The 72089-nt window shown below is 42.8% G+C and overlaps 2 protein-coding genes across 2 annotated transcripts in view; both read left to right on the top strand.

Annotated features, from left to right (window-relative positions):
* LOC142498036 (indolethylamine N-methyltransferase-like) overlaps positions 1-8091 on the top strand; it is a 17312-nt gene extending 9221 nt beyond the window's left edge. The window contains exons 2-3 of the mRNA XM_075606545.1: positions 326-533; positions 7662-8091. Coding sequence (XP_075462660.1) covers positions 326-533; positions 7662-8091 — 638 coding nt within the window. The remainder of the gene's footprint in view (positions 1-325; positions 534-7661) is intronic.
* A 29759-nt stretch (positions 8092-37850) lies between these two features.
* LOC142498035 (nicotinamide N-methyltransferase-like) lies at positions 37851-67882 on the top strand. The gene is made up of 4 exons (XM_075606544.1): positions 37851-38099; positions 39669-39720; positions 65979-66186; positions 67504-67882. Exons 1-4 carry the CDS (start codon positions 37851-37853, stop codon positions 67880-67882), a joined length of 888 nt encoding a protein of 295 aa, XP_075462659.1.
* Positions 67883-72089: the final 4207 nt, after the last annotated feature.

Below are 72089 nucleotides of genomic sequence, written 5' to 3'. Positions count from 1 at the left end.
TTAATCACTGCAAAACAGGGACAATACGGTGTTGTAGGGAAAAATATGACATTTGTGGTGTACATAGAATGAACCCCTTCTGTCCCAACATGATTTAGGGTTAATCAGCCGGGCATACTGCCTTTATTATTGGCCTGATTAACCCCAGATCGTCACAGTATTGTCCACTTGTTTCACTCCTATTGAACTCCCTGTTTAACTCCACACTACAAGCTACTTAAAAAAGGGCTATTTTAAATATTTAATTCTTTAAATGCAGGCTGCTACATAGTATATACATAAATATAATGAACGGGTATTTTATTTTTTATAACTGTTGATGCAGGGCGTGTGAGAGGAGACACATTGATTGATATCTCTTTGGGTCCATTAATTTACCATCTGTTATCCGCCTGTGATATCTTCAAGGAGATTATTGTGGTAGAATTTACTGAGCCCAATATCCAGGAATTTGAGAAATGGCTTAAAAAGGATCCAGGGACTGCTGATTGGTCATATGCAGCAAAGGCTCTTTGTGAACTAGAAGGCAACAGGTAACATATTTCCAAGTACTTTATTACAAGACAAATAAAAGCTGTATGTGCCAGTGAACATCTCATCTTCATGTTCCATCATTTATCAGCTCGGAAAAGTTACATAGTAGATGAGGTTGAAAAAAGACATTCGTCCATCAAGTTCAACCTATGCTAAATTTAGAAACCAGATACTTTATCCTATATCTGTACTTACTTATTGATCCAGAGGAAGGCAAACAAAAAAACTCCAATGACATATCATCCAATGATATCTCATAGGGGGAAAAATAAATTGCTTACCGACTGCAAGAATTGGCAATCAGATTACTCCCTGGATTAACATCCTTCCCATGTTGATTTATTTCGTATATCCCTGTATACCTTTCCTTCCTAAAAAAAGATGCCCAACCTTTTAATGAACAAATCTATTGTATCTGCCATCACAGTCTCCATGGGTAATGAATTCCACATTTTAACTGCCCTTACTGTGAAGAACCGTTTCCTTTGTTGCTAGTGAAATCTCCCTTCCTCCAACCTTAAGGGATGACCCTGAGTCCTTTGTACTGTCCTTGGGATAAATAATTATTTTGAAAGCTCATTGTATTGTCCCCAAATATATTTGTATGTAGTTATCATATCCCCTCTTTGTCGCCTCTTTTCTAATGTAAATAAATCTAATTTAGCTAGCCTCTCCTCATAAGTTAGATTGTCCATCTCCTTTATTAATTAAGTTCTAACTGTCCTTTATTATAAGCTCTTTTCTCCTGGTCATTCCCCATTAATTTAATTAAGGATCATTACCTTATAGTTTGCCTTACATTATACACTATTTTGTATAGATTCTTCTGTCCCAATGTTTACATTTTATACCTAATGCTTTTATCTTTGTATTGTATTATAATTATTTATATTCTAACGTCTGTATACTCATTATGTAAAGCACTGAGCAAAGAACCGGTGCTATGAAGCAGTTAGACATATACATGTTTTTAAAACACACATTTTAAGTCCCGATGCACACCAATGCATTACAGATGTCAGAGAACTGTGAGCACAAAATCCAGCCTATTGTATGTCTCAATCTTTATAGCATTAACCAGGGCCGCAGACAGATTTCCCAGGGCTCAAGACTAGAGTTATGTCTAGCCCCCCCCCCCCCTCCACCCCTGTGTTGGTGGTATCGCGAGGCCCCCACCCATTTCACACCTCATGGGCACCCGCTATTTCTCCCCCTCTGCCCAAGTATTTCTATCCCCTCCGTCTGACTCCCTCTTCCTCAATCACCCCCTCCTGCCTCACATGTATTTCTTTCCCCTGCATCCTACTCTCTCTTTTGCACACTCCCTCACCCCCTCTCTCCTCTCACTCACTCCCACCTTCCATTAATAACCCCTCTCACACAATCCCCCACACAAAATACATATTAAAAAGACACACGCTAACCCCAATACATATTAAAAAGGCCCCCGCAATACCCCTCTCTACCCCAATGCATATTAAAATACTACCACTCCAACCCCCAATAAATATTAAAATACCACCAATCCCCCCCAATAAATATAGTGTGTGCGTTTGTGCGTGCGTGCGTGTGTGTGTTTTAAGTGATGGTGGGTGAAAAAGGCAAGAAGAAAACTCCACCGTATTGCATACAGCAAATAAAAAGATCACTTGTGAACACATTCACATGTCTTAGGCAGGTCTGCAACCCTGCCTTTCACCATTATCCCCAGCATACAGTGCTTCCACTGCAGCAAGGGATTCTGGGAAATGACAAGCAAATGAGCACACAATGTGTCACCTTTTGTCTGAAAACCATTGTTACATGGAGCCCATATAAGCTAATGCTCGCTGTTAACACAGTTTTAAAGCACAGCATTGGAATCAGATACAAAGCCAGAGAAACCATTCACAGACATGTTTCAACCTTAATGGGTATCATCAGTGTGAAGTTGCTTGTACTGCTGGCTTTGCATTTTCAAGACTGTAGGGTTTACCATCCCCCATAACTTAAAACGTGACTGCAAGAGGTGGACAAGAAACTGTATTTCAGTTATCAATGAGATTCCTTCTATGATAAATCTGGTGCAGTTTTTGCACTGTTGTCCCTATTTTGCTGACCTTGGGATAGACCCCGTAATGCTAAACTTGCTGCAGCAGTCTGTGAGTGACTCCAATGATTTACACTTTCATTCTTGATTTAAAGTAACACAGGTTATTCCTACAGAAAGCTGCAATGTCCATGTCATGGGAAGTATTGGAGTAAAGGTGATCCATATAAAGGAATAATGGGGGACATGTATTGCTGAGATCTGCTGATACAAATAGCACATGCTTCAGCTAGTAATGAGATAAAGGTCCACATTACCTTGCACTGAATATTCTGCCATTGTGAAAGGGCTTCCATATGCATTTTATAACTTTGTGCAACATATTTAGCTCATCTCTATTGTCAATCGTCTGACTTTCACATATATGTGTAGCCCTAGTGCCCCAGCTATCCTCTTTTCTATGGCCCTAACTGTATAAGTACTGCTAGACCGAGGTACTGTGGGGGATAAACTCTCTCATGGAGACCTAGCTTGTTGTTACAGCCTGGATACACTATTGCTGTATCCAGGGGCTGGCCTAACAACAACCAGAGAGTGATCCTTTGGGAGGATACCGGCTGGGTCACATGCCCATGATGTGATGCCTCAGTATTGGACCTGTCCTGTTATGGGGTAGCGTTACAACCCCCTCCCCTGGGGTACAAAAGCTGACAGTCTCCAAGAAGTCAGAGCTTTCTTCCCTCGCTCTGTGGAGTGGAAGCACTTGAAAGAGCTGAGAATGGGCTTGCAGGGCCTCAAGCCCGGTGGGTACTACTTCAGGGAATGTGCCTGTCATAACTGTATGTATGCTGCAAACAAAGATCCAGTTGAACACATCTGTTGTGGCTACTTGAATGGAACACTACATGAGTAGTGTGGAGTTAAACAGGGAGTTCAACTTGAGTGAAACAAGTGGACAACAACTACTGGCCCTGATTCCTGGATTTTGAACGGCGCTGGAAAGGAGGACATTATCTATTCCATACTGTGTTTCTTGGCACTAAACTATTGCTGCCACTACTGTTTTTATTTGCTTTGACTTCACTTCTTTTCAAAATACGCCCCTCCTTCTACCAGCCTCATTATGTCTCTAACTCTATTCATATATCTCCATCTCTCCTTCCTTTGCCACTTCTCAGTTCACATGAACTCCTTTCTTACCTGCGCCCCCTAACACCACACAGCTATACCCCCTGCACTAAATCACACCCCTACAAATCAGCCTCACACATTCTCTTTCTATCCATGCTTCTCCTCCTCGCTTCTGGGGATATCTCTCCTAATACTGGTCCCTGCCTTATTTCTGTATGCTCCCATCCTCGCCTTCCACATACAACTTCTTCTCCTTCGGGTGTTAACCCCTCTAACCTCATACCCATCCCCTGTCACCCTCCTTCCTCTCTCCCTTTCTCATGTGCCCTTTGGAATGCACGCTCCCTTTCCACCAAGTTCCTTTCTGTGCATTACTTATTTTTCTTTCACTCTGCTTCTCTTTGCTTTAACTGAGACCTGGCTCACTCAGTCTAATTCTGCACTGGAAGCTGCCCTCTCTTATGGTGGCCTTTCTTTCTCCTACACTCCGTGCCCTGATGGTAGAGGTGGAGGCGTGAGGCTCCTGCTCTCCTCTCTCTGCTGTTACCGTACCCTTCTTATTCCACCCTCTCTTATTTTTCTCTCATTTGAGGCTCACACTGTCCAGAACTTTTCTCCTCTCCCTGTCCACGTGGTGGTTATCTATCGCTCACCTACCTGTACTCATCCCTTCCTGCCTTTCTCTGTCACTTTGAATCCTGGCTCTCTTTCTTTCTCTCCTCAGACTCCCCTGTTCTTCTCCCTGGGGACTTCAATTGCCACATTGATGACCCCTCTCTCCCTTGGCCTTCTCGCTTTCTCTCTCTAACCTCTTCTTTTGGCTTTCAACAGTGGACTGCAGCCAGCACCCACAAAGATGGCCACTATCTAGACCTGATTTTCACTAAAAACCTCTCTCTCTGATTTCTCCATTTCCCCTTTCTCCTCTCAATGACCATCACCTCATCTCTTTTTCTCTTTCTCTCTTCTCCCCTTCTCCACCTCCATCTACACCTTGCTTCTGCAGAGACCTGCGCTCTATTAACCTACCAGCTTTTGATTCCACTTTACGCTCCACCCTCTCCTCTCAGCTCTGCTCCAGACCCTGACAACCTAGTAAGGAACTACAACTCTGCCCTATCCTGCTCTCTTGATCTACATGCCCCGCTTTCTGTCTGCTGTTCTCGCCCTTCTACCCCCAGACCCTGGATTAATTCCCACACGCGCATGCTGCGTTCCTGTGCTCGTTCATCTGAACGCCTCTGGAACACATTATCGCAGACTTCCTTCACTACAAATTTATGCTATCCTGTTTCAACTCTGCCCTCTCTCAGGCTAAACTAAACTACTTTTCCTCACTCATCAACACGCACAAGTCTAATCCACGCCGACTCTTCTCTGTCTTTGAATCCCTACAGACCACCCTATGCAATCTGTTCTTCTTCCTCCATCTCACATCAGGACTTTGCCGACTATTTCAAGGAAAATGTGGAATCCATGTCAGGCCATCCCCTCTGTATCCTCCTCCCATCCTACACCTCTTCCTATCTCTCCTCCTGCATTTCTTGACTGTTTATCTGCTGTCACGGGGGAGGATATGTGGTTGCTGATCTCCTCTTCTCCCATTACCACATGCCCTCTTGACTCCATTCTGTCCCATCTCCTAAAACCTCTTGCTCCTTGTAACAGGGGAGTTATCCCTGTTCAGGTAATGTGCCTCTAATCCAGCAGTGTGGTGGTTAACTGCTGGTAGTCAATTAACAAACACAACCTGCCTGATTAGATTGCTTAGAAAAGCCTGTCTTTTGAGACAGGAAGAGAGACTCCTTAGCTCAGACCTGAGCTGAACTTGGAGACACTTGTCTTGAGCCCTGCCAGAAGAAACAGCAGAGCTGCTTTCAAGACACAGGGGAAACTTATAAACCTGAATGCTGACAAACCCTGAAGAAAAGGTAGCAACCAGGGACAGAGAAGATTTTCCCTCCAAACCACAAGGAACAGATAAGACTTTTATTTACAAGACTTTTTATATCTGTTCATTTCATGCTATATTTTTGTGGCTGGTAGACATGCTTATCTAAGGGAGTTGTGAATCGCATAGTATTTCACTAGAAATACACCCAAGTGAATAGAAGCTTTGTTTACCCCTTGTTTGGATGGTTTCCTGATGTTAAGGAAAAGGCGCAATAAAAAGCTTATTTAATTTCACTATAATCAGTCTCCCTTGCATACCTCTGTGAGCGTCTGCCTACACTCCTACTATAATCCCTATGCTCACACACATTTTTAACACCTCCCTCTACTCTGGTACCTTTCCATCCTCCTTCAAGCATGCAACAGTTTTACCATTACTCAAAAACAGCAAGCTTGACCCTACCTGTCTTTCTAACTATTGATCTGTCTCCCTCCTGCCTTTTGCCTCTAAACTCCTTGAACGTCTTGTATTCTCTCGCTTGCTCCATTTTCTCAACACCTATTCTCTCCTAGACCGTCTACAATCTGGCTTCCGCACTGCTCACTCCACGGAAACAGCCTTCACTAAAATAACTGACGACCTCCATGCTGCCAAAGAAAGAGGTCATTACACTCTGCTCATATTACTCGACCTCTCTGCAGAATTTGATACTGTGGACCACCCTCTTCTACTTCGCATTCTCCATACTCTTGGCATTCGTAACAAAGTTCTTTCCTGGATCTCCTCTTACCTCTCTCAGCGTACTTTCAGTGCCTCCCAAACCTGGCCCTATTCCCTCCTTCTACATTACTGTTGGAAGTACCATCATTAACCCAGTAGCTCTAGCACGCTGCCTTTGGGTCACACTCGACTCCTCTCTCACATTCTTTTCTCATATTCAAAAAGTTTCTAAAACTTGTCGCTTTTCCTCCGCAATATTGCAAAGATTACGGCCTTTCCTCTGCTGCTCGACTGCTAAAACTTTGACTCAGGCCCTTATTCTCTCCCATCTTGATTACTGTAATCTCCTGCTGTCCGGCCTTCCTGCCTCTCACCTGTCTCCCCTACAATTTATCTTAACGCTGCTGCCATAATCACTCTGCTCTTTCCTAAATCTGTCTCAGCGTCTCCCCTGCTGAAATCGCTCTCCTGGCTTCCTATCAAATCCCATATCACACACTCAATTCTCCTCCTCACTTTTAAAGCTTTACACTCTTCTGCTCCTCCTTACATCTCAGCCCTAATTTCTCGCTATACACCATCCCGGCTCTTGCGTTCTGCTCAAAGATGTCTTCTCTCTACCCCTTTTGTATCCAAAGCCCTCTCCCGCCTTAAACCCTTCTCACTGACTGCCCTACACCTCTGGAATGCCCTTCCCCTCAGTATCCGACTAGCACCCTCTCTATCCGCCTTTAAAACTCACCTTAAAACACACCTGCTTAAGGAAGCATATGAGCAGCTTGATGGCTGATAATTAACAACTCTTACATTAACATTGGCCCCTTGCAGATGTACTTTTCAGAATGCCCTCCTACTGTCTCTGTACTGTACGTCCTTCCTACCAACCAATCAGATTGTAAGCTCTTTGGAGCAGGGACTCCGTTTCCCAAGTGTTACTTTTAAGTCTGAAGCACTTCTTCCCTTTGTGTTATTTATATCTTATTATGTGTTATTTATATTTTATTATTTACTGTGATTGTTACTATTACTGCTGTGAAGCACTTCAGTATGTACATTACTGGCGCTATACAAATAAAGACATGCATACATACATACATGAGTTGCCAGTGTGGACCATCCTGACTGCACAAGGATCCTCACCAGCTGGAGGTGCTGCACTATGACAGATAATCACTGAGAGCCTGTCCTCATGTCTCCCATACCATCGCAAAGTTCTCATGGCCTTCTGTTCTACCAAACAGATATGCACCACATCAGAACACACTGGTAGCTATATGATCTCACTTAGGGTGGGGGAAAAGGTGCTACATATGTGTTCAGACACTAATAATAGTATTTTGTCTTTAATTTCAGAGAGGAATGGCAGGTAAAGGAAGACAAAGTAAGAAGAGCTGTCAAACAGGTTGTAAAATGGGATGTTTCTAAAGACGATCCTCTAGACCCTGTCGTCTTGCCACAAGTGGACTGTGTGCTCAGCCTTTGGTCTCTAAATTGTATTAGCAGAGACAAGGATGCTTACCGGAGCAACCTGAGAAAATTTACATCACTACTGAATATTGGGGGTCACCTGTTACTCTTTGGGGGGTTAAATATGACATATTATACAGTTAATGAGCACAGGTTCTTTAACCTGTCATATGATGAGAAGTTTTTAAAAGAGGTACTCAGGGATGCAGGGTACATCATTGAGAATATGGATGTGCTCCCCAGCAGAAAGGGCTCGGATTTGTTAGATTATGAACATGTTGCATGTGTTATAGCGCGCAAGGAGAGGGAGGTTTAATGATCTAATTCTGACAGATTAAAATGTAGATAGGAGAGTCAAATAAGAATATGGAGCCTATGCTGTAAACGGCGCTAATGGCCTTTCGGCAGGGCTTTGAACTCGACATGTTTTTGCCGAGTTGCTCTCACAGTATGCAGGGAGGCCCGAATATCTGTGAGAGCAGCCTGAGCAAACATGGTGAGCTGCCGACAGCGAGATGACCTGCCCTGCCGATAAGGGCTCCCCCGCCGAGATCCGCCAGCTGCAGCAGCAGCGAGATCCGCCTCTGTCAGCGAGAATATTGGCGTGTAAAAAATAATTTTAGATTTGTGTACATGAGAAGTGGGTCTCCGGAGTTAAACAGCGTTGGTTTCAGGTCCGGGGACCCCCTTCTTCCCGAGATACAGGCCCCATTATGGGGTGCCTGTAGCTCCTATGCATTAGATTCCTGCGTCACGTGATCGGGACATTTCCATGCATAGGAGATACCGGCACTCCATAACAGGGCCTGTATTTCGTGAAGCAGGGGTCCCCGGACGTGAAACCAACTCTGTTCAACTCCAGAAACCCCCTGAACATCTACACTATTAATAACATTTAAATCTAAAAATATTTAATAAACACCAATACACCCCCCCCCGTGCCCCCCATAATGTAAAACCATGACGTATTTTTTCACATACAGGATTCATACCCAAGGCCTACGGTAGTCCCCGGTGGGCCCGACGGGTGTCCACAGGCCCCACAGTGCACCAGAGGGGGTGCCCACAGGGTCTGGGGGTCTCTGGGTGGTCCCCGCTAGGCGCTGTGGGCGTCTAGGTGTTCCCCGCAGGTCACCATGGGCCCTAAATTGCCCATTATTAAACACATTAGCCAGCATAAATAAAGTAAATAAATAGAGTTCTACTTACCACAGCAATATGCTGGCCGTCCTCTTCACAATACAGCAGGTCCTGTTTTGGCAGACAACATACATAATAAATACATTCTAATGGCCCCTAACCCCTTAATCACCTTAGCGGTTAATAACCACTATAGTAATTAAGTGGTTAACCCACCCTGCCCCACTACCCACACGGGTGGCCTACTGCTGCAGTCAGCTTTAACCTACAAATGCCCGTAATTCTCCCGTAATTTTCCCGTAATTGGCCGCGCGCCAGCCGCGAGCACATCTTCCCCTCCCCTCTGCCGCCTCTGCCCACCTCTGTTTCGCGCAGCGCTTCCCCTTGCCCCGCTTACCTTTCACCCTTCGGGGATGCCGGGGGAACTCAGGGATGCCGGGGGAACACTCGGGGATGCCAAGGGAACTTGGGGATGCCTGCCACGTGTGACCGGCGCCATGGTGAAGCGCGGCACGCACCGGAAACCAGCCGCGTCTGCCCGAACATTGTCCTCACATTGCAGTGGCGGCCGCAGGAGAATTAAGGTGACCGCCACTGTAAGCACCCACCCCGGACCCACTATACCCACCCTGTACCCATTGAGTAATATAGTGGTACATCATACCCATATAATAATATTGGCATGATAAGCCACTATAGCACTCAATGTGCACCCTAATCACAATACATTAATGCTCAAAACACACAATAATAAAACATAACAAAAATTCAAAAAAACACAATTCACTCAATAAAAACACTAACCAGCTAATACAATTAATACAAGCAATAACCAAATCAACAATGAATGAATACAAACATTAACCATCAAAGCACTAAATTAATAAAACAACTCAGAATTATTTCAAGCAGTAACCAATCAAACACATTAATTACTAAAACAACTCGAAATTAATTGTAACAGTAACCAATCAAAACAATTAATTAATACAACAGCAATGAATTAATAGAAACATTAAACTACCAAGAAATGTAATTATTTAAAAATATCTGAAACACAACCATTAAACGCATTAGTCAACACAAGACATTAATTTAAATCAAAAATCATTTGCAAACATTTTATTTAAATAAAGCAGCAAAATACCAAAGAATGACATCCACATATTAATCGCAAAAATCACCATCCTTACAAAGCCACAAATGACACAAAAATATTGTCCTAATAATATATTGATGTGAACCCTAAAGTGGTACAGATTAATACATTATCAGTCAATGTGTTTCCAAAAAATAAAAAAAAAATACAGATCCAATGTTAAGACCTGTAAAAAAAAAATACATTTACATACATGCAATATTTAACTTACCATTAGAAGTGTTGGCCCTCTGACTCCCGGGAAACAGGAAGCCTCGAAGACCTCAAACAGCATCAGATGCCATCCGCCATGAAGATCAAGCTCAGTACCCAAATCTTCTTTCTTCTTTCTTTAATCAGCTTCTTCTATCTTCATCTGTCACCATTTCTTGATCTTCTTTATCGTCTGTCTTCATCTGTCAATCCAAAAAGCCCCATGGTAGATCCCAACCGATGTCGTCTCGTTGGCTTCTTGGGCTCAAATGAGGCGTCACGGCCTTAAATAGGGCTTGTGATGTCACATTTGGGCGGGAACTGGTTTAACAGCCAAACCTCCGTCTGTGACGCATGCGCAGCTCGGATCACACGAGCATTATTTGGCATGCTGCCTCTTGGCATCTTAACATTGAACTATAACGATTAACTATACGTTTATCCTATACCACCATTGAACCTAGCACATTAAACCCAGTGCTTAATGTGCTTGCCACCTACCTCTGCACCAGCCGCGGAGAACTAACAGGATAGTACGCGGCTTCGGCGCATGCGCAGCTCTAATTCATAAAAATATCCCAGGGACACACTGAGCACTGCGTACGACGCATGCGCGGACTAACATACTCCGTGGGTATACTTTATAGACACAGTGTCACTACATTTTCTGTGTCACCGAGGGAAAAGATATTTTTGGTTTACTAATACCCTGTCTACAAAGCTATTTTAGGAGTACCTATCTTACCGCACACCATCAACACTACCCTCTGTACTAGCTATTTGAGGAGCACTTCTACTTATATAACTATGAATGTATATATGACAGGATAGTATACTTAACAGGATCACTTAACTACACCTCGGTTTACTGGCATTATTAGAATCAATATCATACAATATTTCAGATTTTGGAGAATTATTCTCTGTTCCTGCCCACTGATTCTTTAACAAACGGTACTATCACTACACAGCCCTAGGTGTCTGTTATCTCTGTCTGTGGACAGAGCTGTTTCATTACCTATTACTTTGATTACATACTTCATTATCTACTGTACACCTCCAGTAGAAACCTAAGGATATTACCAATAGTGATCATACTGAGTATATCTATTTTAATACCTGATCACATATACCTACCTGTACCACAGAGCATGTGACTTATAGAATAACAGGTACTCTGTGTAGTTACGTTACTACTTAGACCTGAACTATAGAGCTCAGTGAGGGGTTTGGCAGAGTTGTATAGACGTCACTGTCTATCTTTTAGCTAAGTGTATGGTATTGCACTATACACCTTTTTATTACATTTACACAGTTGTCTATTAAAGTTTACACTACTTACTACATCCACCCCTGACCGTCTATACTATAAAGGTCTGCGGTGCGCCTATAAGGGGATTCTTCAGTGTGCCTTCTTTGGTACACATTCTTTTCTATTTTCTACATCCCTAGGCAGCACGCTTTTACCAACCAGGGGTTAGAGCGAGGTTTCTCTCCACTACATCCTGTTAAAACATGTGCAGACTTTATTTTTTTATTTTTTAATGACGTCACTTAAAGGGAATGAAGCCAACCAATTAGAATGGCTGTGCTTCATTTCCCTTCTGGGGTATGAATCCTATATGTTAAAAAATGCATCATGGTTTTACATTATGGGGGCACGGGGGTGGGTGGTGTATTGGTGTTTATTAAATTTTGTAATGTTTATTGGGTCCTAGGAGGTGGGTAGTGGGGCTGTAGTGTGTATTAATCACTAAGGTAATGAAGGTGTTAAGTCCACCCGCAACCATCCCGCAAGGCATAAACACCTACCAAGGGCCAAATACCCCCTTCACCCACCCCCACTACCCACAATAAGCCTGGCACAGGTGGTTAACCCCTTCATTGCTTTAGTGTTTAGCTGCCATGGTAATTAAGTGGTCTGTAAATGCATTTTTCTGGCATCGGATGCATGCCGGGGGTTTCCGGTATTAATAGGTATCAGCTCCGGAGACCAGGCATCAATCCGATGCAGGAAAAAGGCTGATTTTTTCTAAGTCCCGTATCGCCACTCAGGCCTAGCTTCTTGCCAACTTTTTGTGGTGGAGCGATTTTGAGAAAAATTCTCCATTCTAGAGTAGCGATCAGCGGCAAGATGCTGATCGGGGCTACTACAAAACAGAGAGTTTGAAAAGTTAGTGATGAGCGGCGAGATAGGGCTTATCGCCAAGCGCGCAGCAGATTTTTTTTAGCGCCAACACGCCCCCCCCCCCCCCCCCACACGAGATTTGCTTATCTCGCCATCTTAACAGGGTTTACTGAATCGCAGCAGGCATATTTGCCAAAAAACTGTAGATAGGCCTTATCGACATTTACTGCATGAGGCCCTATGTACAGCTCAATCCCGTTATAGTGCGATCCGTTATAACGCGGATCCACTTATAATGTGGTTTGAGCATGGACCCGAATAATTAAAAAAAAAAAAAAATTGTACACACACTGCACACACTCACAGTACACTGCACACACTCACAACACACTGCACACACTCACAACACACACACAACAAAGACTCACAGCTCGCTCACAGCCATCCCCCCTACCTCCCTATCTTTGGTGTCAGCTGCTGGGGGATCGGAGCGGGGCTGGCGGGGAAGGGGGGATCGGAGCATGGCTGGCAGTGGGGGATCGGAGCGGGACTGGCGGGGGGGGATCGGAGCAGGGCTGGCAGGGGGGAATCGGAGTGGGCTGGCGGGAGTGATCGGAGCGTGTCTGTGGGGGGGGATCGGAGCGTTGCTGGCGGGGGGATCGGAGCTGGCGGGGGGGATCGGTGTGGAGCTGCTGTAGGAAGTGAGGCTGCTGGGGGAAGTGAGGCTGCTGGGGGAAATGAGACTGCTGGGGGAAGTGCGAGGGGACGTGTATGGCTGTCGGCCACCTCTTCCCCCCTCCTCCCTCCTCCCCCTTCCTCCCGATCGGGTGCACGGTGGCCATTTTTTAAAAATTTGTGTTACCCTGGTTACAGCGCGGTCAGATCAGGTGGCCCCCCGAGGTCCGCGCAATAACGGAGTTGAGCTGGGTTTATTATTACATGATTCCTCCATTAACAATGTCCAACGGGACCTTTCCAAAAACTTTATAATCAATAAATGCCTCTTTATTTTCTTTCTTCTGCCCATGCACAATAATTATTGAATAATAAAATCATTAGCTACTTTATATGTGAGGACACTTATGTGTTTGCTTATAACATAAAACAATTAAATATTAATTGGTGTAGCAAATATTTGCAAAAATGCATTCAGGGGCTAGGGAACTATTGAGAAAATATTTCTTTATTTTTTCTGTCTCATGCTCTGTTGAGTGCTGAAATATTCCTTCTAAGAATATAAAGTTTTACTGATAATTGCTAATTATAAAAATAAATTATTTCCATCTACAATATCTAATGTCTTTGCCTTCTCCCCATTCCTAAGGATCAAATAGCAGCATAATCAGTTTGTTTGGAAAGACATAAATTCTCAGAGCTCAACCGCAGCATTGTGTATACTTTGGATGAGGTCCGCAGTACATACTAAGCCCATACAGTATGTAGGGAGCATATACATAAAATGAATGAAATGTCCGTTCTAGGAACAAGTATTTATTCTAAACATACTGTACATGGATTACACAGACCTCAGGCAACTGCTTAAATCACATGGCTATCATACTATTGTCAGTTTCCACATGCATCCTTTGTAAACACTATACAGGTGACCTGTGAGTGGATGTTATCATGATCCTCAGCAAAGATACAGCATGTGACCAGTCTCTGCCAGATATGTGCGCAACAACTGATGCATTGTAATAGACAAAAAATCAAAATTGTTTTCGAAGTTCGCAAACCAGATTGTATTTTTTTTTTTAAAGCATCTTTCAACTACAGTTTTGCAATAAGTAAAGAACCATTACTAACACAGCAAGTTTAAGGGTAAATAAAGATTATCAACAAACAAAATGAAGATACAGCACTCAATATATGCAATATAAGGATATGCAAGAAGAATAGTGGTGCAACGGGAACAGGGAGGGACCCTAAACCCTCCACAGATATGTAGTGAAACATGTGGAACTTCCAGCACACAGTAAGTTCGCAGACACACGTGTGATTAGATACTGTATTGTGGAGTCCTGCCTGAAACTCCATTTGTTTCACTGCGCACGAGCTGGGAATCCTACAGACAGCTGAGCGCTCCCAACTGGGGATAATATATTAGCCTAACACCCTGATTTTACCTGCACTCCCTTTGAGCAGTGGGTCCACCAAATTGAAGCCGCACCATACCGGGAACTCATCCGGGTATTCCCCCGCTCACTTGATCATCGTACGGGCGGCGGGCCATCTGCATTTAAGCGCTGCCAGAATGAAGGCACATGTTGGCTAAAGCTGATTGCTAACACTAGCCCAATTGGTCATACTCAATACTTGAGAATATAGGATATATTACTATTATGTGGCATCTGCACTGATACCAGTACATACACAGAGATCGGTACAGCTGAAGCCTCTCAGTGTATATAAAGTATACATCTTGAGTACACATATGCACATTTATGATGTGGCCTCTGCACTGATACTAAGGCTGCGGCCAGGCAGGGAGCACGAGCGCGCTGACGTTCATGCGCCATGACGTTACGAGCTCCTACTTGGCCAGGCAATTAGTGGCCGGCTAGGTGCACATGGGCGCGTGTCAGGGGGCGTGGCCAAGATGTCACGTAGCTGGTTCGCCCTCATTGGGTGAACCGCTCACGTGACACGCTAGCGGGCGGCAGATTCAAATTTGCTTGCTTTGGCAAGCAGCTAAGCGCCGAGCATGCGCATGCGCTCGCTAACGCTGGCCACACACATTGCAGCAATGTGTTTCATCGCGGCCACCGTGAGCGCGGCCGCCCGCTCACCGACACCCTGGACGAGGCCTAATGCTTAGACCGGTGCATATGAAGCTGAATGCTTCAGACAAGCTAGTACACTATAATCACTGCTCTTTTGTACAGTATGTGGTATTCTAAAAATGCTAATGTGGCATCTGCACTGGTACTACTGCTGAGATCAGTGCAGCTGCAGCTTCTATCTGGTGGATCATCAACTCAGTGTGTATACAGTACATTACAACAGCACGCAATCATTTGGGGCTATCACCCAGTACTATATCCAAGTCCTGCCAGAACGGAGGCACAGTTTAGCTACAGGTGACTGATATTGATAGCCCAGCTTACCATATTTAATAGTTTAGGATATATGGTGTACAGTACCACTATTAAGTTGCATCTGCACGATACACATACGGAGATCGGTACAGCTGCAGTCTCTCAGTATATATATATGTACTTCAGTATTAGGTGATACCTTTTTTATTTGGACTAACAATTTATGTAATAGGACAAGCTTTCGAGAGTTTCTTCTCTCTTCCTCAGGTCGGTAATACTGATTAACAAAGGAATCTGTGGCTTAAAAAAAAAAAACTATTTTAGCCATAGATTCCTTTGTAAACCAGTATTTTGACCTGAGGAAGAGAGGAGAACTCCCGATAGCTTGTCTAATACATAAATTGTTAGTCCAAATAAAAAAGGTATCACCTAATACTGAAGAACTCATTTATTCTGCACTTTCTCAACTGGACTAACACGGCTATTTCCATCTTACTCATTATATATTTTGCAAAAGGTGGCACTGTGTGCTCATTTGCATGTAATTTCCCAGAATCCCTTGCTGCAGTGGGAGCATTGTATGCTTGTTGATAATGGTGAAAGGTGGGGTTACAGACCTGTCTAAGACATGTGAATGTGCTCACAAGTGATATTCTTTATTGGCTACTGTATATGCTCACATTGGAGGTTTCTTGTTGCCTTTTTCACCCACCATAACTTAAAATGTGATGGTAAGCCTACCCAGCCCAGAAATATTTCAAGGCAAGAATAAAACCAACCTCACACTGATGATACCCATCAAGGTTGAAACATGTCTGTGAGTGGTTTGTACTTGCTTTTCTAGTCCCATGCTGTGCTTAAAAGCTGTGTGAACAGCGATGCATCAGCTGAAATGGGCTCCATGTGAATGGATATTCCAGGCAAAAGGTGACACATTGTGTCCCCCCAATTTGTCTCCCATCTCTCCAAGTCTCACTTTCTCTACCCCTCCCCCCAAAATGTCTCCCACCTCTCCATGTCTCTCTTTCTCTCCCTCTCCCCCCAATATGTCTCCCACATCTCCATGTCTCTCTTTGTCACACACATCCACATTCTCACACACACTCACACACTCATACACACTCACACACACTCACACACACTCACACACACTCTCACACACACTCTCACACTCTCACACACACACCTCATCACGCTGCGTTCAGCAAAGCCTGTGCTGCATGAGCTGTGCAGCACAGCGCCACCTAATGGCTGCAGGAGAAATTGCAGCTACCGGCTGCTTTTCTCTCTTCTGCTTCTGGCAAAATCGCCCCCGCCGCCTGCGCCCCCCTAAACATTCTTGCATCACCCCCCCCCCCCACAGAGGGGCGCATCTCCCAGTTTGCGCACAGCTTATTATCAACTCTATATAGTTGGTATAGAAATCCTTTTACGATGTGTGGGTTGGGACTCATTTAAATATACTTGGCATATCTATAAACAAATCTCCCAGCCAGGTACCTCAGGTGTTCTCCTTTTTCTGCACAGACATGTCTCCCTAATTTATTTGTAGGGAGATTTGAGGACACACACGCACCTCCTGACATAGTATGAATGCTTCTTTTTCCCTTCCATTGACCTATTGGTTCCCTCTGTTACTAATTAGTATTATTGTCTGTAACAGCAGAACAACTATCAGTTCTTAATCAAAAAATTCTTCTTTTCACTCTGTGCCAATAGTTGTATGATTTTCTAGCTGTCTCAAGCCCTACGTGAAGGGCATCAGAGAACCAGGCTTCCTTCCTACCTTTTGGTTGCTTCCTGGTCTCTATCTCCTTCCCCTCTCCTGCCTTTGTGGGCTGGACTGAGGGCAGTCCCACATGGTGAAGCTCCCAGTTCCGGAAGATCCTGCACGGTCAGCAGGAACATTTGTGCAGTCATGGGAAGTCCTGCATGGCGGGGAGAGGCAAAAGTGAAGCTCCCCTCGCGGTGTGGAAAGGAGCAACAGAGAATGTTGCCAGTGGTGGCAACAGGGGAGGTTACAGGGACTCATCCGTGGGTAAGTGAAGGGCCTCAGACCCTGAAGTCCTCCCCTGGATACAGACGCCCATTATTCCTTCCCACTTGAGACCCACTGTGGTGGGAGGCCACACTTGATTTTATACTGGGAAAGTGGACCACTTGAGCCCCCACAAGGGGGTCCCACTTGAAACTCCATAAGGTTGGGTGGGCTACACTTGAACCACTATGGGAGAAGTAGGGGTTGCACTTGAGCCCCCATGAGAGTAAGTGGGTCCCCATTGGGTTAGTGAACCCCCATTGTGGGGGAGGGGGCAGCAACCCTGCTGTAAACATGGTGTATATATATATATTTGTTTTACATTATCTGTTGGGCTGAATTAAATCCCTAGCTGCATGCTTGATGTAGTCACCACTATTAGGGTGTTATTAATGCATTTAGCCAATCCACCTGTAACTGCTTATTGTGCAGCTTGTGGGAGGTTTGTAGCCCCTCCTCTAAAGGTATATATTCTCCAAGTAAAGTCCCTGCAAATTCATTTTTATGTCACTTTCCACTTCACAAGTAGTGAGTGTCCTAAGACTTGCCTATATGTGAGTTTTTTTACTGGTACTGTATATACCAGTTTTTAATTCCACAAAGTCACAGAAGAATATTCTTTATTTATAGACCCCTCAGGGCATATTTCACATTTTCAATGCATTTAGCATAGGGACCTGATAAAGAGGATTACCTTGAAGTTGGTTAGCAGGCTTGTCATGATTTGATAAAAATATGCAACCAAAAGTCACCTTTGTAATATGACCTAGGTTTAAAATGTATGTTTTTCACAAAAAGAGGGTGAGGGGGTTCTGGGCCCTGAGCGCTTATACCAATGGTAGTGTGGATTCATGCTCTGGGGGGGTGGGGGTCTTTAAGTCTCTGGGGGTCATGTGGAGCAGGTTATGGCATCACAGCTGGTGTGGCAAGCCGTGGGGGGTCTGAGCAGGCCTGGCACAGGGAGGGGCCTGTTGAGGTTAATGTGGCAGGGGCTTTGGGCCTGACTGCAATTTTGATGTGTGTACTTCATGCCTTTGGAGAATGGGGGGATTTCTTATGTGGGGGGCAGGCAGCGGTTACCAATATGGCCAGACTGGGGTCGTCATTATGGGTGGAAGTAGGATGAGGTGCAGGGGTCACGCAGTCAGTGGCTGCCAGCCCAGCTCCCGCAAGGGGTGGCAATACCGGCAGCAGTGGTAGGACGCGCAACGGTGGGAATGGCAGTTGCAAGTAATGTGGCGGATGTGTTTTACAAGGATGCATACAGCTGTAGCGGCCATTATTCGAATAAATCACACGTGTATAAATCGGAATACCCATGTCATGGCGCGTGATGTTTTCCAATGTACCGCCTTAGACGCGTGTTGTTTCGGGTTTCTATCGGGTGCAGAAAATTGCATTTTAGCCCAGGCTGCAATACCGTCGAGAAACTCAAGTGGGCGATCGTGAGTTGTTGTCTTAAAAATCTAATAGCAATTCAACCTGTCTTTTATTGCTGTACAGTTCAGCAAGTGTGTTTGTGTAATTGTAATTTGAAGATTAACGTTACGAGTTCATACTGTATAGTGTACATGGGAAAGAAGTCCTTTCTGAGGCTGCTTAGCCATGCACAGATTAAAAATACGATGACACATATACAGAATAATAAAGGGAAAAGAAGTAATACAAAAATACATTGTCGCATCTTCTTCCGAATGTAAAATATTTTTTCCGCTCATGCGTGTACAGTATGTTTAAATGGAACCTTGTTGAAATGCATATGCGTGTCATCACATTTCAATATGTATTATTTATTAATCAATACTTTTGCTAGGCTTGCTCTTCTTTTCATACGGTTTTTATTTTATGCGCATGCGTGTACTGTACATATGTCTCATTGGAACCTTGTTGAACGCATATGCGTGTCATGCCTTAGACGCATGCATGTATGTCTCATTGGAACCTTGTTGAAACGCATATGTGTGTCATCACATTTAGGCGCATGCGTTTATGACTTCTCATTCAATGTGAATTTCAAGTATGAAAAAAAAAACATTTTTTTGTTTTGTTTCTCGACATGGGCTTGCATAACAATTTTTGCTATTTTTAGAATCAATCACTAGCTTTTTAATTCTACACTAGTCATGTACACTATACTGTACTTTATGAGGTGGGTGGCATACTGTGATTTTTATTTGGCGGTGTGGGGTTCAAAACATTATGTTGACCTGTTGAAAATATTTTTTAACTAAGAATCCAGCATACTGTCCTCTCCTCCCCCCCCCCCGCCCACACACACACAAGGCTAAAGTATTTCTACTTCTTTTGACACCTTGTCACCTCCCCAAAATCATTCATTTGTAATTGGAGGCTTTGTGGCTTAGTATAATCTTCCCGAGCCCGGGTTCAAACGCGCATGCGTACGTGTGAAAAGCCTTTCTTGGGGCTTTGACGAGAATCACTTCTCATTCAATGTGAATTTCAAGTCTGAAAAAAAAAAAACTTTTTTTTGTTTTGTTTCTCGACATGGGCTTGCATAACATTTTTTGCTATTCTTAGAATCAATCACTAGCTTTTTAATTCTACACTAGTTATGTACATTATACTGTACTTTATGAGGTGTGTGTACTGTGATTTTTATTTGGGGGTGTGGGGATCAAAACAAGATGATGAACTGTTGAAAATATTTCTTTGAACTAATAATCCATCATATAGCCCTCTCCCCACCACACACACACACAAGGCTAAAGTATTTCTACTTCTTATCTACATACCCCCCCCCCCCCCAAGAGCCATTCATGAAAATCTTTGAGGCTTTGTTTACAGCTATCCACAACTCCCCCAAAGCAATTCATTTGTTAAAGGCACCTCTCCCCCCCTCCCCCCCACCCCACACACACACACACACACAAAGTTCAAATGATTCTCATGAATTTAAAGAAGGAACAATTTTATTTGTGCAGGATATTCATGGAAAAATGGAAAAATTAATAATAAAAAAAGACAGTATGTCGCCTCTTCTTCCAAATTTACAATCTTGACTTTATCTTCTTCGTAATGGCTGTAGTTCTTTTGTCATTGAGAGAGGGGTTTTTTTTGTAAATTACTGATGGTTGCTACATTATACACACAGTACAATACATTTACACATGCCCCCCTTCCTGGTCTGCTGCATCTCTGAAAAGAAAAGAAAAAATGAGTGCAGTAAAGTGCATTTAAGACATTGAGTACAGTATATCACTACTGTATATGCAAACTATATACAGTATTACTGTATAACTACTGTATAACTGCAAAAAAAGCTGCACTACTGTAAATCCCTTATTTATACTGTATACAGTATCCTGTACTGTAACTATGTACTGTATAACTATAACTATACTACTGTAGGTTAGACACATCCTGTACTTGATTTAATACTGTATATACTGTACAGTAAAAGTGGAGAGGAAGGGCTGACATAAAATGGTTATTTTGAGTTCCATACTTACCTGTATCATACTTACCTGTACTTACCATACAACAGTACCTTACTATTTTCCTGTGGCCTGCCAATTACCGTGTAAAAGAATAGGCAACACGGTCGCAATATGATCGATATATTTATTGCTTCTTTGTACGTGAGCATGTTGTTCCAGAAACTCATTATTCCTTCAGCTAATTCATCCATTTTGGACGGTTTCAACACTTTTCTGATATAATCCTTCAACTGATGCCATACCAATTCGATGGGATTCAAGTCTGGGGATCTTGAATTGGAGGGGGGAAAAAGGTTAATTAGTTAAAGAGATATAGTGTAAACAGTGTAAAAAATGATTAACGGTTACCGAACTTACTCTGCTGGCGTCTTAACCCAGTTGATACTGCTGGCAAGAATATGGCCAATAGACGCGGTGTGTTTCGGATCATTGTCCTGGAAGAAACAGTGACCAGATGGGAAATCACGCGTAATGTATTCAACAATCTCTGGCACTATTTTCTCTTGGAAAAATACTTTATTCATGATTCCTGGAACAAGAAAAGAAAAATGTAACATTATGGTACCAAATACTGTACACTACAGCTGTACAGTGCATAAGGCCACAGCATGTGGATTTGTGCATTATTTTACCCTCAAAGATGATGATGCATCCTGGTCCACGTCTAGAGATCACACCCTACACATGCATCTTCACTGGGTGCTTGGGACGCGGCTTCAGAGATAGGCGTCCTTTTTTGGAGAATGCAAAAGTGGCAAATCTCTCAAGCGATACAGTTGTCTCATCAGTAAAGATGACATCCTGAAAAGTCTCACCACTTTCGATCCATGCCCGTGCCTGGTCCACTATTTTGAACTTGTTGGCCTCCCTTATCATAGGATATGCTCTGTAATGACAAGGAATAATTGTAAAGGTACAGTAAAACCACACTTTTACCTACTGGTCTTGGTACTGGTATTTAGTACTACAGTATATGCAATATGCAGTACTGTACATTGTTACAGTAAGAGACTCACCTTACACGTACATATTTCCATCCCAATTTGCATCTCATCAGTCTGATGCTGGTCTCAGAAGCTGTTATGTTGTGGGTTTTCTCAAGAGCATTCTTGACCCTTGTGGCACATCTCTCATCATTCTCTTCACTTATTTGGTCCACCAGTAGCGTTGTCTCCTACAGTGTAAAGGAAAACAGAACAATTTGTTACAGTAGGCCCCAAATTTTGTCTCCAATAAATTTAATACTGACTAACCTCAAAACTACAGCACTTACTGTATTCCCCATTATAACCTCTTATATTGTAAGCTCTTCGGGGCAGGAATTTCCTTTCCTATTGTCTGATTTTGCTGCACTTATTGCTTATTTGCTGCACTTAATGTATTATTAAAATTCCCTGTACTGTATTCTTTGTGAAGCACTGAGTACACTTTTGCCGCTATATATAAATAAAGACATACAATACAATATGCAATGCAGTGGATGTGTGACTGAGATATTTCCATTAAGCAGTGAAGACTATGCCACCTCATATCGTACTGTACTGTACATGACCAGTATACAATCCAAATTACAAGTGATTTTAAGAATGTAAAAATTGATAAAATATTAAAAACAGGGATACAGTTATCTGATAGGAAAAAGGTACTGTAACAACACTAATGCGTTTTACCAGTAATAGTTTATAGTACATACAGTATTGTAACAGTAAAAAAAAAAAAAATACTTACTCAGTAGTGACTGTGGGGGTCCGCTTTACACTTTTGGCCTTACCATGGGCATGATAACAGACAGTGCTTCGTGTTAAAATGAGACTCGAAGAAACTAACCAGTATTGGATCTGTGAAATTCTGTGTCCTTTTTGGTACATATCCTGTATTCTCATGCTGAGATCCTTTGAAATCTTTTTTATCAGCATCGCTGCTTTTAGACAAAAAAATCAAGCACAGAGGAATGTATATTCGATGTATCTTCGATGTGCATTGAATCAACAAAATGGATGGTGTATTTATACTTTAATTGGCCTCCCCTTCACTCGACAGGTTTAGTACCCAGCACGCCGACTTTTAACACCTGCAGCTCGTGTCCATGCCCGCGAAAATAATTCAAATAGGGACACAGTGTATAAAAGTTGACACAAATTGCATAGCCTCCCACATGCTGATCTCTATCTGAACTTGCTCTTGTCCAGATACTGCATTGTGCATTGTTCCATCTTCATCCATGGATCTACCCTGATTCTATGGACGCAGGAACCTGCTTGCTTCTGCCGTGCCAACCACAAGAAAGCGAAAGGCGGAAGCTGTTTCTAAGCCAAAGCGAAAACCAAAGGAGAGTAAAGAAAACGTTCTGAAGACTCCAAAGGCTAAGAACCCTGGGCCTTATTATGTCAAGAAGAAATTCGCTGCCATACACACAAAGCAAAACAAATGGAAGCCCGCGGAGGACCCTTTGTTCACCGATACTCTAGTGGGACCCGTCATCTCACCTGCTCCTGCACCCATCCACGATGCTGCTCTCCAGTGACCCCCATCTCACCTGCTCCTGCACCCATCCACGATGCTGCTCTCCTGGGACCCCCCATCTCACCTGCTCCTGCACCTACCCACAATGATGTCAACAGTACTCCTCGCACCAGATCCAGCTTGTTCGCCCACAAGCTGAATGGTTTAAGTTGTGTCAAAATCCCTGACAACTCTGTGGTGCAAAAGATTGATATTCTTTTGGAGACCATATTGAATATGGATAGGCGTATGGAGAAGATGGAGAGGAACATCGCGGGGATCTATTATTTGCTTGGAGTTCCTTCCCCTGTGTATCTTACGAAGGAGGGTGGCCTGGATGTGGGCTTCATGCTTCCATCAACAAGCGCACTAGGTGCCCCCCCACGCTCACTCCCTCCGTCTGCAGAATACATGTATGCCCTTGATGAGGATGAGATGACACCCTGGTTAGGCCACGACAGGAGGAAAGCATCCTCCCAGACCACTTACCCTCGCCTGCTGCCAGAAGCACACCCGCACCCAAGATTGTAACGCTCCCAGACATCATCTTGAGCAAACTGCCCCAGCGCATCCGGGGGAAATACAAGATCGGAAGTGCTGGTCTAGCCCACAAATATGCCCTGTCCATCTTTAAACACCACGTCAGTTTTGAGATGTTCAGCGGGTGGACCCACAATTTAAATTATAAAGGGAATTAAAGCAAGAAGGGTCTGCCGCCAAATTTAAGGAAAACAATTTTGGAGGAAGTGCAGCGTTATTTTCTTGTTAACGTTCATGTTATGAGAACCGTGAGAGACACCATCAATGGCCTTTTGAGGCATAAAAGGGCTCGCCCCTGGAAGGCCGGCCCATTTGGGAACGACTTTGCTGTTTGATTGTACTGTATACTGTAGTTCAAAAGTTATATAAAAATGTTTTTACTCCCCCAAACAAATTGATTGTTTTAAATTATTTCAATTTTTAATGTTTTAAATGCTTTTCTCTTTTCTTTTCAGAGCTGCTGCAGGCCAGGAAGAGGGGAGGCATGTGCAAATGTATTGTACTGTGTGTATAATGTAGCAACCGTCAGTAATTTACACAAACCCCTCCTCTCTCAATAACAAAAGAACTACAGCCATTACGAAGAAGAGAAAGTCAAGAAGAAGCGACCTACTGTATTTTTTTATTATTTCTTTTTCCATGATTGTCCTGTACAAATAAAATTGTTTCTTCTTTAAATTCATGAGAATCATTGAAACACCCCCACCGCCAAAGAAAAATTAACATGCTGTACACGCATGTGCCTAAATGTGATGACACGCATATGCGTTTCAACGAGGTTCCAATAAGACATACACGCACGCAGGTGCCTAAATGTGATGGCACGCATATGCATTTCAACTAGGTTCCAATGACACATACACGCACGCAGGCGCCTAAATGTGATGACACGCATATGCGTTTCAACAAGGTTCCAATGAGACATACACACATGTGCCTAAAATAAAAACAGGAGAGCTTAAAATCCAAAGATTTGTAGCGGAGCACAGCTGAGGAATGGGGCCAGCACCAGCAGTAGAGAGGTTAAAAATATATTTATTTAAAGCATGGTTTTAACACAGAGGGGAGACAAAACAAACTCTGACGCGTTTCAGGCTATGCAGCCCTTTGTCAAAGAGTACAATCGCGTCTCACGCTCCCGCAGCTATGAAGGGGATTCCCCGCCTACATTACCCAGTGGTGCCGCGCGGTTTTGGCGCGAACACCATCGTGCATAGCTATGGGTTGAATTCAACTTCCAATCAGACTACTGATGCGGAAGGTGCGTCTGGGAAGAGGGGAGGAACCAGGGAGTCCCGTTCAGCTGCGAGAGTGGAAGAAATGACAGGGGATAAGACACAACAATAAAATAAACAGAGCAAAAAACATATAACATAACTATTACAATTATATGCGCAATTGATTCGTAGCATGGATGTGGACAAGTAATATATTACTATTACCTCATGAATTAGATGTAGTATCAAAACATTCACTATGGTCTGATCTTGTGTCATACAGAATATATTGTATAGATTTATCCCTTATATCCAATACTATAAAAAGTAATGTGAACAATAATTTTTAGGTAATAATCTATATATATGACAGTTTACATTGTTCTAAGGCTATGATCTTCCTAATTTCCAGCATTTGTGCAGAATAATAATCAGCTTTAGAAAGAAACCTAGATGAAGGAAATATATGTTATAAAGAATAGGTTTGGAGGAAAAAAAAGGGGGGGAGGGGGGGAAGAAGGGGGGGGGGTGGGTGGGAGTGGTGGGGGTTGGGGACGGAGGGGGAGGGGGGGGGGGTAGTGGACGAGGGGGGGGGGGGGAAGGTGGGAAGGGAGGGAAGGAGGGGGGAAGGGAAAGAATCAAGGATATAATGTGAAGAGGATCACAAACATTGATTTAACACATTTTTTATAATAAATGCTCATACAAAAATGTACATAAATTATCAATTTAAGAAATGTTTGAGTTCCCAATCCTGGTTCATGCCCCTGGGTGCCAATGTCCCAAGGGCATAAATCCAGAACATTTCCCTGCGATTTAACAAGGCTTCTCTGTCACCTCCCCTAATATGGGCCTGGATGTATTCAAGGGCACTGAAAGAAAATGATGCTAATGTTCCTAATTGACATTGATTAAAGTGTCGGGCCACAGGAAACCTTTCATCTCGTTTTTTGATGCTCCTAATGTGTTCATTAATTCGAACTTTTAGCGGTCTAATGGTACGACCTACATAGCCACTGCCGCAAGGACAACTGAGCAAATACACCACAAAGTTAGTGTTACATGTTAAAAATGTATCAATACGATAGATTTGGTTAGTATAAACATTCCTGAAAGATTTTTGTTCTTTAGCGTATTTACATGTATTACAGTTTCCACATTTAAAAAAACCTTTTGGTAGTTTGTTGGTGCTATTTTTGGTGGAACAAAAAAGACTGGGAGACACATGATTCCCAATGGTTTTGGCCTTTTTAAATACCATTTTAGGATTAGATTTAGCAAGACATTCTAGATCCCTGTCCAGTTTTAAAATGGACCAATGTTTTTGTAGGATAAACCTAATTTGTTCTGCCTGTTTCGAGTATGTTGTTATGAAAAGTGGCAGCTGGTTGGTTGAATCTTTCTGAACAAAGATTTCTCCTTTCTTTCTCTTATTGTTTTTTCTAGTTTTATTTAGGAGTTCGTCTCTATCCATTTTTAGTGCATTATCAAATGCACTCTCCAGGTCTTTCTCTCTATAGCCTCGATTCAGGAACCTTTGTTTTAGTTCCTCAGACTGAGTGAGGAAAGATTGTTCCGTAGAACAAATCCTCCTCAATCTAAGGAATTGTCCCTTAGGAATACCCCGGATAAGGGGTCCAGGATGGGCGCTGTTGGACCTGAGTAGGGAATTCCGTGAGTTAACCTTCCTGTAGACATTGGTCTGTATGGTTTGATCAATATCTATGTATAGGTGTAAGTCAAGATAATTAATTTTCGTATCATGGTATACATGAGAGAATTTCAGATTATAAGTATTTGCTCCCAGATATTCAAAAAACAAGTGTAATGTGTCTGTGTCACCATTCCAAATGAATATTAAATCATCAATAAATCTACGGTAGAAAATGATATTTTGTCTAAAGATATTATTATCACCAAAAATATGTGTATTTTCCCAGAATCCCATAAAGAGGTTTGCATAAGAGGGTGCAAATGACGTGCCCATTGCTGTGCCCTGTGACTGTAAATAATATTGTTTATCAAACATAAAATAATTGTGCTGTAATAAAAACATCACCGAATCTAATAAAAAGGTGCTCTGTGCTACATTTAAATTTGAGTGATTAAGAAAGTGACTGATAGCCTTGGTGCCCAGAGTGTGATCAATTATGGTATATAGTGAGGTCACATCCAGTGTGACCCACATATACGTGTTAAGCCATTTGATGTTCTGAATATCTAGAAGCAAATCTGAAGAGTCCCTCAAATATGAGGGAAGCTCTTTTACCAACCTCTGCAGGAAGTAATCAACGTACCTAGATAAACCATCTCCCAAAGATCCAATGCTAGAGATGATGGGTCTGCCTGGAGGGCTACTCATAGATTTATGGATCTTTGGGAGATGGTGAAAAATAGGCACGCTGGGAAAAGGATTGTATAAGTACTCTGCTTCTTGTTTAGTTAGAACTCCTATCTCCCTACCCAGGTCCAAAAGATCACGAATTTCCACTAGAAACGCTTGTGTAGGATCCCTGTCCAATTTACAATATGCTGTGGTATCACTGAGTTGTCTTGTGGCTTCCGAATGGTATACATCTGAATGCAAAATGACCACCGCCCCCCCTTTATATCTGCACTCTTGATGACTATGTCTGATCTATTCTTGAGTGCAGATAAATGTACGTGTTCCTCTTTGGTCATATTATTGAAGGATGGGGTGGTAAATGAGTAGCCTTTGGCTAATGTCTGTAGGTCCCTCTCGACCAACTTTTCGAATGTCTCAAGATGAGGACCTTTGGTGAAATTGGGACAAAAGACTGATTTATTCTTAAATGTGGTGTGTTTAGTACCTGTAAGAAATGATAGTTGTTCTTCCCTATCTATGCAATCTGCAACCTCTTCTTCACCAATAAGGTCTGTTAGATCTTGAAGTGCCCCATATTCTCTAAAAGAGAGTCTATCTTCCCGAGTGTCATCTATCACATGGTGGGGATCAAAATTATCCCCAGCATATGAAAGAGGAGACTCAGGTATCATGGCCTCCTTGGATGAGAAGAACTTTTTTAATGAGAGTTTTCTAACAAAGCGCTGGAGATCTATAACCGTGCTGAACAAATCGAAATCATTCATAATGGCAAAATTCAAGCCTTTGTTCAGAACTGCTAGTTCTCCTTCTGGTATTGTTATCCCCGATATGTTCAAGACATTATCAATATGTGTTAGGAGTCGATCTTTCTTTTCTTTATTGCCACATCTTTTTGGCGAGCGCCTTGTCCTTTTGAATAGTTTTTTGAAGATTTATTACTTCTTAATTCATAGGACGTTGACGCTTCTCCTTGATGTTTTTGTTGTCTAGATTCATAATCGGTACTGTCCCGGCATCTGTCTGTATCATCATCCGTCGAGAATGACACTGTTTGCTGGCGTGTTTCCCCATCCGAGATATCTGAGATGCTAGACGTTTCGGGAGATTTCTTCAGGATTGATCTTTTGGATGTTGATCTTTTTGAATGTTCCTTTTGAGGCTGTGGCTTCTTGTAGGGGGGTCCCTGGCGTGTAGATGTTCTGGTTGGTGGTAAGCGTTGCCACACATATACCTGGTTCCTTTCATAATCGACCCGATCTCTGTCGAATTTTTGCTGTTTTTTAGCCATGATCTCTTTTTCGGCCTTTTCCACATTGTTAGAAAGCCTCTCATCCATGGTCTCAAAACCCTTCATTTCTTTAAATTTATTCAATCTTTGTTGCAGATCTTTGATGTCTTTTTTCACACCGATCCGTTCCTGAACCTTTGTTTTGATAATTAGGTCCAACAATTTAAAGGAACATTCATTCAGAACGCTGGTCCATTCATGTTCAAAATCTTTGGAGGGGAAACCAAATGAAGGCGTTTTTTTGACGCGGAGTCCCCTTGGTATCCTTTTAGTTATTATATAGTTATCCAGCGTAGTGATATCCCACCATAGTCTAATGTTAGTGAGAAGTGTTTTTTCCAATTTATTAAAATAAAAATCAAGATCAGCCTTGTCTTCGCATATATCCTGTATGGTATTATCAAATAGGTATGCTGCTCTGCGTTTCCTAGCAGAGTTATCTGCACATATCTGGACAAAAGTACTGTTCATTGTGTTGGACACATCTGAGTCCTGTGCGTCCTCATCCATAATACAAGATGTCTCCCCTGTGTCACCAATATTAAAATCTGTGTATAAATGCTGTGACTATCCAGTCACCATGCGGTGTATGCTGGCCCCAAAGGTATATTTATTTATTATTCCTTAAGTGTCTCTCATAGGCGAGCAGCTGCTTGTAGTAAATCACAGTAGAAAGGTGGGATAAATCCCAAAAAGCGGCGCTCCAGCGAATGAGATACAGCAATGTTGTTATATGTAGATATTCAAGGTATGGAGATAACTATTGCAATAATTGTAGTATTGGACCCAGTGCATTAGCAGTAGTATATAGTCAATAGTTGTCTTATAGTGAGGGACTGTTTAATGCCTATTGGCACCTCACAAGACAAAAAAACCTCTTACCTGCTGCACTGTAGTGGTCTACAAGTCCCTCTTGAATCCATGTATAGGGAATTACAATACTCACTGGTTGTTCACTCCATGGTGCGTGCGTCACGCAGAGTAGATACAGGAGAGCTTAAAATCCAAAGATTTGTAGCGGAGCACAGCTGAGGAATGGGGCCAGCACCAGCAGTAGAGAGGTTAAAAATATATTTATTTAAAGCATGGTTTTAACACAGAGGGGAGACAAAACAAACTCTGACGCGTTTCAGGCTATGCAGCCCTTTGTCAAAGAGTACAATCGCGTCTCACGCTCCCGCAGCTATGAAGGGGATTCCCCGCCTACATTACCCAGTGGTGCCGCGCGGTTTTGGCGCGAACACCATCGTGCATAGCTATGGGTTGAATTCAACTTCCAATCAGACTACTGATGCGGAAGGTGCGTCTGGGAAGAGGGGAGGAACCAGGGAGTCCCGTTCAGCTGCGAGAGTGGAAGAAATGACAGGGGATAAGACACAACAATAAAATAAACAGAGCAAAAAACATATAACATAACTATTACAATTATATGCGCAATTGATTCGTAGCATGGATGTGGACAAGTAATATATTACTATTACCTCATGAATTAGATGTAGTATCAAAACATTCACTATGGTCTGATCTTGTGTCATACAGAATATATTGTATAGATTTATCCCTTATATCCAATACTATAAAAAGTAATGTGAACAATAATTTTTAGGTAATAATCTATATATATGACAGTTTACATTGTTCTAAGGCTATGATCTTCCTAATTTCCAGCATTTGTGCAGAATAATAATCAGCTTTAGAAAGAAACCTAGATGAAGGAAATATATGTTATAAAGAATAGGTTAGGAGGAAAAAAAAGGGGGGGAGGGGGGGAAGAAGGGGGGGGGGTGGGTGGGAGTGGTGGGGGTTGGGGACGGAGGGGGAGGGGGGGGGGGGTAGTGGACGAGGGGGGGGGGGGGGGAAGGTGGGAAGGGAGGGAAGGAGGGGGGAAGGGAAAGAATCAAGGATACCACCCCATCCATCAACAATATGACCAAAGAGGAACACGTACATTTATCTGCACTCAAGAATAGATCAGACATAGTCATCAAGAGTGCAGATAAAGGGGGGGCGGTGGTCATTTTGCATTCAGATGTATACCATTCGGAAGCCACAAGACAACTCAGTGATACCACAGCATATTGTAAATTGGACAGGGATCCTACACAAGCGTTTCTAGTGGAAATTCGTGATCTTTTGGACCTGGGTAGGGAGATAGGAGTTCTAACTAAACAAGAAGCAGAGTACTTATACAATCCTTTTCCCAGCGTGCCTATTTTTCACCATCTCCCAAAGATCCATAAATCTATTAGTAGCCCTCCAGGCAGACCCATCATCTCTAGCATTGGATCTTTGGGAGATGGTTTATCTAGGTACGTTGATTACTTCCTGCAGAGGTTGGTAAAAGAGCTTCCCTCATATTTGAGGGACTCTTCAGATTTGCTTCTAGATATTCAGAACATCAAATGGCTTAACACGTATATGTGGGTCACACTGGATGTGACCTCACTATATACCATAATTGATCACACTCTGGGCACCAAGGCTATCAGTCACTTTCTTAATCACTCAAATTTAAATGTAGCACAGAGCACCTTTTTATTAGATTCGGTGATGTTTTTATTACAGCACAATTATTTTATGTTTGATAAACAATATTATTTACAGTCACAGGGCACAGCAATGGGCACGTCATTTGCACCCTCTTATGCAAACCTCTTTATGGGATTCTGGGAAAATACACATATTTTTGGTGATAATAATATCTTTAGACAAAATATCATTTTCTACCGTAGATTTATTGATGATTTAATATTCATTTGGAATGGTGACACAGACACATTACACTTGTTTTTTGAATATCTGGGAGCAAATACTTATAATCTGAAATTCTCTCATGTATACCATGATACGAAAATTAATTATCTTGACTTACACCTATACATAGATATTGATCAAACCATACAGACCAATGTCTACAGGAAGGTTAACTCACGGAATTCCCTACTCAGGTCCAACAGCGCCCATCCTGGACCCCTTATCCGGGGTATTCCTAAGGGACAATTCCTTAGATTGAGGAGGATTTGTTCTACGGAACAATCTTTCCTCACTCAGTCTGAGGAACTAAAACAAAGGTTCCTGAATCGAGGCTATAGAGAGAAAGACCTGGAGAGTGCATTTGATAATGCACTAAAAATGGATAGAGACGAACTCCTAAATAAAACTAGAAAAAACAATAAGAGAAAGAAAGGAGAAATCTTTGTTCAGAAAGATTCAACCAACCAGCTGCCACTTTTCATAACAACATACTCGAAACAGGCAGAACAAATTAGGTTTATCCTACAAAAACATTGGTCCATTTTAAAACTGGACAGGGATCTAGAATGTCTTGCTAAATCTAATCCTAAAATGGTATTTAAAAAGGCCAAAACCATTGGGAATCATGTGTCTCCCAGTCTTTTTTGTTCCACCAAAAATAGCACCAACAAACTACCAAAAGGTTTTTTTAAATGTGGAAACTGTAATACATGTAAATACGCTAAAGAACAAAAATCTTTCAGGAATGTTTATACTAACCAAATCTATCGTATTGATACATTTTTAACATGTAACACTAACTTTGTGGTGTATTTGCTCAGTTGTCCTTGCGGCAGTGGCTATGTAGGTCGTACCATTAGACCGCTAAAAGTTCGAATTAATGAACACATTAGGAGCATCAAAAAACGAGATGAAAGGTTTCCTGTGGCCCGACACTTTAATCAATGTCAATTAGGAACATTAGCATCATTTTCTTTCAGTGCCCTTGAATACATCCAGGCCCATATTAGGGGAGGTGACAGAGAAGCCTTGTTAAATCGCAGGGAAATGTTCTGGATTTATGCCCTTGGGACATTGGCACCCAGGGGCATGAACCAGGATTGGGAACTCAAACATTTCTTAAATTGATAATTTATGTACATTTTTGTATGAGCATTTATTATAAAAAATGTGTTAAATCAATGTTTGTGATCCTCTTCACATTATATCCTTGATTCTTTCCCTTCCCCCCTCCTTCCCTCCCTTCCCACCTTCCCCCCCCCCCCCCTCGTCCACTACCCCCCCCCCTCCCCCTCCGTCCCCAACCCCCACCACTCCCACCCACCCCCCCCCCTTCTTCCCCCCCTCCCCCCCTTTTTTTTTCCTCCTAACCTATTCTTTATAACATATATTTCCTTCATCTAGGTTTCTTTCTAAAGCTGATTATTATTCTGCACAAATGCTGGAAATTAGGAAGATCATAGCCTTAGAACAATGTAAACTGTCATATATATAGATTATTACCTAAAAATTATTGTTCACATTACTTTTTATAGTATTGGATATAAGGGATAAATCTATACAATATATTCTGTATGACACAAGATCAGACCATAGTGAATGTTTTGATACTACATCTAATTCATGAGGTAATAGTAATATATTACTTGTCCACATCCATGCTACGAATCAATTGCGCATATAATTGTAATAGTTATGTTATATGTTTTTTGCTCTGTTTATTTTATTGTTGTGTCTTATCCCCTGTCATTTCTTCCACTCTCGCAGCTGAACGGGACTCCCTGGTTCCTCCCCTCTTCCCAGACGCACCTTCCGCATCAGTAGTCTGATTGGAAGTTGAATTCAACCCATAGCTATGCACGATGGTGTTCGCGCCAAAACCGCGCGGCACCACTGGGTAATGTAGGCGGGGAATCCCCTTCATAGCTGCGGGAGCGTGAGACGCGATTGTACTCTTTGACAAAGGGCTGCATAGCCTGAAACGCGTCAGAGTTTGTTTTGTCTCCCCTCTGTGTTAAAACCATGCTTTAAATAAATATATTTTTAACCTCTCTACTGCTGGTGCTGGCCCCATTCCTCAGCTGTGCTCCGCTACAAATCTTTGGATTTTAAGCTCTCCTGTATCTACTCTGCGTGACGCACGCACCATGGAGTGAACAACCAGTGAGTATTGTAATTCCCTATACATGGATTCAAGAGGGACTTGTAGACCACTACAGTGCAGCAGGTAAGAGGTTTTTTTGTCTTGTGAGGTGCCAATAGGCATTAAACAGTCCCTCACTATAAGACAACTATTGACTATATACTACTGCTAATGCACTGGGTCCAATACTACAATTATTGCAATAGTTATCTCCATACCTTGAATATCTACATATAACAACATTGCTGTATCTCATTCGCTGGAGCGCCGCTTTTTGGGATTTATCCCACCTTTCTACTAAAATAAAAACAGTTTGAAAAGAAGAATAAGCCTAGCTAAAGTTGAAAGTATTGAGTAATATAGAATAATAAATAATAAATATAGAATAAAAGATCTACATTTTTATTTTTGGGGTTTCTTAGAATCTAATTAAACATGCAAGTGTATTGTAATTATACTGCAAAATGCAACGTCAAAGTAGTGATGATTACAGTACAATGTAAAAGGTTTTCTATTAAGCTCACAATTATTATATCCTAATCACTAAAAATTGCACTGTCACTAAATTTTTGCCAATTAGGATTTTTAAAAAAGATTTGCAATCTGCTAACAAAGTTTTAAAAAGGTGATATTAGAGGTTCATCCTTTCTTTCCATCCATCCATCTCTCCTTTTGCCTTTTTCCGTTTGATGTCAAAGTTTCTTTTCTGGGGAAAAAAAAGTATGCTATTATTTCCGGTATAGCGCATGCGTCAAGTCGTTGCAGCAGTTCAAGCAATATCCTACAGTACATGTCTGTCTGTACGATGGGAACAAACTTCTGATAGGCTCTGGTTCTTGAGCCCCACCCTCTCCCTAGCTGTCCACCAATTGTATCTACTGTAGTAATTGCTCAGTCAATCATATTGCAGGACTACATTTTCAATAATTGTGCAAGAATTTAATTAAATTAAATAACCCTTAAAAAAGAATATGTTTTTTTAAACGGCAGCTTGAACTGCAGCTTTACATTTAATACTTTACTGTACATTGTATTTAGCTTCATTATTACCTTTGCCAAACGGGTGGAGATGAGCTACTGGCACTCCCGTAGTCTGCATTATAGTTGACAGGTGATAGCTGGCCTGCTACACCTGTAGTTGACAGCTGATGAAGCTGGAAATCTTTTTGGTACATGCAAGCTTGCTGGTACCTCTCTGGGAAATCAGGCTCAGGCTGGACATTTTACATGTTTTCTGACGGGGACAGGTAGCAAACGATTGCCGTTCACCAGGTTTTTACTGACGACCAGATCATTATTGTAAGCCGGTGCTGGTGCTGTTGCCAGCGCTGTTACATTGCTGGATTGGGATTGATGAATCTTATATGGATTAAACCCGACCTTTCTTCTTTTGAAATTGCCATGATCAAACATTCTGTAAAAATCAGGGACAAGACCCCAATACCCGCATGTATCTCCGGAAGGAGGGGCAATGCGAAAAAAACACTGATCATTACTTAAGGTTTTTCTTATCGAACGCTTCCAACCACGAATGTCAGGTGAAAACTTGTAAAAAATCAAATTTCGAAATTTAAAAAATCATATATTTCGGCTACAGTCACCATGTTATCTGCTGTAGGATTAATTGCAGAACATATTAAAAATGCATAACTACAGTCAGGTTTTTGACACGTCTGCGGTGTGCACATTATGTCCAGACCAGTCAGCAATTGTGCAAGGATACTGTAGGAATGTAGATAAAAGCACACAGCTTTGAGTTTTATAAGTTTTCATTATGAAGCGCCTACATTTGATAACGTCTTAAAGGTCAAATCACAATGGACCACTGTGGTAGACTTGGCTTTTACATTATCTGGTTTTACACATTTGCATACTGACACAGTAGCTAACAGACAGAACTGTACACATTACAATTCATTCATTTCTGCCACCTGGCGGATTCACGAAGAATTTTGCCCAAAGAAATACGAAACCATTAAATTAAAAGATCAACCGTGGGTGCCTGACGGCGTGAACGACAGTGGGAATGGAATGCAGAGTTAATACTGCGTGGAATACAGCAGAGCACATGACAACGGCTCTGTGATTTATTAAAATAATGGCCGCTGCAGCTGTACACATGCAAGGCCAGCCCTCTGGGGATGCATCTGCTAGCTGAGGTAAAGGATATAATTTGGGCAGGGGAGTATGTTGGATTGCTACTTTAAAGCATTCTGACTTCGATTCCGTGACTAGCAATTTGTTTACGTCCGATGGAGTATACTTGTCGAACATTGGTGCTGATTTATTTAATAACGCCATGCAAGGCAGGCTAGTAAAGGTCCTTGCAGGTCTGGTGGTAAGACGCTATTTAAAGGAGTTTAAATAGACCCTCAAGTGGCGGAAGTTTGGGGTAAGTGTGCTTATCCTTGCCAGTGGGGGCTCTTTACTTGTAAAGAACAGTGGGGCTGGGAGTGGCTAGCGGGACACACTTGCGTCAATGGCCGGGTCACATGGGCCTGAATTTGGTGTCATTGGTCATCACTTCAAGGACCTTTGACCTTTATACCTTTGAGAGAGCGCTCTAGCATGGGTAGCTCTTACCAATTTTTTAATGGTTATATAAAAACATGCAACTTTGTACCTCCAGACCTGGTCTTGTCATTATTTGTATGGGGTTCTGGGAACTTGGGGTGGAGGGGATCTCACTCACAGTCTCCCAGGATATGTAACTGGCTGATCAGCATACTGCAATGTATCAGCCACTACTGTTGGCTGAAGCCTTTCTCTAATGTGAACACTTTTTAATACACTGCTATTTAGCTATTTTATTTTTGTTTATATTTAAATACAAAGAATTTTTATCCTAGAGTTACGTATACTTCAATACTAGGGGTTTATCACTGACTTTATCACACTGAAACTTGGTATCTCGGCTGCACCCCACAGGGGTCCATAACACTATCAACCATATAGGTGCTCTGTTTCCTTCACATTTCATGGTGACCACAATCTGATCAAGCAAAACCTGATTCCTACTACCCCAAAGAAAGAGAAATTAAAGACACAATTATCACACACCCTCTATGGTTATGTAGCCAGGCCATCTATGGCTACTATGTGTGTGAAAGGGGTTAACCAAATGTGGCGCTCATATATATATTAGAGTGATACTTAACATAGAAAAACTAGATACACATGATACACATAATATTATTAATGGTGATACTTATACAAACGTAGGATGCAGCTATAACCCGGTGTAGGATTGCTTTCTCAATCCTCGTGGCAAGTGGAAAAGGGATCATCGGGAAGCGCATACCATGTGGAAACAAAAAAACAAGTGCTTATGGTGCAATATTGTGAAGTCAATGACGTGAAAGTAAAACTGCTAGCTCAGATGTATACGCAGAATACTCACAAACGTGAGATGGATAAAGGCACATAAAGGTATCTTTAAGGAATGGCTGCAATCCGTGCAAACGGGATATCACCAGACCGGTGTTCTCCACAATGGACCTTAGGATAAGATGATACTGGACATAGTGTAGACTGTATAACACATTTAATATGGGTAAATGAAATCCAATCAACTCACATGGTGTATGATATAAAAAGGCATTTAGATCACAAGTGGATCTCTGCAATCTCTGCAACCGGATGAGTCTTCTCTCAGCTCTCCCTCTGTGCAGGCGTGCGTGTCACGAATGCGTCTCACCGGCAGCCGGAAGTGACGACATCCGCATCCAGAGGTTCCGGTTGGTGCAACGACGTCACTCTGACGTCACAGACTGACGTCTACATGGAATTATTGCATCACATCAGAGGACATGAGGTGCAGCGACATTTTCACGAATCCAAAAAGACCAAGGATACCATCAATGTTGACACCTCTGTTCCCCCCGCCCCAAAGGGTAAGAAATCTTCCATCCAGGAGGAGGACGTGACTCACAAGTCACCTGTCAGGAAGGGTCGTGCCCCAGACAGATCATCTTCCACGTACAAGGATCGTCTGAACGCCGCGACGTAGTTTGCTATAACGGCGGGAAGAAGGGCCCCTTCTCCAGCGATTGCCCGGAGAGGGAGGATCCTCTGGAGGAAAAACCTCCCGATAGAAGAAACTCAACCCGGTCAATAGTCTGCCGAGTACAAATGGCCGGGTCTGACTCAGAACCCCTTCCTGGAACCGAAGATGCCCCTTCTGACTCCGGCCCCGGTGATGACGCCTCACCAAGGGAAGCTTACAGTCAAGTGGGCCCCGCGGCCATCGTGCATGTTGTGCTGGAAGGGATCTATGCATCGGCATCACTGGACAAGGGGTCAAAAGTGACCATCATATACCGCAAGTTCTACGACCAGCACCTTAAACACTGCCCTCTGAGGACGGTCGAACATATGAAGGTTAGGGGATTAAGTAATGAGGACTACCCCATCGATGGGATTGTAAGGGTTCAACTGGAAATACTCCAACTGAACACCGGCAAGAAACACCCGATGCATGTAGCGGCAATGGTATGCCCGGAGCCCCAAGACCAGTGCAAGTATCCGATCATCTTGGGAACCAACACTGATATAGTACAAGCTGTAATCAGAGCATACCTGAAACAGACCAACGAGTTGCTACTTGCCAATTCGCTCCTAGACCCCGTCCTATGAGAGGAATGCAACTGGGTATATGCCTTGGAGCATCACGGGGATCTCTACAATCTTCAACGCGGACTGACGACCATATTACCAGGGGGAGTGCAACGAATGGCTGTCTGGTGCTGTTATCTCGAGCAAGATGAGAACGATCAGCTCTTCTCTCTGGAGAGTACCCCTGAAGAAGAAGTTCAGACAGGTTATAGAGTACTACCCGAAGTAAGGGAGTGGACGACTAAGATCCCTCGAAGAACTTACGTATATGTACAGAACATCTCCCCATTCCCGATGGAACTTGATGCCGGACAGAGTCTGGGTTGCATATATCCGGTCAGCCATGTGGAAACAAAGCTGCAGGTGAAGGCGGGGGCAGCGAGTGAGCGGTTAGTCAATTTGGACTTCAACTTCGGCGAGTCAACATTGCCCACTGAGTGGAAAGAGCGGCTGACAACCCAGTTGAATAAACGACGGACTGTGTTCTCCACGAGCAAAATGGATGTGGGATGCAGTCGCAGCGCTCAACATGCCATTAGACTGAGTGATGCCACCCCGTTCCGGGAATGCCTTCGTCGCATCACCCTGAGGGATGTGGACGATGTGAGGAACGTCTTGCAAGAAATGGAGACCGCTGGGATTTCGACGGAGTCTTTGAGCCCCTACGCATCCCCCATAGTAGTGGTGAGGAAAAGGAACGGATCCGTGCGACTGTGTGTTGACTATCGAACCCTGAACAATCGTACGATACCGGACCAGAACAACCTTCCTCGCATTGAAGAGATCCTGAATTCTCTGAACAGAAGCCAATGGTTCAGCGTGCTCGATCTATGATCCGGGTACTATCAGGTACCCATGAATGCAGAGGATCAGGAGAAAACAGCCTTCGTCTGTCCCCTGGGGTTCTACCAATTTACACGTATGCCCCAAGGTATATGTGGAGCCCCTGCTACCTTTCAACGACTCATGGAGAAGACTATCAGGGACATGAACCCTCGGGAGTGTCTCGTCTACCTGCACGACATCATTGTCTTCGGAAGGACCCTGGAAGAGCACGAGGAGAGACTGCTTAAAGTGATAGACCGTCTTGGGAAAGAAGGATTGAAATTGTCCCTCGACAAGTGTCGGTTTTGTCACACCTCAGTGACCTACGTGGGACACATCGTGTCCGCTCAAGGGATCGCCACCGACCCAGCCAAAGTAGAAGCGGTCGTGAACTGGCCGCGTCCCGAGAATGTTACGGAACTACGATCCTTCCTGGGGTTCTGTGGGTATTACCGTCGCTTCGTGGAAGGGTACTCTAATAGAGATAAACCCCTGAACAATCTGTTGAAGATATACCCCGAAGATACCGGAGAGAAGGCCGTATCGGCCCGCCAACCTATTGGTGATAAATGGACGTCTGAGTGTGAACAGGCCTTTCTGAAATTGAAGAAGTGTCTGACCGAAGCGCCGGTGCTTGCGTATGCGGATCCCGAACAACCATACGTTCTGCATGTGGATGCCAGTCTCAATGGACTGGGTGCTGTCCTGCACCAGAAGCACCCCGAGGGCCTTCGGCTTGTATCCTACATCAGCCGCAGTCTGACACCCAGTGAACAGAAATACCCCATACACAAGTTGGAGTTCCTGGCTCTCAAGTGGGCGATCACCGAGAAGCTCCACGATTACGTTTGAGGTAAGGACGGATAACAATCCCCTCACGTACATTAATACCTCGGCAAATTGGATGCAGCAGGACACTGATGGCTGGCAGCTCTGAACAATTACCGCTTCTCCCTGAGTATAAGCCGGGACCCATAAATGTCGGGGCTGACACCCTCTCTTGACGGCCAGGGCTAAGTGATACTCAAGATGATGAGGAATGGGAAGAACAGCCAGGACCAGGGGTGCGAGCTATGTGTAGCACCGCCGCCATCATCAACGATCAAGTGGCCTTCTCAGAATTACGGGTTGCGGATTCCTTGGGATGCCAGTCGCAGGCTGTCCCGGCCGCCTACTGTGATCCCAAGGGGATGAATATAACTCATGACAAGGTGCTACGGTGGAAAGATCTGGTAGACTACGAAATACGAGATCCTGTCATTAGTATCATTAGGCAAGCTGTTGAAAAAAAGAATCCAGCCCTTCTGAAGTGTGCTCCCAATGACTTGGTTGCCTCGCTCATGCGGGAATGGACAAATTCGAAATCGAAAACTGCTTACTCTATCGGGTGGTGCAATACCACAATCACCCGGATAGACGACAACTAGTCCTCCCTAAGAACTTGCAATACATGGTGTTGAAGTCCCTCCATGATGAACATGGACATCTCGGGGTAGAGAAGACCTTTGGGTTGGTCCGAGACAGCTTTTTCTGGCCCAAGATGCGAGAGGCCGTAGAATGCCCCTGTCACCGTTGTACTCGGTGTATAAAACGCAAGACCCTACCTACCAGAGCAGCACCCATGGGCCATCTGAAGAGTTCTGGCCCAATGAACCTTGTGTGTATGGACTTTCTGTGCATTGAGCCTGATAGCCGGGGAATATGCAACGTGCTGGTCATCACGGATCATTACACTCGGTATGCCCAGGCCTTCCCCACGAAAGACCAGAAAGCTATCACGGTGGCAAAAATATTATGGGAGAAGTATTTCGTGCACTACGGTCTTCCAAACCGCCTTCACTCCGATCAAGGTCGGGATTTTGAGAGCACTAAATCCGAGAACTGCTCAAAATGCTGAACATCGCTAAATCACGGACAACACCGTACCATCCCGAGGGAGATGCGTTGCCCGAACGATTTAATCGAACCTTACTGGACATGCTCAGAACTTTACAGAGTGCTCAGAAGACTGAATGGAGTTGACACGTGGAGGCCCTGGTGCATGCGTACAATTTTACCAGACACGAGTCAACTGGATTCTCCCCATACTTCCTCATGTTTGGGCGAGAGGCGAGACTGCCAGTGGATGTACATCTTAGAGTCTCAGCGGATGGGATACACAATGCTACCCATTTTAAATACGTGCAAAGACTTAAAGACAGTTTGCAGCAGGCCTATCAACAGACTGAGAAGTCTACAGCAAAGCTGAACGCGGCAATAAAAGGTGATACGATCATAAGGTCAAATATCGGGAGCTTCGTCCTGGGGACGCTGTGTTGCTTCGGAATCTGGGAGTCCCGGGAAAACACAAATTTGCCGACCGATGGAGAGACGGTGTATATGAAATAGAATCTCAGATGCCTGGCCTCCCGGTCTATCGCATCAAAGACACTGAAGGCCGGGTAATGGTATGGCACTGTAACCACCTCCTCCCCATTCCACAACTGGGAAATGAGGAAACGGAAATACTGGCCACACCACTCAATAGTGAGTCCGACTTATCAGAGATGGGTCAAGAGACTGTCAATAACGAAACCCACTCTGAAACTCCTGAAGACCCTATGGAAGGACCCTCTCAAAGGGACTACTCCAAAGAAGGGGCATCTCCCGGAGGAGCTACGGGTAAAGGGCCCCGTAGGCCAATGCCTAATAAGGTGGCACCAACACCCCAGCCTTTGGATCCACAGAGCCCGTGCTTTGTGCCTAACAGAGACTGTTCAGAGACATTTCTCCCCTCAAGGGAAGAGGCTGAGCCTCAGGACTGTGTTTACTACACCCCCGAGGGAGTTGCAGAAGAACAGATCCGAAGGAGCCAAAGAATCAGATACCCTCCAAATCGGGTAACCTATGATCAAATTGGGGCACCCCATTATGAGGCTCAGCAGTGGTCTCAGAGCAAAATCCAATCTGTGATTGTGATGCTCAGAGAATTGTGCAACATCGTATAAAGTCAATGTGAATGTGCTAAGTTATATATTGAACTGCATTTTTATTATATAATTTCTGTACAGGTTGAGTTGTGTCACAAGCGAGGACGTTGGGGATTTTACCAGGGGGAGGATGTAGCCAGGTCCCCCTTCCGTTGCGAGACTCCCCCCCTCCGGGTACTCACTGCGGCTGGTAGCGGGGAGGTGCGGGGGCATGCTTGAGCATAGTGCGCCTCTCCTAGGGATGAGGCCAGTTGCCGTCACGTTGCAGAGGTCCCGGCAGTTCGCGGTTCAAGGCGCCGCCATTGCAAGTTGCGTTTCGCATTCGCAGGAGCCAGAAGTGCCGGGAGGCCCACAGAAAGGTCACGCATGCACAGTGAGTAGCGCGGCAACACGGACGAATAGGAAGAGGGCTCTTGGATGGGACTACATGTCCCATGAGCTTCCGCTGCCCCACCTGACCCCAGGGAGCCAATAGGGCTACAGCATCTCCCTACAGGGGAGAATAGATACATTTCGTGGGCTTGGAGCACGTTAGGCAGTTGGTGACCGGAGCAGCTAGGGGAAGGAGGTAGGGTGCAGGAGTCAGTGACTCCCTGCACTAGGCCAGCAGCCCCCTAGGTCCCAGATAGCCCTGAGTCACCAGTAGTGTTGTGCTGTTCAGGGACAGGCCCCAGGTTAGGGACCCTGCCCCTTATTATTATCCAGAGTCAGTTAGGGACACAGCGAACGCTGCGCTTCCATCCAGAGGTCTGGGCTCAAACCTTCGCTGTCGCTGTAGCAGCCATCCAGGTGGGATCGCCCCGGATGGTAGTTCCTGTGGTCAGCGGTCATCGGATCCTTTCTGAAGCTCCTTGGCAGGCCCGGGCACTGGAGTGCTTGGCAGGTAACCATCAACAAGTGCACCAACTATACTCTATAATATTTACACGGGACTTGTGGCTGCGCAGCTACACATATCAATCTCACGGGAAGGGACATATTGTGTGGGAGTTTCTGGACACGGGGTGGGATCACTCGGTGAAAGGGGGTAGCGTCCTGCGATATGCAGTAGTTAGTGTCTCCTTTAGAGAGGGACACCTGTTATACATATATGCATAAGCACGGTTGCTACAGTAAAGTTATTGGTTGTTTTACATGCTGTGTGTGTGATATATATATATATATATTTTCCTGTGAGGATCACTCCCCCTCTGGTGGGAGCCATCGCAGGTGGAGGCGTTGCACCGAGTACGAGGGTATTCCTATTATTACACGTGCCCCAGGCTCCCCGTGGTGGAGGCTTAGGCCCCATGTGAGCCGAACAGGTAAAGCACCACACCTGGTAACATTAGGTTCCCCGCACACACATACCATAAGCTCTTGGGTTGGGGGAATACCTGTTACATAACAATAAACAATAATTCATTACCGTAGCGGCTATCCGCTATGGTAATGAAGCTGCTTTAATGTATTTTAAATAATAGTGTGCGGGAGCAGGGAGTCCCCTGAGCTGAACCGCATTGATTTCTGCCTCAGAGACCCCCTGCTTCCCAAGTTACAGGCCCCGGTAGGGAGCATCGGGTGCCAGTGTCGCCGCCATCTTTATAGCATCCAAGACGCGACGTGGGCTCTATAAAGATGGCGTCCACACTGGCACCGATGCCCCAAACCGGGGCCTGTAACTCGGGAAGCAGGGGGTCTCTGAGGCAGAAATCAATGCGGTTCAGCTCAGGGGACCCCCTGCTCCCGCATACTATTAATAAAAATAAATTAATGCAGCTTCATTACCTGAGCGGATAGCCGCTAAGGCAATGAAGGGGTTAAGGCACATTAGCATGTTTATTGGGGACAATTGCCCCCAATAAACAACACACATCTCCCCCGCCCCCTAACACGTACAGTACAGTAATGGCCAAAATCACTATTATCCACATGTGGATAATAATGCATTTGGCCATTTTAAATACATATAAATTACAATAAATACAGTCAAAACATATTACACTTACCTTTTACAGGCACTCACGATGAAGGCCATCTTCATCCTCATCTTCATTCTGCCCATGCCCCTCCGGTGCTGCAAAACATGCACAACAATCACAATAGCCAATGTAATGTCCCATAAACCCTTAATCACCGCTATTAACCGCTACAGTCATTAAGAGGTTAACCCACCCTCACCCACCACTCGGGAGGCCTACATACCTTCCCACTCTAACCCCCCACCCCGTGAGGCCTAACCACCCTCACCCACTACCCACAAGGGAGGCCTACCCACATTCCCTTTGGGCCAATACACACCACCCCCCCCCCCCTAACACATACAGTACAATAATGTGCCAAATAACTATTATCCAGATATATATATTATTTGCCCATTATTAAACACATAAAACATGCATACACTGGCGACACAGTTTATTGCACTGCGGCCAGATCCGCAAGCCGGGAGATTTCCTGGCTTGCTAGTGGCCGCCCCTCGGCGTGCCGCGCGTCACCGACGCGCGGTCACGCGTCATCGGGAGCGTGCGCCCCCTGCACGCGCGTCCAGGGCTCCCCGAGGGAGCCCTGGTGTCCCGCGATGTGGGGGATGGCGGCAGGGGGTTCCGGGGGACCCGGCGGACCCGGCAGCGGGAGGGAGAGCGCCCCGATCGGAGGGCGCTCTTCCGCTGCTTCGGCGCGCGCCCGTCACCCTCCGGCGCGCGCCAGGCTACTGCTGCGGCCGAGAACGGGCAAATGCTCGAATAAACTCGGCCGCAGCAGTAAATCAAAACATAAATTTTTAATCTTAAAATCACCACATTGCATGTTACAATAAATCCAGCATCTATTGCAAATATAAGCGAACAAATCAGCAGCTCCACAAATGTATATGAAATGTCACACAATTGCATAGAGTGTGTACATGATGCAATTAATCTGTGCATCATGTAACACTATGCAAAATATATGTAACAATAAAATACACTATGAACAATGTCCCCTAACCACCAATGCCATCCTGAAAATCAATTAGAAACTAACCAACATCAATACAATTAGCATCAATTGTATTAATCCATTTCCTCAAACAATTAAAATACAATACAAATCAATGATACAATTCCCTATTCAATTGCTAAAGCCATACCATTGCCAAAACAATTCTAATTTAAAGTAACCACCATCATTCTAATCTTACTACCATAAAGAAGCCATAACCTAAATACAAATTACATTATTCACAACAATGTCAAAATAAAGATGCTAAATACAGTATTCATACATGAAAAGAACCTAAACATGAGCCAAACAATCAATTATTATCCCTGTATGTATATCCATACAGATAGATAAACATAACATACAGGGGCAATAATACAGCATAAAATATAAAGCATTTACATACAAAATTCACATACAATACACCCATTCAGTGTCCGTGAATGTATGTATATACATATATACATTAACGTGCATTAAATGGGACTGAAAAAATAAAAAACATGAATGAAAAATCATAAAAACCTGTAAAAGTAAAAATAATAAACTTTTCTTTTGTTTACTCACCATTAGATGCCCACTCACCGAAATCCAAGCGACCCAGAAGCACAGGAACCAATCCACAGGTAAGCCATAAAAAAAAACCCATAACAAATCCACGTCTGTGTCTTTTTCTTCTATTTGTAGTCCTTCCCGTCTGTCTTGGGTCTTCTTTTCTTCTTTGGGGTCTTTTGGGGTCTTCTCCGGCTTCTTCTGTCTTTTTCCGTCTTCTTACTGTACGTCACGCCCTTCTTCTCTTCTTAGGAGGGGAGATGTTCCCTCCTCGGCGACTAGCTTCAAAATGAGGCGACATAGGCTTTTATAGGCCTATGACGTCACATTTTGGTCAAATGTTTCCCACGGTCCTGATTGGGCCGTGAAAAATATGTGATTTGGCCGATGAAAAAAAAAATGATGACGTCATTTAAAGGCAATGAAAGCACAGCCAATCAGAATGGCTTTGCTTCAATTGCCTTTAAGATGACGTCATTAAAAGAAACATGGCCGGTCTCACATGGTACGGTTGCCAATCAGAGCGTGGGAAAGAGAAGGGCGTGGCGTAAGAAGATGGAGGAAGACGGAAGAAGACGGAAGAAGACGGAGAAGACCCCAAAAGACCCCAAAGAAGAAAAGAAAACCCCAAGACAGACGGGAAGGACTACAAATAGAAGAAAAAGACACAGACGTGGATTTGTTATGGGTTTTTTTTTATGGCTTACCTGTGGATTGGTTCCTGTGCTTCCGGGTCGCTTGGATTTCGGTGAGTGGGCATCTAATGGTGAGTAAACAAAAGAAAAGTTTATTATTTTTATTTTTACAGGTTTTTATGATTTTTCATTCATGTCTTTTATTTTTTCAGTCCCATTTAATGCCTGTTAATGTATATATGTATATACATTGTTAAAGTGTGAATAAAAACACAAGTCTGAGGTTATATTTTGCAGAATGGCAAATAAGTTTATTGCTTGTGCGGTGCACACGCAGAGGAGAGTTTCAAAATAAAACCCTCCCAAAGACATGGTAGCATACAGGCATTATTTATACACAAAATACTAAACCCTCGCCCCCTCTACAAGGTTGCGTGTCGTCACTACGTAAGCGTAAAAGGTAAACAAATTATGTACACGAACACATTGAGTTAAAGCATTATTATGGGATGCATATTAGAAATGAAATGACTCAGCTAATATTCCTTATACAAGCCTGTGACTTTTACTCTACATACAGAACACATTGCCCCCCCTCGGACAGTGCCTATCTGTCTCGTATTTTCATAACATTGGCTCTTAGCCCTCATTCTCAAGGTTTTGTCAGTTACACTGGCGACACACTTTATTCGAGCTCGGCTAGTCCCACGAATTCGGGTATACTCGGGTGTATTGAGGTTTGTGACTGTTTTCTGCCCGAGTGCATTGCGTTATTTTCCAGGCAGGGATTGAAGCATTTTATTCCCGCTGGCTGCAATACTGCACAGTATATATATATATACTGCATTACAATTCATGAATTTATGCCATCTGGTAGACACGCGAAGCATTGCAGCCTATTAAATCCTAATCATTATCATTTAACAGATCAGCCGCCCGTCAGCCAGGCATGAACCCAGGCTGGGAAGGCAAACGCAACGGGGCTTGTCAGAGGTGAGGAGCGGCGCATTCCAGGTATCTGCCAGGTACAAACTGGGCATTTGCTCGAATAAAGTGTGTCGGTGCAGTAGCTGCTTGGTTTATTCTCACTTGAAAGTTGAAAGCAAAAAACCTCATTCAAAAACGTCCATCTCATAACCCGTTCACTCAGACAAAACCTAAGATGGATGCTGACTTAAAATGGTTGCATAGATCCCAGTGCTGTTATGTCAGACCCCCCCCCTTACGTCATATTCTCACTTTGTCAACATACATTCACGGACACTGTATGGGTGTATTCTATGTGACTTTTGTATGGAAATGCTTTGTATTTTATACTGTATTATTGCCCCTATATTTTATGTATATCTATCTACAGTGGTGGCTGATCTATCTACAGTGGTGGCTGCCTTTATTCTCCTGCGGCCGCCACCGCAATGTGAGGACAATGTTCGGGCAGATGCGGCTGGTTTCCGGCGCGTGCCGCGCGTCACTGTAGCGCCGGTCACACGTTGCAGGCATCCCCGAGTTCCCCTGGCATCCCCGAGTGTTCCCCCGGCATCCCCGAGTTCCCCCAGCATCCCCGAAGCGTGAAAGGTAAGCAGGGTAAGGGGAAGCGCTGCGCGAAGCAGAGGCGGGCAGAGGCGGCAGAGGGGAGGGGAAGATGCGCTCGCGGCTGGCGCGCGGCCAATTACGGGAAATTTACGGGAAAATTACGGGAGAATTACGGGCATTGGTTAGGTTAAAGCTGGCCACAGTAGTATATGGATAGACATACAGGGATAATAATTGATTGGTTTGCTAATGTTTATGTTCTTTTCATGTATGGCTAGTTTATTTATCAGCTTTATTTTGTCATTGTTGTGAATAATGTCATTTGTATGTAGTTAAAGGTTAATTGTAATGGCTTCTTTATGGTACTTACATTAGAATGATGGTGGTTACTTTAAATTAGAATTTTTTTCGCAATGGTTTGGCTTTAGGAATTGAACAGGGAATTGTATCATTGATTTGTATTGTATTGTAATTATTTGAGGAAATGGATTAATTGATTGATGCTAAATGTATTGATGTTGCTTAGTTTATAATTGATTTTCATGATGGCATTGCTGGTTAGGTGACATTGTTAATATTGTATTTTATTGTTACATATATTTTGCATAGTGTTATATGATGCACAGATTAATTGTATCATGTACACACTCAATGCAATTGTGTGACATTTCATAGACATTTGTGTAGCTGCAGTTTGTTTATTTTAAATTTGCAATGGCTGCTGGATTTATTTTAACATGCACTGTGGTGATTTTAAGATTAAAAATGCATGTTTTGATTTATGCATGTTTTATGTGTTTAATAATGGGCAAATAATCTATTATCCATATCTGGATAATAGTTATTTGGCACAATATTGTACTGTAGGTGTTGGGGGGGGTGTATGTATAGGTCCGGTTTATTTATTTTACATTCAGGGTTGGTTCCTTGGTTCTGCGTGAGACCTCTGGAGACCACCTGCGGTATCCTCGGGTATCTCACGGGTATCAGTCTGGTGGTTCCTGCGGGGATGAACCGGTGGCCTCACATCTGTGGAGGCACCATGGACCTGTTGTCTGCGGGGAAGAACCAGTGGCCTCACATCCATGGGGGCACTGCGGACCTGTAGTGTGCGGGGAAGAACCAGTGGTCCCATATCCGTGGGGGCACCGCGGACCCGTAGTGAGCACTCGTGAGTTCCCCAGACCACCGTGAGAACCACCTGAGGCCCCGCAGACACCTGTGGGTCTGACCGGGGCTCCCAGACATCCGTGGGCCTACCGTGGGGACCCAATTGTGGCCCACGGTGACCCAAGGTGACCCCCTGGGGCCATGGTGCTTTGTCAGGTGACCCGCCAGCCCGCCGGGGACTCGCGTGGGGCTGGGGTATGAACCCTGTATGTAAAAGGATAAATCATGTATTTATGGGGGGGCACAGGGGGTGGGTAATGTATTTAATAAATAGAATGATGTTTATTGTGGGGCTGTGTATTGTTTTTATTGTGGGTACTGCGGGTGGGGGGAGGGGGTATTGGCCCCAAGGGTATGTGGGTAGGCCTCCCTTGTGGGTAGTGGGTGAGGGTGGTTAGGCCTCACGAGGTGGGGGGTTAGTGTGGGAGGGTATGTAGGCCTCCCGAGTGGTGGGTTAGGGTGGGTTAACCCCTTAATGACTGTAGAGGTTAATAACCGCTATGGTGATTAAGGGGTTAGGGGACATTACATTGGCTATAGTAATTGTTGTGCATATTTTGCAGAACCATAGGGGCATTGTCAGAATAAAGATAAGGATGAAGACGGCCTTCATCGTGGGTGCCTGTAAAAGGTAAGTGTAATATGTTTTGACTGTATTTATTGTAATTTATTTGTATTTAAAATGGCCAAATGCATTATTATCCACATGCATTACTGTATAGTATGTGTTAGGGGGGTGTTTTGAGTTATAATTCTTGTTTATTATTTTTGGAGGTGCAACATTGGTACCGCAGGCACGCGGGTACCCCAGGAATCCCGCGGGGAACCCGGGACAGCCGCGGGGACCCCCGGACTCCAGCAGGGACCCCCGCACTCCCACGGGGACCCCCGTTTGTTGAGCCGGGGACCCCCGGACACCCGCGGGGTCAGCCGGGGACACCCGCGCGACCCCCGGGCTCCGTCGGGACACCCGCCGGCCTTCTGTATGGGTTTTGCGCATGCAAAAATAAAAAGCAAGAATTTTTTCTAAGTACAGATTTCTTCGCGTCGACTCTGACCTGGCGTGTTCTGATCAACGCAACTTTCGCGTTTGCTAAGGTTGCGTTGCTTAGTGCATCCCGCTTAAGGGCAGAATTTCACGCAAACAGGGTTGCGAACGAGCAAAGTTGGACTTAGAAAAAATTCCTGAAAAAAGTCATTTTTAGATCGCAAAGTGCCTGTTTGCGTTGCTTAGTGCATCGGGTTGAGCCAAAAATCACGATCGAAGAGCACTTTGCGGTCTAAAAGTAACTTATCAGAGCTTAGTGCATAGCCCCCTTACTCTGCTGGCGTCTTCACCCAGTTGATACCGCGCTCAAGGATATGCGCTGTTGACACGGTGTGCTCCGGATCGTTGTCCTGGTAGAAACGGTGACCATCCGGGAACTCATGGGTGATGTATTCCACAATCTCAGGCACAATTTTCTCTTGGAAGAAAGCTTTATTCATGATTCTTATAACAAGAAAAGAAAAGTGCTCAAAAAACTGCACACTAGTACAGTACAGTGCGTAAGGCAAAAGCGTGTGACATACATTTTACTGTACCTTCAAAGATGACGATGCATCCTGGTCCACATCTAGAGATGGCACCCCACACATGCATCTTCACTGGGTGTTTTGGACACGGCTTCATAGATATGCAACCTTTTTTGTGGAATGCAAAGGTGGTAAATCTCTCCAGCGAAACAGTAGACTCGTCAGTGAAAATGCAATCCTGGAAAGTTTCTCCACTGTCGATCCATGCCTGGGCCTGGAACACTCTCTTCATTTTATTAACGTCCCTTATCATAGGGTACGCTCTGTAATGACAAGGAATAAATAATTTTAGAGGTACAGTACAGTTTCTTAAACAACACTTTTACCTCCTGTACTGTCCAGTACTAACCTCACACGTCCATATTTCCATCCAATTCTGCGTCCCATCTTCTTTATTCTGGTCTCGGATACAGTGAGATTGTGATTTTGCCGCAGAGTGTATTTGACCCTTAATGCACTCTTCTCATCATTCTCTTCACTTATTTTGTCGACCAGAAGAGTTGTCTCCCTACAATGTACAGAAAAACAACAATCCGGTAAGTTACAGTGCAGTAGGCCACAAGCACAGCACATAATTTGCAGTAAAAATAGTATACAATGAGATAGATCTACACAATATATAGTTCTATTAATATGCAGCAATATACACAATAGATATACTGTAGTTATATAAATATACCGAAATAACTATAAAATTAGATTGAGAGAGAGAAAAAGGCCCTAAATAAAGCACTCTAGTATTTGTATCAGTACAAATCACATAAAGTTTATTAAATGTATTGTCACAGAACAAAAATGGTTAAAACAAAGCACAGAAATGTTTAAAATACAGCATGGATCCCCTGTTCATTACAAAGCTAAACAACTCCCTCAATGAAGATGCCCAAAATACACTCAGATAGTATTCTGAAACACCTGACAAAATTTACCTGGTGTGACACCCAACAGACTAAATAGTCACGGCTAGGGCTATGTGATCATCTGCAAAAGGTCTGATATGCCTACTAACCCCTGCAGTGTAGGGTTTGTCTAGGCGACAAAAAGTAGCAGTTAAGTGACAGCAGAGATACACAGATTAAAGCCTGCAAAGCACATATAAGCCTATAGCTAGAAAGAGTGATACATCACCTATGGTCAGGTACATTGTGGTCGGTACATTCAAGGGGGAACAAGGAGGGATGTTAGAGCATAGTAATGTGACCCAGAGAGCGGACAAACCAGGGGATCCTGCCTGCTGGACCTGCTCCTACGCGTTTCGGCACACAGCCTTCTACTGGGAGTGGTGATGTAAGCAGGGTAACATGCAGGTTTAAAAAGGGAACTAATTGGGCTAGTGGGTGTAATCACCTGGCAAAAATCAAAATTACATAGTTTATGCAGAGGACAAACAGGTGTAGGCTAAGAGTGAGGCTAATAGAGTCAGAGATGGTCATAGGTTATAAGCCAATGAAAGATTCTTATTATGGGTGCACTCACACTCCTCCAAAATAGTCAGTGATTACATGATTACCTGCCTGGTGAGTCCAATATGTGGCAGTAGCAGAAAGCTTATCCTCAGGCTGTAGCACATAATGTACCTCAGGGCCACAGATGTAATGAATTAATGGTGTGTTTAAGGGCAGAAAACGGGCCTCCCATATGTCACTGCGCATGTCCGTGACGTCATAACGTCGCGTCTGGTAAGGTAGGGCGCCCTGAGCTTAGTAATGGGCACTAGTGAGGCAGAAAGTGTCTATGGGCAGTTCACTGCGCATGCGCGGCTCTGTAACTGATGTATCCATGTATTAGGCAGGCTGAATAAGCCCTGCATCGCGTCTCGCGCATGCGCGCCTCTGCATAATGGTTGCAAGTGTAATGAGCAGTCAAAAGAGCACACATATCTGCTCACCACGGTCGCAAAGCGCCCACAGATATAGCTGATGTAAGCACAATGTACATAAAGAGTGCAAAGGGAACCTAAGGATTAAAAAGCTCATCAAATATAGCCCCCAAATGGGCAACCAGGCAAACAATTGTGTGGTCCGCATCACTGTGGAAGCCATAAGAATAGATGAAGCACATATTGCTTAAGGCATGACATGTAACATCCAAAGATAACTGTTAAGGGATGATATAGGAGTGATATATTGTTGTACAATTGTTATCAACAGGTAAGTGCATGTAGGTATGATCCATACCTGTACATCAATAAATATATAGGCTTGTGCACAAATGGGATTCAATGAAGAATAATCTTCCACAAAACTGTGGACTACCAGTATAGTATGATAGCACATACATGATGGAAAGGGGCAATAGAGTTCCCCAATGAATCACTATTAGTATATATGATATTGACATATCAGTGAAAGTACATAAGATCCAATGCCCACATGAACGTCCAAGCTTGGAAGAAAAAACATGGTGTGTGGTTTTCTTTTCGCAGTAATAACGCCAGATGGTGTCCTTCCGGATATTAGTCTTCAAATAAAGACGTAAGATGATAAACGTCATGATGATGCATAAATCAGAAATTAGTCCTTCTTGAATGGTTCAAGTAGAGTGTGGAGCAGTGCTGAACAGAACAGCCAAAAGTCTTTATGGAAACATCCAAACGGAGAGGCGATGTGAGTCGTGTATAGTTGGGAACCAGCCATGTAATATGCAAACCCAGGACTCTGTGGATATAAAAACAGGGGTTGGGGAAGGGGAGACAAAAAGAAGTGTATGAGATTCTCATCACTAAATTTATACTTAAGAAGCCAGGGGATATCAAAAACATTCAGAGGATGATAATGGCAGTATGATATAGTACAGGTTAGTGCAATGCCTATATAAACATTGCGAAACCCAGGTAGTCATTGAGACCCCTGGGAATCATTGAATCCATCTGTACAATCCACCTCGACTCCCTGCGTAGTAATGCCCTTTCTAAGTCGCCTCCTCTGAGTCCTAAACTTACCCTCTCAATCGCAAATGCTTGTAAGAGGTTAAAGTCTGTACCTCAAAGAAATGTCGGGCTACCGAGGTGATTTTCTTAAACGCCTGAAGGTCTTTTGAGGCGTTTTTGATGTTCCTTACATGTTCAAGTATTCTAAACCTTACTTCACGGGTTGTCATCCCTATATAAGGGAGCCCGCAAGGGCAGATGACACAATAAATGACGCCTTTAGATTTGCATCCCAGACAGTCTCTTATTTTAAAGGTATGGTTCTTGGAAGAGTCAGTGAATACCTCTGTCTGATACATATACCGACAGGCAGAACAATTTTTACATTTATAGAAACCCTTTTTTCTCTTAGCTGTTGAGAGGAAAGTAGTTTGTATAGTAGGGACAAAATGACTAGTCACTAGTTTGTTTCTAAGGTTGGGCAACTTGCGACTGCTCATTGTAATTCTGTCGCCTAAGGCTTTTTTGAGATCCGGGTCTGTCATTAGAATCTGCCAGTGATTTTGAAGTGTAGTACGCAATTGGCACCATTGTCGGTTATAAGTACCTATAAAGCGGATTTTACAGTCTGCATGGGCTTTGCTTTTAGGGTACAATAAAGTGTCTTTTAATAAACATTTACATTTACATTTAATAAACTTTATGTGATTTGTACTGATACAAATACTAGAGTGCTTTATTTAGGGCCTTTTTCTCTCTCTCAATCTATTATACTGCCCTTATAGCACCACCGACACATCATTGTAGCTTGGATTTTTCCAGTGTTGGTATTTAGCTGTGTTTACATGTCTTGTGGATGCGGGGTCCTCTCTTTCTCTCTTGCAAACTATAAAATTAGATAGATCTACACAATATATAGTTCTATTAATAGGCAGCAATATAAACAATAGATATACTGTAGTTATATAAATATTCCAAAATAACTATAAAATTAGAAAGATCTACACAATATATAGTTCTATTAATATGCAGCAATATAAACAATAATAGATATACTGTATTATATAGTAATATAAATATACGTACGCGTTAGTTACTGTTGGTGTCATCGTGCGTTGTTTGGTTTTTCCGTGTGCATGATAGCACACGGTGGTTGATGGCACAACGAGGCCGGAAGCAGCTAACCAGCGTTGGATATCTGCAATTCGGTGTCCGCTCGTGTACATCTCCTTAATTCTCATGCTGAGATCCTTTGAAATCTTTATAACAGGCATTGCTGCGAGTAGAAAGAAATACAAACACAAGAATGTATATTCGATGTTTAGTCAATGTGTATTCAATGTGCAGTGAATCCACAAAATGGATGGTGTATATATACGTTAATGACTCACATTAGAGTACTCCCACTTTCAACACCTGTACCTCGTCGCCATGCATAAAAGGTTACACACTTTGCGTAGGCTGCCAGTCGATGATCTGTATCTGAAGTTGCCCTTGTCCACATACTGCATTGTGCCATCTGCATCCATGGATCAACCCCGATTTTACGGACGAAGGAACCCACTCACCTCTGCCATGCCTGTCACACAGAAAAAGCAAAAGGCGGCAGCCGTTTCCACGCCAAGGCCAAAGCGACAGGCTAAGGCCAATAGAGAAAACCTTCTGCTGACCCCAAAGTCTAAGGATTTTAATAGACATAAGCCTTATTATGTCAAGAAGAAATACGGTGATGTATACTCAACGCAAAACAAATGGCAGCCAACCCATTGAACCCACAGACCACTTCCTCCAATACACTTCGACGACTCTGCTGCCGCTCTCCTGGAAATCTACAGCCCCTCTTCACCACTACTCGTCCACGACGCTGCCGCCGCTCTCCCAGAAACCCACAGGCCATCTTCGCCACTGCTTTTCGACGCCGCTGCCGCTGGTGCCCCTGAAATCCACCGGTCACTTTCTCCATTACGCTTAAACGACTCTGCCGCTTCTTGCCCAGTAATCCACAGGTCACTTTCTCCATCCATGTTCGACGACGCTGCCGCTTCTCCTCTCCCGGAAATCCACAGGTCACCTACTCCATCCTTCTCCGACAACGCTGCCGCTTCTCTCCATGGAACCCCCATCTCATCCTCCGTAGCACCCATCCACCCAGATGTCCATAGCACGGCATGCACAAGAACCAGCTCGTTAGACCGCATGCTGAATGGGTTAAGTGTGGATATCCCCGGGAACTCTACTGTGCTGGTAAAGATAGATCTGCTTCTGTAGACCATGCTAAATATGGATCAATGGATGGAGAAGATGGATCGACGGATGGAGAAGATAGAGACTGACATAGCGGGGATACATAATTTGCTCTGTGTTCATGCCCCTGTATCCCCGATGCCGGAGCAGGAGGGTGGCATGGATGTGGTGAATGGGACCTTCAACCACCTTCCAACACCAAGCGCAACCCCTCCACCAGATGAATTTGTGTACATGTATGCCGCTGATGAGGAGGATAAAACAAATATAATCACTGCGCTTCTCCATGTAAAAAGCATGCAGCTAGTGAAGGAAATGGCCATACAAATGTGCAAAACAGAAAGTGAATCCCTGCGCTTCTCCCATAGGGATAGCAATCAATGGGGAATATATATATATATATGTATGGTGTAAATACCTATAAGAAAAAAGGAGACTTTTGGTATACATCCTTTGATCAAATAATGCCAAGCCTGCTAACCACGTCAAGGTAAGTCTCTTTAGCAGGTCCCTACGCTAAATGCATACTAGTGTTATGTGAAATAAGCCCAGAAGGGGTTAAAATATCAAAGCATATGCTTGTATAACCTAGTGCAATTAAAAACTGGTATATACCAGTACAGATACTCACATGTAAGTGAAATGGAATAAGGGGACCTTGCTAGGAGATTATATACCTAGAAGAGGAGGGGCTGGCCTGCCACAAACTGCTCAATAAGCAGTTGCAGGTGATTGGCTAAATATATTCAATTACACCATAGTAGTGTTGCCCTCTAGGAGCGTGCTGCAAAGGATTAAAATCGGCCCAACAAATAATGTAAAACAAATATAATCACTGCGCTTCTCCATGTAAAGAGCATGCAGCTAGTGAAGGAAATGGCCATACAAATGTGCAAAACAGAAAGTGAATCCCTGCGCTTCTCCCATAGGGATAGCAATCAATGGGGAATATATATATATATATATATATATATATGTATGGTGTAAATACCTATAAGAAAAAAGGAGACTTTTGGTATACATCCTTTGATCAAATAATGCCAAGCCTGCTAACCACGTCAAGGTAAGTCTCTTTAGCAGGTCCCTACGCTAAATGCATACTAGTGTTATGTGAAATAAGCCCAGAAGGGGCTCCCCATTGATTGCTATCCCTATGGGAGAAGCGCAGGGATTCACTTTCTGTTTTGCACATTTGTATGGCCATTTCCTTCACTAGCTGCATGCTCTTTACATGGAGAAGCTGGACCTGTTCTCTCTGGGTCACCTCACAGCGCGAGAGCTCGGCTGCTGCTACAGCAGTTAGCTGTTGCTAACCAAGCACCGACCAGTATCATCAATCGCGTTCTGGTAGTCTTTGTTGTTGTTAATAAAGTTTATTGTAGTTTTTTTCCGTTGCCTATGACTACCAGTGACGCATGCTTTTCGGGAAATCAAAGGATGTATACCAAAAGTCTCCTTTTTTCTTATAGGTATTTACACCATACATATATATATATATATATTCCCCATTGATTGCTATCCCTATGGGAGAAGCGCAGGGATTCACTTTCTGTTTTGCTGATGAGGAGGATAACATGACAACCCCGTCAAGACCACGCCAGGAGACAACACGGTGACCAAGACAGGAGGAAAGCTTGCTCCCAGACAACATACTATCGCCCGCCGCCACAAGCACACCCGCTCACAGAAGAACACCCACTCCCAGAACCCAACCTACATATGCTTGCATCGATACGGTGCCCGACATCATTCTGCGCGACCTGCAACTGGCACTCAGGGAGAAGTATAGGGTGATGAGTGCTGGTTTACCCCAGAAGTATGCCATGTTAATTTTTAAGCACCACGTGTCCTACTTGGTGTACTGTGGGTGGGCCTACAGTGTGAACTACAAAGGAAATCACAAAAAAGGGGCGCTTCCTGAAAATTTAAGGACTATTGTGGAGGAATTGCGGCGCTAATTTTCAATTACAGATCTTTTAATGAAAAGCGTTCGAGACTCCAGTAATGGCATTTTGCGCCATACAAGGCACCGGCCCTGGAAGGACAATCTGGTGGGTATCGCATTTGCGTGACTGTTCAACTGTTGTTTATTTTTTTAAATGTTTTTGTAAATGTTTTTGTAAATGTTTTGACTCTCTGTACTTTAATAAAGGAGATGTTGCGTGTTTTAACTTGTATTAATAAAGAAATGTTTTTACTTACTGTACACAAGACTTGCACAATTCCAGTCCACGAGGGCCGCAAACAGGCATGGTTTTCAAGGCTATCTACTGTAGAAGCCGCTCAGCCAATGATATTGCTTACAGGAGAATCGCTTGACTTTTGAATCGCACTGATATTGATATTTTAAAAATAAAAAAAAACAGAAAAAAATACGGCAACATTACTCACCATAGACATTCCCAATCAGCTGGCGCCGAGCCACTGCCAGTCCCGTATTCTTGATCATACACTTCATTGACAGGTGACAGCGGGACTACTACAACTGTAGTCAGCTGATAAGGCTGGAAATCGCTTAGGTACATGCAAGCTTGCTCGAAACTGTACGCGAAATCCGGCTCAGGCTGCAGGTATCCAGGCGTGGACAGACAGCAAGGGTTGTCACTGGTGCTGGCTCATTGCTTGCCAGCGACTGTCATTTCTTAGTTGGTTTTAACACGACCTTTCGCCTTTTGCCGTCTGCATGATCATAGATACTGGAATAACCCGGTGATACAGTACACACCAATACCTCCAATAAAATCGGGATCAATACGAAAAAACCATGGATAGCTACTTAACTTTTTCCTTATTGCACGCTTCCACACATGAGGAGCTGGCGAAAATTTGTAAAAGTCATAGTTTTCGATAAAATACTGATAAATTTGAACAACTGTTGCCATCTTATTATCCGTTGCATTAATCGCAGCCCATATTAAATAAGCGTACGTTCTGTCGGGTTTTTGGAACACGGACTGCAGTTGTGCACTCATGGCGGGACTCTCAGTACAATAAACAGACCAGAAACTGTGCTTGACTTTTTTAATATGAAAAGCCTAAATTGATACATTATTGTAACTTCTTCCTTCAGTCCCAAGGCCGTGAAGAATTGCAACCAATTAAATCCGAACCATTATTAATAAACACATCAACTGCGCATCAACCGCGGCTATGAATGTTGTATAAATGCGGTCAGAATGCAGCATGAACGTGGTGAAGTGCGGTGAAGTGACTGGCATTCGGAAAAAAATCCCGGAAAAATTCAGAGATGTTGGAGAATAAAAGGGGCCGCGGCTGCAGGTGTTGATATGTATACTTCTATCTAGAAGTCTTTGGGTTGGAAGATTCTGTTTATCGTAAGAAGTCCATATTTATCCCCAATTTTAACAGGGGCCCATCCATTACCACATTTGAACGTTTGGTTGAACGAGATCTAAGATTACTTTCACAAGGTTTTTCATATTCCAATGTTAAGTCTGGTAATTTGACTTATACCGAAGTACAACAAATTGACCAAATAAAGAAAAAATTTAACATTGTGATCAGGAATGCTGACAAGGCGGAGCCCTAGTGATATTGTCCTCTAATCAATATAAACAAGAAGCACTGAGGCAGTTACATGATGCCAACTTTTATCAGGTTCTTAAGGAGGATCTTACATCTCTGTACTCTTCTGAATTGATTGAATTACTATCCTTTGGGAGAATTCTAAATGTTATCAGTCTTAAAGAATGTGAATTTTTCAACTGTCCACATCCCATCATTCTGGTATTCCACCATCTCCCAAAGATCCATAAATCGCTGGTCGACCCTCCTGGATGACCAATGGTGGCGAGTATTGGATCTTTGGGAGATGGGTTATCGTGGTATGTGGACAAGCTTTTATAGCCCCTGGTTTTCCAACTTCCTTCCTTTATTAGGGATACAGCGGATCTCATTCTAAAATTACAGGATCTTAAATGGCATAAGGAATATAGGTGGGTCACATTAGATGTGACCTCCCTGTATTCTATTATTGATCACAATCACGGTCTTAAAGCCACACGACACTTTCTTGATTTATCCACTTTATCTGTTTCACATTGTACTTTTTTACAAGAATCAATATTTTTTTTACTCACTCACAATTATTTTTTTATTCGATTCATGTTTTTATTTACAGAAATTGGGCACCGCTATGGGCATGAGTTTTGCATATTCATACGCCAATTTGTTTATGGGTTTTTGGGAGTCACATTTTATTTATCACATTAATAATTATTTTCGTCATAATATCGTCTTTTTTAAGAGGTATATTGACGATTTGATATTAATTTTGAACGGTGATGAGCACTCTTTATTTTCTTTTGTTCAATATTTAAACACCAATGATTATAATATTAAATTCACATTTGAGCACAATATTAATCACATCCATTATTTAGATTTGACCCTGTACATTGACAGTGAGATGAATATTCAGACCGATATTCCAGGAATATGCTTCTCAATGCACGGAGTTGTCACCCCCGTTCATTGATTAGGAATATTCCTGGATCTCAATTTATGAGATTGAAGAGACTTTGCTCTAATAAGGATATTTTCCTGTCAAGATCAAAGGAAATGTTTGACAGATTGTTGGCATGGGGCTATTCTACAAAGGACATACAGGCAGCCTTTGTTAAAGCTGACTCTATAGATAGAGATGTTCTTATTCGGAAGACTGGATTTAGGTCTAAAACACCAAAAATGTCATCATATACTACTACACAAAGTCCATTTTTTATAACTACTTATAGTTCACAATCATCATTACTTTCTAAAATCATATCTAAACATTGGCACACACTTTTGTTGGGTGAGGATATTGGTACCTCATTGCAAAGTGGACCTAGATTCACTTTTCGCAAGGCTAAAACTTTGGCCTCCCACCTTTCACCAAGTCTTTATGACTCTAACTTAAGTCTTCCTAACATCCCAACTATACCAAAGGGTTTTTATAGCTGTGCTAATTGCTCTACGTGTCAGTATGCATTACCTGCAAAATGTTTAACCTATGCGAATGGTATTAAAAAGTTTTATATTAAGAATTTTCTTAATTGTAACACAAGTTTTATTGTGTATGTCCTTTTTTGTGCATGTGGCCACAGATATGTCGGCCGCACTATTAGACCTCTTAGGCTTCGTATAGCTGAACATACTCGCTTGATTAAAAAGAAGGATTTGGTTCACCCACTATGCAGACATTTCTCGCAATGCCCTAGGGGGGGCATTGGAAATTTCTCCTTTTCTGCTATTGAACATGTACCCCATCACCCCAGGGGTGGTAATAGGGAGAATATGTTAAATAAAAAAGAGATGTACTGGATATATACTCTCAGAACTCTCCATCCCCTTGGAATCATCTCTGACTGGGAGTTGAAACACTTTCTTCAGGAATGAGAGAATGGAGAGTACTGTACCTGTATTGTTAGATTATATATATATATTGACATGTTCTTTTATACTCATTCGTTATACATGATATGTCTGACATTAATATATACATATTTTCATATTTTTCTTAGTTACTATATATTTACAAAATTTTCTTTTGATATATTTGTTTATATTATGTAATTTGTCTTTAATAGACAATTTTTCCTTTATCTTGCTTCCATGATTATTTGTTTGTTTATATATTTACTTTTTATGCTTGACATCATGCTCTTTGTTTTTAACTTTTTTGTTTTTGTTTTTATTATATGTTTAATTATCAATGTATATATTTATGGTTGACGTTTTCTGTACAGACTAGTCAGTGTTAATGTGTCACCGATTACAAGTTGCTTCTAATGTGATCATTGTTACCTGCTGAGTCTGATTTAAAGTTGTCCAATCAGATCTTGGTTGTTTCTATATTAGACGTGTCTGCTATCAGAAAAATGTAGGGATGAAACACGTCAGAGTGGTCTTTACCATGATGTCTAGCCTTTTTTTGTAATAAAATTTATTTTTTAACTTATCAAGCTTGTGTAGGTACAAGGGAGTAGTGACCATTCATTTTTTCTACTTTATTTACTATTTTGGAATGGAGCACACAGAGGTCTCATACTATTAGCAGGTGTTGACCATTTCCATTGAGCAGAGACGGTATCCAGGTGATCTACGCGCCGGGGCGCACTGCATGCTGGTTCCCCAGTCAGAGCACGGCTGTTTGCTCTCTGGACGCGGCCCCAGGACGAACGACATGCCAGAGTACACTGCTATCGTGTCCCCAGTCAAGCACAGTCGGTTGTTCCTGTGACGCAGCTCCTACGTCATCTACATCGGCGGGCTGAGGGGTTGGTGTGTAAACCAGACAGCAGAGCAGTAGTGGTATCCGTTAGAACCTTGCGCAGGAGCGCCCTGCCTTCCTGGTCTCCAGTGAACCCGCTTGTCATACAGGTTTACGGGAGTTCTTTCACATATACAGCTTTACTGTAGGGGTGGCAGGGTTACTAGTCGGTTAAGGGCAGCATTTTTGGGACATTTATTGAGCTTACAGGTGGTGTTTCTGCGGTCAGATTACCATTTACCTCTAGTTCCTATCTGCTAACTAACCCACGACGGGTTCATTTATACCACAAAGCCACCCCTTATCTTATAACTTCATTGTTATTATCTTATACCTACATTGAGACCTCTTTCCTTGTTGCACCTGGACAGTGATTGTGTATCTGCTTATATACCTCTACATGATTGTTTAGCATTGGAATATTGGAGGTCACTCTCCACCTTTTTTCTCTATCTAGAAGTCAGACTTCAGGTGGGTACACCAATGCTGCAGTGATTAAACATATGTAATGGCATTATAGAACCATATGAGCCTGTGTCTGTGACTAGGGGCTAACAGGTAAATGGAAGGTGCATGCATGTAATGGATGGTACCGTATAGTATGCCATATGACCAGTGGCTGGTAATGAGCAATCACTGTAAATACATATGATGTGCTCCCGCTGTCTATATGAATGGTTAATAACTGTACCTCAGATATTCCTATGGGAATTATGGTAAAGCAACATAAACTGATTATCGAGTAGATATGCTCCTTAGTTCACACATAGGCATAAACCAAACAAACCCCGTGATGTGTACAGTATGCTGTACTATCCTATCCCCTGCTTGGTTGTTGTTCAAATAGCATGCTGCCTCAACTAGTGGTTACCTGTATGGCCCACAACTCAATTAGCTATCTTAGGACGCACCTGTTAGTAAAGATGCAGACACACATATAGCTCAGAGAGACCCCACTCATAAGTGACAAACTATAATCAGTGTAATACTGACTCGTGTAAACCTGGTTGCTTGATAGTCACAAGCTACCTATTTATTCACAGGTTATATAATGCCAGTAAATTGACCAGGCTCTCATGCACATTCAGTCCACCTGGCATAGCAGACAATATCAGCCTTAGCACAAAGTACTGCCTTTGATGTATATGGCAGTATACTGTTGTGTTACAAATAATGGTAACACTGTTGCCCTGTCTCAGCTAGTGGTTGCCAAGTATGGCCCAAAACTTCATTTAGCTAGCTAATCAGCCCTGGTGAAAATGAGGATGTTTGAGTAACTGCCTACTCAGACTGAAACGTTAATTTCAGTCGTGCTACTGACGCCAGCAAGTGGCGTCAATCCCGACGCGCGTTTCGTTCCTGCAAACCGGAACTTCTTTTGGGGTGGGAGGTTCTCTGCAGTAACCGGCTTCTTATTACCCGCGATTGTCATGGTGATACCATTCAGGCTATCGAGTGGGAGTTACCTCGCCAATTAGCGCGGGACTCATATCCAATCCGCATTCAGGTAAGTGTACTGGTATATCGCTATTGCCAGAGATTCCCCCATACATAAAAACGGGTTAATACCCAATGGTTTTTAAAAGGTTAAAAAGCAAATGACTTACACAATGCTAAATGTGTTTATTTCTATCTGATACAAAGTATGCTGTAAAACTGAGCCTTTACCACATTAGGGCCCGTCCAGAATGTGCATTTATTTCTAGGCTTTAAATCAAAACATTATTTATCCAGGAGTTTTAAGTGAAGTGGCACTGACTGCTGTATTCTAACTGAATTAGTATATCAGTCATGATGTACTTATGAAATTGAAACTTAATGCAATAGTTAATGAAATGATCTATTGCAAGCACGTCATAAACACTCCTTGTTAAAGAAAAGCCGAGTAATTAAAATCCTCATTTAATAAATTTGGGGACTGTGTCCCCAGCATGAAAATCCACCTCGCTTCCCTTCTTAATAGGGCATTGTCTAGGTCCCCCCCCCCATGGAGTCCCAGTGTGATGTGCTCAATGCCTTGAAAGTGGACACAAGAAATGTCCCCTTGATGTAGGAGGTTCACGTGTCGCGCTAGTGGTCTGTCAGTGCTATTCCTTATGATACTGGCATGTTCTAGTATGCGGCGACGTAGTTAGCACGATGTTTTGCCAACATACATCATGCCGCATTTGCAAGTAGCCATGTAGACTACTCCACAAGTTTTACAATTAATAAAGTTCTTAATTGTATATGTTTTGGTGCTACTATAATTTTAGAAACTTTTATTAGGATTTATAAACCTAGTATTATTCAGCCACGTTGCTGTTGTTGGTGTCTTATAGTGTCTGTGAACCAGTGAATCTGACAGATTTCTTGATTGTCTATAAGTGATTAAGGGAGTGTTTTGAAGCACTTTTTAATATATCTCATCCTCCAAGAGAATATGCCAGTGCTTGTTGATCACTTGCTTAACTTCTCTCCATTGTTTACTGTATGTGCCAATGATTCTAATTGAACTGGGCTCACACTGTTTGATTTTCTTTTTACCATACAGTAAAGCATTCCTGTCAGATTTATTTGCACGTTTGTAAGCCTATTGACACAGGTGTTTGCTGTAACCCCGGCTTAGGAATCTCTTGCTCATTACATCTGACTGTTTTTCAAAGTCTTCTGTTGTTAAGCAGTTCCTTTTGACCTTTAGAAACTGGCCAATGGGAATTCCCTCTATCTGTGGTTTTGGGTGGTGGCTCGAGAATAACAGTAGGTTGTTGGTAGCCGTGGCCTTTGTATGAACCGTAGATTGCAGGCTACCTTGATCATCTTTGAAAATCTCCAAGTCTAGGAAAGATATCCTGTCTTGGTTAATTTCACTGGTTAGTCGTAGATTATGATTGTTTTCGTTCACAGTCTCTACATAGTAATTGAACTCCTCTACTGTCCCACTCCACAGACACAGCACGTTGTCAATGTAGAGCGACCACAGTTCAACGTGCTGTTTGTGTGTATACATTTCTGGGGTGAAAACTTTAGTCTCCTCCCACCACCCCAGATAGATATTGGCATATATGGGCGCGCAGGTCGTGCCCATGGCTGTTCCTTGTAGCTGGTGGTAAAATTTACCTTTAAACAGAAAATAATTGTGTTTTAACACAAATTCTAAGAGTTCTGGTATAAATTTACTATGCTCTTGATGTTCCAAACTCCTAGCCCTTAAAAAATGTGACACTGCTGCCAACCCCACAGGATGCTGTATGCTAGTATACAGTGATTCTACATCTTATGATGCCAAGAATGTGCTCTTAGTGATCTGTATACCATTAATTTTTCTCAAGATATCCGTAGTATCTTCCGTGTGGGATGGGAGGCTTGTCACATAAGGCCGCAGAATTTTGTCTAGATAAGTGCTAGCATGTTCATTCAGGGAATCAATGCCTGCAAATCTGCCTTTCCCCATTATCACCCAGCATACAGCGCTTCCCCGGCAGCAAGGGATTCTGGGAAATGACATGCAAATGAGCACAACATGTGTCACCTTTTATTTCACCTTTTATTATCACTTAAAACGTGATGGTAAACCCTACAGTCTTCAAAATGCAAAGCCAGCAGTACAACCAACTTCACAATTATGATATCCATTAAGGTTGAAACATGTCTGTGAATGGTTTTTCTGGCTTTGCATCTGATTCCCATGCTTTGCTTTTAAAGCTGTGTGAACACACACACACACACACACAGTGTGTGTATTCACATTAAGTAATTAAATAAAAATGGGGTTATATATAAAGACATGTTTTCTGAATAAAAGGTAAAAGTGCATTATGTAAAAAAGGCGTTTGCTTCCCTGAAATATTTATCAACATATGTTGTTTTCAGTGAGATAAAATGTAAAACAGATAATGTGTCATTTAGATATACATACTCATATTCTTATTACCTGCTGCATGAAATGTTTTTTTTTTTTTTTACTGTATTGGGTAATAGAAAGTATTTTTTTCAATACCATAAATGCTTGTTAAATATAATAAAAGTGTATTTTATTCTTTCTAACTGTTGGTGCAGGGCGTGTGAGAGGAGACACAATGATTGATATCTCCGCTGGCCCAAATATTTACCAGCTCTTATCAGCCAGTGATATCTTCAAAGAGATTATTGTGCTAGAAACTACTGAGCAAAATATCCAGGAATTTGAGAAATTACTTAAAAAGGATCCAGGAGCTGCTGATTGGTCATATGCAGCAAAGGCTCTTTGTGAACTAGAAGGCAACAGGTAACATATTTCCAACTACATTATTACAAGACAAATAACACCTGTATGTGCCAGTGATCTTCTTTCCCCGTCTTCATGTCCCATCTTGTCAACAGCTCGTTTAGCAGCTCGGAAATGTTCTAACTGTCCTTTACATATAGAATAAGCTCCATTCTCCAGGTCATTCCCCATTAAGCTAATTAAGTGTCATTAGCTTGTTGTGTCCACTTAATGTACATTATACAGTCTTCAGGTAGAGATTAGTCTCTCCCAGTGTTTGTATTTTATACCAAGTGCTTGTATCACACACACTTTTAATTACACACAATTATAATTATATATAGTCTAGTGTCTGTTTGCTCACTATGTAAAGCACTGAGCACATAACCGGTGCTATTCAGCAGTTAGATTTATACAAACAGTATGTTTATAACACGCATTGTAAGTTACGATGGGACACCAATGTATTTACAGACTGCATAGAACTGTGAGCACAGGAGATTTGCTTTTATCTTCCTATAATCCAGCCTATTATACTGTATGTCTCAGTCTTTATAGCATTAACCACGGAATTAAAGTGCAAAGCAAAAGGAAATCTCTGGGTTTCTCTGTGGTTTAGATTGATGTTTGTGGTTTTGCTGCTGAAAATCTATTGGAAAACACAAAAGTAAAGTAAAAAAAAATTACATTATATTGTAAGTTAGATAGTTCCCACTGTGGATAATGGTTTATAGTTATTCATTGTATTGTTACTTGTGTGGGTATATTGTGGTAAGAAATCTAGCAACAGTGTAAAATAGGGTAATTTATAAAAGTCTCTAGGCTGTGAGACGTGGACAAGAAACTGCACTACAATTATCAATGGGATTTCTTCTATGATAAATCAGGTGCAGTTTTTGCACTGGTTTTGTCCCTATTTTGATGATCTTGGAATAGTCCCTGTAATGCTAAACTTCCTGCAAAACCAGCAGTCTGTGAGTGACTCCAATGATTTACACTTTCATTCTTGATCTAAAGTAACACAGGTTATTCCTACAGAAAGCTGCAATGTCTGTGTCATGGGAAGTATGGGAGTTAAGGTGATCCATATAAAGGAATAATGGAGGACATGTATTGCTGAGATCTGCTGATACAAACAGCACATGCTTCAGCTAGTAATGAGATAAAGGTCCACATTTCCTTACACTGAATATTCTGCCATTGTGAAAGGGCTTCCATGTGCATGTATGACTATGTGCAACATACTTAACACATCTCTATTGTCAATCATTTGACTTTCACATATATATATATATATGTATTAAGACACCAATAATAGTATTTTGTTTATAATTTCAGAGAGGAATGGCAGGTAAAGGAAGACAAAGTTAGAAGAGCCGTCAAACAGGTTGTAAAATGGGATGTTTCTAAAGACAATCCTCTAGATCCTGCCGTCTTGCCACAAGTGGACTGTGTGCTCAGCCTTTGGTGCCTAAACCATATTAGCAGAGACAAGGAAGCTTACCGGAGCAACCTAAGAAAATTGACATCACTACTGAAGATTGGGGGTCACCTGTTACTCTTTGGGGGGTTAAATATGACATATTATACGATTGGTCAGCACAGGTTCTTTATCCTGCCATATGATGAGAAGTTTATAAGAGAGGCTCTCAGGGATGCAGGATACGTCATTGAGAATATAGATGTGCACCCAGCAGAAAGGGCTGTGATTTGGTAGATTATGAACACCTTGGGTTTGTTACAGCGTGCAAGGAGAGGGAGGTTTAATGATCTAAATCTGGCAGATTAATATTTACATAGGAGAGTAACATAAAAATATGTATTTATTATTAGGATTACTCCCTTTACAATGTCCAACAGGACCTTTCCAAAAAATGTATAATCAATAAATGCCTCTTTATTTTCTTTCTTCTGTCCATGCACAATGCCTATTGAATGACAAAATCATTAACTGTATGTGAGAACACTTATGTGTTTGCTTATAACATAAAAAAAATTATATATTCATTGGAGTAGCAAATGTTTGCAAAAGTGCATTCGGGGCTGGGGAATTGTTGAGGAATTTAATTTGTTCCATGTCATGTTCTGTTGAGCGCTGAAATATTCCTATTAAGAATATAACATTTACTTCGAAAAGCTTGTTATAAAAATAAATGATTTCCATATACAATAAATAATGTCCTTGCCTTTTTCTTTTTCCTAGGATCCAAATAGTTGCATAATAGTTTTGTTTGGAAAGACATACGTCCTCAGAGTTCAACCTCAGAATTTTGTATATTTAGGATGAGGTCCGCAGAACATACTAAGCCCATACACTACGTAGGCAGAATATACATTAAATGAAAGAAATGTCCATTCTAGGAACAAGTGTTTATTCTAATCATACAGCACCTGGATTACACAGACCTCAGGCAACTGCTTAAACCCCATGGCTACCTTACTACTAACACATCAAGTTTAAAGGTGAATAAAGATTTATAGTCTTGGGGTAAGGGAAAGAGAGGGAGGGGCTCTTGCCATAATCTGTAGTTTGTAGGTGGTGCCAGGGGTATAGGTAAAAGGAGCAACTTGCCGAAGCAAGCGAAACAGACCCCTATAGGTACAGCACTCGCCAAAAAATGTGGGTAAATGAAGACATTAATACATAACCTTTAATGGTCTTGATAATTAAAATAATGTTGGACAAAGCTACTACTAAACAGACAGCACAAACCCACACGATCTCGAAAGTAATGATACAGAAATAAAAAACTATTCAATTAGTACTCTCTTGTCTGGTCTCTGTTTGTATGTACAGTACCTACAGTAGAACTAAGGTCCAGAAAATAGGGTTATGCTGGTGAAAATTAAGCAATAGCGCCACCTAGCTGTTGACTCTCATTATCTAATATATATATTACATTAAGGAGTAAATACTGTACCATACAAAAATAAATGTTTGTAAATTTGTACGTGAACTCCAGCATATAATTGATATAGGTAGTGGAATCGGGCCCCTTATGACCCAGCCAGGTGGTTAATTAGCCCCTCTAGAGAGAATAGTGGTAATTAAAATGAGCAACACAAATGACTGGCTTCAATGTAGCTCAGAAGAACATTTAAAGGTTTAATAACCATAGGTTGAGACATCTAACTAAACAAATGACGTCTCTAGGCGCCTTGATTAACCAGTTGTTGATTATACTCAAAAAAACTGAATATCTAAAGTGCTAATTGTGTGATCAGTTTGGTGTATTCATGAACCCCTCTAGGTAATACTGAATCACATTTAGAAGATATTGCCAATAATACTGTACTCTGTTGAGAACTGGTTGCGTTTTCAGCTGGTGTATTCATGAACATCCATTGAGAGATCTGAAATCACATACAGTATGTAGTTATTCAATTAGCACAAAGTAGAGGTTTAAATGCAGAAAAATGTCCCAGGCCTGTGTCTATAGAACACTGCTAAGTAAATGTTCAAAACACTCTCCTGCTCAGTAAGGTGTATGGATAAACACTGCTAGTACTAATTTAATAGTTGTTTATTTCTGTATCATTACGTTCGAGATCGTGTGGGTTCATGCTGCCTATTTAGTAGTATTTTGTCCAATATTATTTTAATTATCAAGACCATTAAAGGTTATGTTTTAATTTGTTCATTTACCCACATTTTTTGGCGTGTGCTGTACCTAAAGGGGTCTTTTTCACTTGCTTCTGCAAGTTTCTGTTGCTCCTAAATAAAGATTGTCAACAAACAAAGTGCATAGCACTCAATATATGCAATATAAGGACATGCTAGAAGAATAGTGGTGCAACGGGAACAGGGAGGGACCCTAAACCCTCCATATATATGTAGTGAAACGTGGAAGTTCCCAGCACACAGTAAGATCGCAGACACGTGATTAGCTACTGTATTGCAGAGTCCTGCCTAAAAATCCATTTGTATCACTGCGCTCGAGCTGTGAATCCAACAGACAGCTGAACGCAACCAACTGGGGATAATATATTAGCCTAACTAACTGAAGTCTTGTAACGTGTTTGTCATGCAAAAAAATGCTATAGTCATTATTTTATTATTAGTTAAATCTTACTGAAAAGCAAAAACGCGGCAACCTGAGTATATTTTTATTTTAATGATGAAATACAATACATATTGGGCAATATTTACTAAGCAGTGTTCTGCTATAAGCCCCCTTCCTGCGGTGTTAGAGACCTCACAGCCCATTAAAGTCAATGAACCATTAGGTGTCTTCCAGCGCCAGAAGGCGTTTTATGGAAGAACGCTGCTTTGTAAATATGGCCCTTGTTTTCAATCAACAATATCTTATAGATTCTCCTGGAAAATAATCTTTATTCAAATGGAAGTTCCCAGCACACAGTAAGAATGGAATAGTCAAGGAATATGCCAATTTAGATTTTAATGTGAAATAGTAGGTATACACATAAGCAGTGGTTGACAAATCACCAAAAAATCTACTCGCCACACAAAAAAATCTACTCGCCACCTAGTACCAAACGTATGCTGCTTGGGCCAATAGGAGCTCGCCACGATGTTAAATCCACTCGCCCGGGGCGAGCAAATGTATAGGTTTGTCGAACACTGCACATAAGCATATTGAGGGTCTGCAGTGTGAAGACAGGGACGGAACAGGGTGGGGGAGGGGGAGGAAAGAAAAAGGGATGTAAGGGGGGCAACGTTTTCGGGTGAGCCCCTTCTTCAGGCCTGTTTCCAGAGATCAATGGATCAATTGTCCTTCCCTTAATCCCTGAGAATAAAACCTCATATGTATCTGGAAGAATATTTTCTTCCTTCCTCCCTTCCCCCACCCCTTCCATCCCTCCCTTTCCCCCTTTACACCTTCCTATCCCCCTCCCTTTCCCACCCCTCCTCTCTCCCTGTCCCCTCTTCCTCTCTTTCTCCCTTCCTGCCTTCCCCCCTCCCTTTACTACTGTATTACTGAGTCCAATTTGCTTTATTTTGTACACCAATCTCTTGTGTGGAACTGTAACAGGGGACTTATCCCTGTTCACAATTGTGCCTCTAATCCAGCAGTGTGGTGGTTAACTGCTGGTAGGCAATTAACTAACACCACCTGCCTGATTTAGATGGCTTAGAAATGCCTGTCTTTTGAGACAGGAAGTGAGACTCTTTAGCTCACACCTGAGCTGAACTTGGAGACACACTTGTTTTGAGCCCTGCCAGAAGAAACAGCAGAGCTGCTTTCAATACACAAGGGAAACTTCTAAACCTGAATGCTGACACACCCTGAGGAAAAGGGAGCTGAACCAGGGACATAGAAGATTTTCCCTCCAAACCACAAGGAACAGATAAGACTTTCATTTATGAGACTTTCTATATCTGCTTATTTCATGCTATATATTTGGGGCTGGTAAAGAGCCTAGCTAACCAACCCAGTCAGAGAGGGCTGAGCTATATGTGTAGATAGTCTCCAAAGCAGAGATAGGTTTTCTTTGTTTGGCTCACTATTTCGCTTATGTTGTTTTTTTGCTGTTTTAAGCGACAGGCACAATAAAGCCTTGTTATGATTTCTCCTTACAACAGTCTCCATTGTGTTCCTCTGCACATGTCCTCCTACATATGGTGTCAGAAATTTGGGATGAGAGGGGCCTTTGAAGTTTAAAGGGCTGGAGATTGCCTGTGGAATTTTTTTTGTGCTTTTGCCTGCATACAGTCTTGCAAACAAACCTGAGCAACAAAAACAAAGATTCACCTGCAGCAGAGATCAGAATAAAAGGGATACACACCCAGGCAGGAAACTTACACTGCACTGAAACCTACAAAACCACAAATGGACTCTTTTCCCCAATCCCAAGAGGAGAGAGACTGCTGAAGCAGCTAAACCTTATTTGCCTATCACAAAGTGTAATATGGTCATTGAAATAGGGGTTTTGCCTTCCAGCCATAGTCAGGGTTCAAGAAG

This window comes from Ascaphus truei, chromosome 6 (assembly GCF_040206685.1).
Source record: "Ascaphus truei isolate aAscTru1 chromosome 6, aAscTru1.hap1, whole genome shotgun sequence".
Lineage (NCBI taxonomy): Eukaryota > Metazoa > Chordata > Amphibia > Anura > Ascaphidae > Ascaphus > Ascaphus truei.
The sequence above is the reverse complement of the archived record's forward strand: the minus strand, read 5'-3'. Positions and strand labels throughout refer to the sequence as shown.

Excerpts from the sequence above, each read along its gene's own strand:
- LOC142498035 (XM_075606544.1), top strand. The coding sequence starts at position 37,851 with ATGGCCGGGTCTGACTCAGAACCCCTTCCTGGAACCGAAGATGCCCCT. Across the intron at positions 38,100-39,668 it reads GGACGGTCGAACATATGAAG|ATATACCCCGAAGATACCGG; the intron begins GTTAGGGGATTA and ends AATCTGTTGAAG. Across the intron at positions 66,187-67,503 it reads TGTGAACTAGAAGGCAACAG|AGAGGAATGGCAGGTAAAGG; the intron begins GTAACATATTTC and ends TTATAATTTCAG.